Source organism: Hippocampus bargibanti, linkage group LG10, assembly GCF_051943395.1.
Source record: "Hippocampus bargibanti isolate YZ-2025 linkage group LG10, ASM5194339v1, whole genome shotgun sequence".
Lineage (NCBI taxonomy): Eukaryota > Metazoa > Chordata > Actinopteri > Syngnathiformes > Syngnathidae > Hippocampus > Hippocampus bargibanti.
In genome coordinates, this window is record NC_142743.1 from 10,389,014 (window position 1) to 10,442,906 (window position 53,893).

A 53,893-nucleotide genomic window follows, 5' to 3' on the forward strand; every position below is an offset into this window, starting at 1 on the left:
TAAATGGCTTTATGATTCAGCAGCATTTTTTTCACCCATCCAAATTTGCATCGCAGTGTTGCGTGTGAAATAAAAAAAAAAACACAAATCACCCCCACTCAAGACAATTATTATCAAAAGGTTATGCAAAATACAACCTGTAAAGTATGTCTCCTTATTAAGAAAATACCCTTTTTGGACTGATAAATGTAAATTAAATGTACTATTATTATTATTATTATTATTATTATTATTATTATTATTAAATCGACGCTAAAACTCGACTGACGCAGCAAGCTATTTTAGCCTCTAGAAGGCGACAGAGTTATACTGTTTCTGTAAAACCTGTTGCTCACAAAGGGAGACGTGATATGACTCAACTTTCTGGTCTGCTTTGATCCTTACATTTATATATTCCTCCCCATCTTCACCGCGGAAGACTGAGGAGTTTGTACTTTCATTTCAGTTAGCTTGCGTGAAAATAAGCTGATAAGGTCTCATAAAACCACAATTCTGTGTGTGAAGGAAGCTTTTTCTTTGGCAGCGTGACCGGTCTGTGCTGTACTTCATCTTATTTAATTTAATTTATTTTTTAACTACACAATAAGGTGAGTGGGGGATGCATTCAGAGCCCCGCACTGTCGTCGGAAAAATTCAGTGAGCCTCAATATGTCTTTTTCTGGCAATACACCACATGCATGTCAACCACAAAAATCTTTGCTCCATTTATTTATTATACTCATCATCTCTCAAGGACAAACTGAACCCAACCCACTCTGCTGTATATTTTGTGCTGCACACCACAAAAAGAACCACATCAGACTCATGCAGGCATGCAAGGAGAAAATAAAACACTGTGGCGCCTTTTGAGCTGAGGGCATGGTGATGGCTTCTTGCTCAAGGGCACCTCAATGGTAGCCAGCTGTCAGACAACGGTTGCGGTATTCACCTTTTGTCCGTGGTGGGGCTTGAACCATCCCAAATCCTGACAGATGAGCGACTGCATGTGCTAAAATCACGACAGTTACATTTAATCAGGGGAAGACATTGAGATTTATAATGAGAACGTTGCCCCTCCTAACATGGCCGCTCATTTCACAAGCCGTTAAATGGACAACCGACGCCTCCGGACAAGTTGTGTCCATAATTTGTAAAATCGCTTCATATGACTTCTCCTGAGCGTATTTTACAAAGTTTCCACCGTATATAGCTATATTTTACGTTTTAAGACTCGCGCTGAATATTCCGGAAGTCTTGTTTTTGAGTTGGTGACAAGTCCTGACGTCACGTCATGGAAGGAACACCCCTGACCGAGAAAGGACATACTGTCTGTCAATCAGGATGTGACACTGTCGCAGTCCTTTCATCACCTCAATGCATTTTGTGGTACTTTGTGTAGTCTGAAAACTTTGTGTTGATCCGTGTTGATGGTGAAATTAGAAGGAAATCACATAAATAACGTGATGGCGAATCGTTGTGTGTTACACCGAACAACTATTTGATATTCGCTGACAAAAATGCCAAGGAGAAAAATCAGCCCCTTTCCACTGAGCTTTGTCGCCATCTTGTGGGTGCTACATTTCTCTCCAGATGCCTCAAAATGACACGAAATAAATTCTTTAATCGATTGCAAACATGTATGCTTTCCTCTTCAGAACTATTTGAATCATATTCATAACTGGATGAGTAACAAGAAAGCATTTTCTCCGAATCTGAAGACATTGTTTTGATTCTCGAGTGTCTTGGCGTGACACCACGAACAAGGGGGAGGGACCTTCTGAAACTGGCCACGTCCGGTTTCAAATTGAGGTAGTTTTTAGACACTTAAAGTCATTTTTATTGGTGTTTTGCATTTGACTAAAAATATCATCCTGCATGTTTTGGGTATTTTAGATGCTATAAATCGTTTTTCTGATGTTAGCTAGGAAACAACAGTGTTGTCGGTTGTCCTTTAAGCTTATTTATTATCCAGGCATCCATTTTCCAATTCGCTCTATCCTCGCACGGGTGAGTCCTGGGCAGTGCTGGAGTCGATCCCAGCTGTCTTTGGGAATTACCAGTAGGGGGGGGGGGGGCACCCGGAACCGGTTGTCAGCCAATCATAGGGCATAGAAAGACGAACAAACATCTGCGCTCACACTCACATCTAGGGACAGTTTAGAGTGATCAATTACCCTGTCATGTATGTTTTTGAAATCTGGGAGGAAACCGCAGTACCCGGGAAAACCCACGCAGGCGCAAGGATTACATGCAAACTTCACACAGGAAGGCCAGAGCTGGAATCAAACTGTGCACTAGGCATACTTTTCAGCCTTGGTTAATAGCTGCTCTTATAAATGATTACAATTCCCGCATAAAAGTTGTAGTACACCGTACATTATTTGGGTCTACCCTAAATTATATGGGTCTGGAGTTATATGAGCTTGAAATGAGGACGGCTGTCCAAAATACAATGCAATACATACATACAGTATTGGTTTATTTAGCGCTTTACCAACGACTGAAGCTGGAACAAAGCGCTAACATGGAAAAAGGAGAATGCTGCTCCCCTGGTAGAAGGGGGAAAAATTGCCAGAGACCATGGCCAGCGCATTATCGGCACCCAAACAAGAAAAAACAAAACCCAAACAAATTTGGGAATGGCGCTCTGTCATATTTTCAATTCCCGAATATTTTTTTAATTCCAAATCAGGGTGAATAGGAATAATTTATTTTAAAATCAAGGGTGAATATTTATCTGATTTTTGGCACCCCCACAAATCAACAGCGAGCACTTTTAGCCCCAACCCCCATCAGCCCTATTTGGGTGACACGGCCCATTTTCCATGTAAACTTCAGCATAGATGTTCAAAATCTTTTCAACACACGGATGTGGTGAGGTTGACCATGTTTGCCTTGAGCCCCCCCGCCCCCTTTCAAAAAAAGCCTACATACGCCCCTGGACAGATGTTTTGACAACCCCCCACTCCCTTCTCCACCCTCACTCCCCTTACCCATTCTCCACCCAGGCAGCCTCTTCTTCCCTCATCAACGCCCTCCAACACCCCCGGATCCTCAGTTGACCAGCGTCGCAAGCGAGCGTCGCTCCCGCGCCGGGCAAATATTCGTCTTCCCTCCTCTCCCCCATTTTCTCGTCTTTTATCGCCACGACAAGGTTTTCTCGAGTGAAAACTACTTACGTACCTTGAACCAACCCGCACGACCGACGGAGATTTTTTTCCTTCTCCTTCTCCATGACTTAAATCTCGACGATGTTACAAAATATGTGGCAACTACCCATTTGATGTTTTTGTTGTCATTCCTGTCTTCGCTTTGTGTTGCCTTTTTAATTTTTTGGGGGAGGGAAAGGCTGAGAATCAAAGAATCATCTTAAAACGAGAGGAGGGTGTCTGCTCCAAGACAATTTGAGAGGTAAAATCGCTCATTGACACGCTACACTCAGCTGCTTTAAACTGCTTCCAAACACCCAGAACAGACTCACAACGTTGACGCGAAATGTTAAAATATCGTCATTTCTGTTTTTATGTCTTTTATTTCTCTTGTTGGATGCGTTAATTTCGAGTAGCAGCAGCTCTAAAAAACGAATTGTCGTCACTAATGCTGTTTTGTAACCCGAGCAAATGTCTTCATTCATTGACGTGTTCATTCGTACCCAAATCTCTTCCAGACTATCGTTTCAACTCCCTCTAGTACTTATTTTGAAAATAATTTGTATTTTTTTAACCCTTTTTTACTCGTCCTCGCCCTTAAATTAATATTTAAATACTGTATATGAAAACATCTGAAGACGGCCGTTTTATTTTTCGTTTCTCAACACGTGACTATTATTTTGAAATTCTTGTGACTTTTTACATTACATTTTATAAATGGTTTCGTGTTGTTATCTTCGATACATTTCTTTCACAAATAATATTAATATGAAAACCTAAATGTAAATTTAGCAGCAGCCGTTTTCTGGATGAGTTCACGTCCAAGTTTACAAATAAAAATTAAGAATTTATTTTATTATTTAAAATATATGAACTAAAAATATTTGAATTAAAATCTATGAGTAAAATTTAAAACCAGATTGTTCACCATTTTGAATTTTTCATGTGTCTGTGGACTTTTTGAAACGGTTCAATCTTTCCAGGGTTGAAATATATTCTCCCAAAGGAAAAACGTAGATTAATGAATTAATGAATGAATTAATGTATTTATGTATAATATTTTCAGTTATTGTTTCCCCCACACATCATTATGTTAACTTGGTTATTGTAAATATAGTTTAATAAAAAAATAAATATAGGGAAGAAATCTAAATATATAAGGTATGAAAAAAGCTGAAAAAAATATGAGGAATAAATATTTGTCGAAATATGTTTAAAAAAACAGAATATTACATTTACAACATAAGTACACTGGATTTTTTTTTAAGAATAAAACCATGTTATGTTATTGGAGCAGAATTGTTAATGTAACACGTTTAGAGCCATTTATACAATACAATACATTCCATTACAATACAATACACATTGATTTAAACAACACTTTAACAACACCTGAAGCTGTAACAACATGCTTAACATGGACAACTACCATATATAAAAAAATAAAGCAGTCACAAAGATAGTAGAAAGCAGTAGTGATTTATAGGATGAACAACAACCTGGTGTGCTAGTGGTTAATGCGTCTGCCTCAGAGTTCTGAGGTTCGGAATTTGGACTTCCTTTGCGGGAGTTTCAACATTCCCCAAATGTCTGGATGGGTTTACTGCGGATACTCTAGCTCTACCCAAGACATGTAAAATTCCATGGCTGAGTCTTAATTGTTCATAGGAATCGAATTGTGCTTGATAAATAACTAAGACGCATTTTCCCTCAAAATGATTGCATTTGATTCATGACGAACTGCAAGCTCATTAAAGCAAACTGCTCAGCTGGGAAAAGTCAAACTATATAGTAGTGTGATGTGACATCCCCGCACCCCCAACCCCCCCCCCCCCCCCCCCGGGTATCATTGTTTTGACGACACGACCACGGAAAGAGGAGTTCAGAACATTAAACTGGCCAATCCTCCACTTCCCTCCGCCCTGAATTCCCGCTAACTCTCCAGTCATCAACTTTAACTCCCCCCCTCCCCATCTTCACCTCAAAGGCGACTCACTCGGGTTTCAAGACCCACTGGGGCCCCCAAGAGGCGGGGCTGTTTCATCCTGACTATCCTTGCCAGATACTTTTTAATGTGTTTTTTTTGTGATGGTTGGCGATGGCGGTGGTTTGGTAGCCTAATGGGAGAGTTTCTCTCCTGTTGACGGCAGCAGGTTGCAGCCTTGTTGCATCATATTGTGGATACGGAAAAGGTCAGACTCAAGTCTTTTTTTCTGTTCTTGGGTGCGTCTTGCATTAAAAAAAAGCCCCTTTTCCACCCACGCTGTCTGATGCAGGGTGGAGGGTTGGGAGCTACTCACAACACACATTTGGGGCCACAAATATTTAGACAATGGCAGTGTATACCACGATATAGGATTTGCATCGGAATGCATTCCCCCTGTAATTTAAAACAGGGCATGCCAGTCGCATGCCAGTTCGTCTGTTAAAGCTATGTTACAATATATACAATACAATACATCCTAATTTATATAGCGCTTTCACAACACCGGCAGCTGAAACATCACATAATAGTCAACACGCAGCAAAATAATAAGCACAACAGGAACATAAAAATATGGACAGTTTTGCCATCTTAACGATCGAACGAACGAACGAACGTGCGTTGTCATCTGGAGTCCGATCTGAGTCTCCCCCCCCCAGAGATTCTTAGCTACCTTTGTTTGCTGTGACGCGCCGTTCTGTTTTGTTGCATTTTTCTGAAGTTGAATATAACATATTCCCACCCCTTGTCAGCATATTATATTATATTATATTATATTATATTATATTATATTATATTATATTATATTATATTATATTTGATGGGCATTTATTTGTCTCGCAGTGGAGAAATGTACATTTTACAGCAGCAAAAACAAAGTACAGGAGCTGTTGTAAAGGCAGCCAATCTCGTGGCGCCATACTGAAGTCGCAACACAAAAGGCACAGAGAGTCATTCAATCCGAAGCACTTTCTGCACCCTCTTTGTTGTATGAAAGAGAGTATCAAAGCGTCCTTTTCACCAGTGGATCAGGGATGTCATGGTGAAATGTGCACGTCTGCTACAAGTTAAGTTTTGAAAGCAAACTCAAAGCTGTCACATCCATTGACAAAAAGAGATTGTCTTACATCTTCTGCCCCATGTAAATCTGCTTCAATTCCAAACCGCGACAATTCCACATACGCATACCTGTCCCATAAAATTGGATTGATTACATTGATCTTGGTTCCGCCTGTCGGTTCAATCAGATTTCAAAATTGTGGAAATAATCTCGAATTAACGTATTTCGGTGCATCTCAACTCCTCTTTTCGATCGTCAGTACTGTACTGATATTGGTTTTTATATGCAGATGATAAAGGGTATGAGCATTCACGCCATTGCTTCATGGCTGAGAGCACAGGTGTCAAAGTCAAGGCCCGTGGGCGAGATCTGGCCCACCAAATCATTTTAAGTGGCCCGCGAAACCAGATGAAGCATGTAAAGTTCTATGATGCTAACTAAACAACATTTCAAATTGTCAAATGTAATCCACATAAACAGCTATTATTATTCTTGACTTTAAAACCAGTTGTCCATTAATTTGTTGTTCACTGTGTACAGTATGTAATATAATGAGGTAATTAAACACATGGTTTCCCAAAATTCATAACGACCCTCCAAGGGAAAACGTAACTACAATGTGACCAGCGACAAAAATGAGTTTGACACCGCTGGGTTAAAGCGTCACAACATAGATGGTAATTAGCATCGGCATTATGCTAGCAAGGAGTTACTAAAGGCACTTATTGGGCACACTTGGTGTAATTCTGTTAATGTTAGTTTCGTTTTAGGTTTAGTTTGAGAAGTAGAAATACAAAATACAGAACCTGCTGTGAAGGCAGCCATTGTCGCGGCGCCATCTTAAAGTCAAAACAACGAAAAAAATAAAATGTGACACAACACAAAAGACACAGACAATCATTCAATCTTAAGCACTTTCTTCACCATCTTTGTTCCATGAAGCAGTTCTAGATGAAAGAGGAGAGGATCAAAGCCTCCTTTTCACCAGTGGATCAGGGAAGTTGTGGTAAAATGTGCACGTCTGCTACAAGCTAAATGATGAAAGAAAACACCCAGCTGTAGTATCCATTGCCGAAAAGAGACTGTCTCACATCTCCTGTCCCACATAAATCCACTTCAATTCCAAGCCGCGACAATTCCACATACGCATCGGCGTGCTTCGCTGACGCTCCTCAAGCTATGCATCCATCCAGTTGCAGCTTGTCCAAGAGCACCGACTTTTCCGCTGAACAAAGCGGAAAATGCTGCCCATGACAGGCGCAAAAAAAAGCACAATCGCCCCAAGGCTGTCCAGCCATGACAGTCAAATGGCACTGACATTCCTCCCAAATCAAAAACAGTGCTGGTATAGTCGTATTTAAATGAATCGTTGGCCAAGCTTGGCCACCCCATATTTTTAACATACCAAGTTTGGACACCTGTGCTCAAGGAGTAAAGTTCGGGTTATCCTCTGGATACCGGTGTCGTGAAAACAAAGGGTGAAAACAAAATTCACAATCCGTCGAAGGGAAACTCTGACTACAATGGTGGCCCATGACAAAAATGACTTTGACACCCCTGTTTTTTTTGGTTCTTTAGATGTCCTTGGAGCGCAAGAAAAAAAAATGATTTCAGTTGACGTTCCCCCTCCTCCTCCTCGACTTTCTTCACTGTTGACTATCGCCGGCTGGTTGTTTGTACGTGATAAGTTCAGCGGGTTCAGAGCTAGCATAAAAGCACCGCTTGCCCCAGTGGCAGGGGCAGGAGTGAGCTGGTCCTCCACAGGAGGGGGTTGGGGGTAGCAGTGTTGGAGTGGGCCTCCCCCTGGTGCTCCTCCACATGTAACGCTTATTCCTCTTGCTTTTGCTTGGCTCCCTGCTTGGCTGCGGTATTGTTTCTGGGCGCAGCCCTGCACCAGACATCCATTTTTCTGCTCTTAGTATGCAACCACAAAGCAACCGCTGGCTCCCCGCATCCATTCATCCCAGGAATGTCTTATTCACCTCGTCTCCTCGTCTCCGAATTGAAAGCTCGCATGCTGGCTGGTGCCAACATCTGCAAATAAGCAGACACATGTGCTCACTGGCTTTTTTTAGGGGGGGGGCCGTGCCATCAACGCACTCACGTGCGCACGCAATGCGTGACCACCTGCGAGGGTCCATCCACACGCACACACATATAACCAACCATGCTTTCCCCCCCCCCCCCCTTTTCCATTATCCTCATGAGAGCGCAGAGCTGAGGTCTTCTCTTCCAAACCAAACATAGAGAAAATTCCACAAACCCCACCCGACACAACCTCCCCCCCATTGCCCGCCTGTTGCTTTCTTCTGGGGCTACGTTTGAGGAAACAAGGGGGGAAAATTCATTTTGGTCTCCTCGTGGAAGATCTGTCAAAGCGAGTGAGTGGAACGTGAGAAAGAAACGATGGTAAACAAAGTCAGCTTTAGTTGCTCATACCGTTTTTATTCTTCATTCTGATTTTTTTTTTATGGCAACACTGAATTTTTAGAATTTGAAGTTCCAATATCCCCGCGATACTTGTGAGGATAAGCGCATTAGAAAATGGAAAAAAATAGTTAATTCCTAAATTATATGGGTCTGGAGTTATCTGAGCTTGAAATGGGGGTGGGTGTACCAAATAAAATATTCGCCTCGAACGAGATACGTTCCGAACGGTCGTTCATAAGGTGAATTTGTTGGTAAGTTGCTTGTGATATATTTTGTGTGGAATGTATGTTTAAAGGACAACCGACACCATTTTTTTGTTTCCCAACTGACATCAGAAAAACGTTTTATAGCATCTAAAATACCCAAAACACGCAGGCTGATATTTTTAGTCAAATGCAAAACACCAATAAAAATGACTTAAAGTGTCTAAAAACTACTTCAAATTGAAACCGGAAGTGGCCAGTTTCAGAAGGTCCCGCCCCCACGTTCATGGTGTCACGCCAAGACGTCTTGCCTTGCTGGAGAATCAAAACAATGGCTTCAGATTCAGAGAAGATGCTTTCTTGTTCCTCATCCAGTTATGAATATGATTCAAATAGTTCTGAAGAGGAAAGCATAACTGTTTGCAATCGATTAAAGAATTTATTCCGTGTCATTTTGATGCATCTGGAGAGAAATGTAGTGACAAACTCTTTAGTAGTACCCAAAAAAGGCAGAAGATGGCGACAACGCTCCGTGGAAATTGTCTCCTGGGAAGTTTTGTCAGCGAATATCAAATAGTAGTCTTGGTGCAACACACAATGATTCACCATCGCGTTATGTGTTTTCCTTCTAATTTCGCCATCAACACGAAGTTTTCAGACCAAATAAAGTACCGCAAAATGCATTGAGGTGATGAAAGGACTGCTACAGTGTGTCCTTTCTCGGTGTGGGGCGTTCCTTCCGTGACGTGACGTCAGGTCACCAACTCAAAAACAAGACTTCCGGAATATTCAGCGTGAGTCTTAAAACGTAAAATATAGATATATGTGGTGGAATCTTTGTAAAATACACTCAGTAGAAGTCATTTGAAGCCATTTTACAAATTATGGACACTACTTGTGTCATGATCTGGTTGGCGACCAACGGGGGGCGCTGTCAGCCCCGCCTGCACCTGCACAGGTGCTGGTCGTCCCGATCAGATTGGCGACCAGCGGGTAGCGACGTCAGCCCTGCCGGCAGCCTCGCAGGTGCTGGTCGTTAAAATCAATGACACTTAAAAGGACACCTGGCACGATCATCCGGTGCCGATTCATTGTTTGTTTGCTGCTTGGTTGCTGCATGCATCGTGTACGTGTTTGTTTAACCTTGGCGGACTTTTACTTTTGGTCTTCTTTTGCTACTTTGTATTTTTTCCATTCAGATGATTTTGATGTTTTACATTTTGTTCCTGCTGACTTTATCTTAATACAATTTGTCAAACAACCTCCTGCTCCCTCCTGCCTGCTTTTTGGGATCCGCACCCGCCATCACCACCTCGCAAACCGTGACAACTTGTCTGGAGGCGTAGGTTGTCCTTTAAGGCTTATACTGTATCTTCTTTTCCTTTCGGCATTTCCCTTTAAGGGGTCGCCACAGCGAATCAGTGTCCTCCATCTTCAGAGGTTTGATTCCCATGTTTGTCTTGGCCAAGTTTTTACGTCGGATGCCCTTCCTGACACAACCCTGTGTATTTATCCGGGGTTGGGACCGGCACAAGAAGACCCTGGCTTATGTCCCCTTGTGGCTACAGAACAAGCAACTCGATGAACTTAATAAAGATGAAGATGCTCAGTAAAAGGCTCCCAAACATAAAATGGTCATCGGGACAGCAACATTCATAAAGCAAAACTATACTCTATAAGTATGTTTCAGGCTTATATAAGTATGTTTAAGGATTGTATAAGTAACCTGTATTGGTTTGTACTGAAAAATAAACATTTAATAAAATATACGCTGTATATAGATATGTACATGTACAATTGGAGAGAATACTACATACATTACTACAAAAATGTTCGTATGTACCGTTGTTCGTAACTCAAATGTTCGTAAGTAGGGGGACATCCACCCCACTGTTCGTAACTCAAATGTTCGTAAGTAAGGGAGCGTCTGTAGGTCGATTTAGTCAAATCCCGCCTTGATTGATACATTATAAAGGCATTTTTGCTTGTTTCCCTCTTTGAACCTCTATATGATAAAAATAAATAAATGAATAAATAAATATTGAGAGCAGACACGACAGCTGGGATTGCTTATTATTGACGGGCCCATGCTCTCAGCGTGTAAACAAATTTGATGAATCTTTTCGCCGCTGAGGAATGTGAAGCAACGCCATGTCGTTTTTAGGGCGGGGAGAGCGAAATAGAAAAGGTGGAAAGCAAGCGCAAGATTGTATTCTGCTGCGCTGACCACTCTTGACCTCGTCTGCTCCCCTCCCTCTCCTCCCCATACCTTTGCCGCCACTTTATCCTCTCCATCTTTAGTCTTTCCCTCACCCCTTTCCAAAGGCAGCCAGGGGGATGAAAGGCTAGAGGGAAGTTAGGGAGTGACGGGGGTGGAGAGGGTGTGGGCGGGGGGGCTGTCGCTCTGCTGCTGATGAGGAATTACAGGGAGGGAAAGCAGAGAGGAGAGAACGCTTTCTGTGTGTTGACCTTGTCCCGCTGCCAAGTGGCGAGATGGTGGTGGCGTGCAAGGGGGGTGGGGTGGGGGGTGAAAAGCATCGGGATGGAATAGAGGACGCTTGCAAATGAAAGGTCATTTGAAAATGTAATGTTTTTGTGATTGTTGTGATTATTATTATTTTCAGGCATATTTTAATCAATCCTGATTCTATAATCGGGCATCTTGAGTACATTGCCGACTATTTACGGATTGTACTTAACTCATTTACTGACATTCCCGAATTTGGGATTCACCTTTATTAGTCTCGCAGTGGAGAAATTTACATTTCACAGCAGTAAAGTTATGAAAGGAAGATGAGAGGAAAGAAAGAAGTAGAAAAACAAAAATACAGGAGCTGCTGGAAAGGCAGCTGATGGGTTAAAAGTGATTGTTCTTACCCCAACAGCAGCCATCCTTGCTCATTATTATTACTCTTTATTCGGGAATTGAAAAGCATGACGTGGAGCGTCATTCGTGAATTTCTTCGGGTTTAGTTTTTTCTAGTGGGGGGGGGTGCTGATAAAGCGCTGGTCAGACCTCTGGCGATGTTTTTTTCCTTCTACGACGAGGCAGCATTTGCCTTTAGTCCATGTTCGCGCTTTGTTCCAGCTTCAGCTGTTGTTAAAGCGCTATATAAATCAATATGTATGGATTGCATTGTATTTTGTACAGCCGTCCCCATTTCAAGCTCAGATAACTCCAGACCCATATAACTTAGGAATCAACTCTTTTTTCTCTGATGAAAAAAGATAGTCTTATGCTGAATTGGATGTTTACATAGTCCCAGTACTCAATATTTTATGGATCCTGCAATTTGAGTGAAAATGACAAAAACCCTGGCACTGGAGTGGACACATTTTTTGCACATCATCTGGCAGTGAATGAGTTAACGGATGACAGCATTCCGTGTAATACATTAAATTGAGGTTGTGTTAGCATTGCAATGGTTTCTTCAACCAATCACATTGAAAAATGTGCCTCTTGGATCTGAATCTTCATAGGTGACCTCCATATTACACAACACTACGGTTACATCTGTACTTGAAGAAAAGTAGGATCCCAAGCCTGGATAAATACGGAGGGTTGTGTCAGGAAAGGCATCCGACATTCAAAGTCAAACATGCAAATCAAACCTCTGAAAATGGAGGACACTGACTCACTGTGGCACAGGTACATTATCTTCACTCTTGCCATGCAACGATGCCATCCTATTGACACAGCCAGTGTCATCCTGCGCCGAATGACACGCACAAACACACACAGATTGAGCTTTACTGTTCCAAATTGTACCATCCACATCTGTTGTTGTTAGTGTGGTTCAGGGGAAACCCAGAATTCTCCACGTCGTAAGCTTTCATCCTTGAAATTCTGTCTCTTTGACTAAATACACACCATTTTCTTGTTTATGTCGACTACAAAGAAGATGCGTGCGCACATACAACCCTAACTCATATGTGAGCACCAGTTGCAATTTTAGTCCGTGCTAGACATTTTCCCATGGACTGACCACAGTCTCAAAACCAAGTCCCCTGTCATTTTCAATTGAGTTTAGCAAAACCAGGCAGGGATCCTCATTTACGAGAGGTCTAATTCCAAGATAGATGGAAAGAATGACTTTAAATCAAAAATCATGATCGTGGACAGTGGTGAACCTGAGAATGGTACATCCAGGACGATTGTTGATGTTTCACGAAATGATATGAAGGAGGATCATTAAAGTGTCCTTGAGAGTTTTGAAATGTAATGTATTATTATTATTATAAGGTAATAAAGCCCATCTTACTGTGGCACTTAAATTTCAAAATCAATCTCCTCACTTCACCATTTTGTGGACCTAAAAATACGGCTAGCTGTCTGTATTAAAAAAGGGGACATATAGCGTAAGTATAAAAATGTGCAAGTTCGATTAAAGGGAGTTTTGCTTATTTAAAGGACAACCGACGCCTCCGGACAAGTTGTGTCCATAATTTGTAAAATAACTTCAAAAGTCTTCTACTGAGCGTAGATTCCACCGCATATTGGATTGGATTTGCCTTTATTAGTCTCGCAGTGGAGAAATTTACATTTCACAGCAGCAAGGTTATGAAAGGAATTAAAGTGGAAAAACAAAATACATGAGCCGCTGGAAAGGCAGCCACTCTTGCGGCGCCGTCTTGAAGTCAAAAGAACAAAAAAAAAAAAAAAAGAAATAACAAATAACATGACAACACAAACTCACAGAGAGTCATTCATTCTGAAGCACTTTCGTACCCTCTTTGTTAAACAAAGCAGTTCCACGTGAAAGAGGAGAGGATCAGAGCGTCTCTTCACCAGTGGATCAGGGACATCATGGTGGAATGTGCATGTCAACTACAAGCTAAATGTTGAAAGTAAACACGCAGCTGTAGCATCCATTGACGAAGAGATTGTCTCACATCTCCTGTCCCACATAAATCCGTTTCAATTCCAAGCCGCGACACTTCCACATATGCATGGGCGCACTGCGCTGACGCTCCTTCTTATCGCGGGCTCCTCAAGCGATGCATTCATCCAGCTGCAAACTGTCCAACAGCATCGACCTTCCCGCAGAACAAAGCGGGACTATGAAGACGCTGCCCAATACAGGCGCAAAAAAGCACAATGGCAATATATAATATAGCTATATTTTACATCGCGCTGAATATTCAGGAATTCTTGTTTTCGAGTTGGTGACGATTCCTGACGTGACGTCTCGTCAAGAACGCCCCTGACAGGGAAAGCGACACACAATGCATTTTGGGTACTTTGTTTGGTCTGAAAACTTTGTGTTGATCCGTCTTGATGGCGAAATTAGAAGGAAAACATAAACAATGCGATGGTGAATCGTTGTGTGTTGCACCAAGACTACTATTTGATACTAGTTGACACAGTGGTACAGTAGTTGTCACAGTGAGTTTTAGGAAACCGCGCTGTGGCACAAGCAGACAGACGGAAACGTGTCCGGTGTACTTCCAAATTGTGCCGCTGTGTTACAGATGTCCAGCCCATGCAGCGGCCATGTTGGTGCGCGCGACTGTCCAATTAAATGTAATGGAAAGCACAGATATTAGCTTAGTATTAGAGCGTGGCTCAAAATTAGCTTGTGGTTGTAACCTCTTTTTTAAACTTTTTTTATATGCAGGTAACATCCGAGTTCCGACCGGCTTCCGTTCCGACAAAACGGTCGTAAGTCAAACGGTCATAAATCGAAAAGCATTCAAAATGGCTGACGCGAGTATCACGTGATCATAACAAATGACGACACGCTGGCATCTCCTATACGACAGGATAGTATACGATGTCAATCTGTTGTTTTTAAGCAACGTTTTCTATTGAATACTATTATATACCAAAATGTTGACAGTTCATTTATAAATCTTATAACATTTAGTGTCATTTGAATCATTTTATATTTCGTATTATCAATCTTTATTACTGTGTCGGCGCACACGCTTTCTGCTGACCCAAATGCGCACGGATTCCCACGCATGCGAACTTTCCAAAAATGGCTTTCTCCGCTAACGGAGAAGCCAGAATAGGTCACCTGTCTCAAAGAGGCGGTGGCGCCGACCGTGAGCCCGACGCGGCGTTTGCGTCGCGGCGATCCCACCCGCTCCGCCTCGGCGTCGGTGGACACCCCTCGCCCCGGTTGCTGTACGGTCATGCTGGAGAAAATTGTCGTATGCGTTTGTTACAAAACAATTATTTTGTATCGTCATTTTGTGCAATACTGCTCCGGCAAATAAATGGTATTGTCACGTTCGGATTGACAGCTGGGGGCGTAGCCCCGCTTCCACACTTCCTTCTTCAGGACAGCGGGTACGAAAACGGGACGCTGTCAACTTGTATTTATACTTTGTATTACCAGGGACTTTGTCTTCGGTGCTTGGTCCAACCCCCACCGCCCATCCCGTAATCCTTTTGGGATTGTTCCGTTTCTGCTCCACCGTGTGTGAGCTGCCTCTCGCCATTGTCAGGTTTCCCATTGCCCCCCTCACTCATCGTTTTTGGTATTATTTTATTTTTGATAAAACCCCTGGTCCTCTTTTTGGGACCAGTGCTTTATGTTGTAGCTTAATAAATCATTCTGCACGGACCTCTGTCTCTGTCGCGATGCTGGCTGTAGCGTTGGCAGCCGCAGAATTTTTTTTTAAAAAAGGACTGGCAGTCGTAGTCGTAAGTACGGGTGGCCGTAACTCGCGCCGGTCGTAAATCGGATGTTACCTGTATTTATTTACAATAAACCACCATTTCTTTCCTTTCTTCTTCCTTTCATAACTTTGCTGTTGTGAAATGTACATTTCTCAACACACTGCAGATGCAAGACTGGTATATGGACTAAAGGGGAATTATAGATGACTGAATAACTACCTTACTCCTTGAAGTAAAAGTAGAGGAGAAAACAAGCACACACTCTGTATTCTTCAAATCACTTTTTTGTTCAAACTGTCATTCCGACCCAATTGTAATAGTTAGCAAAACGGTTTGTGCCTGTCTGCCTTTTGCATCGCTATCCACTACAATGTGTTGTAAAGGGGAAGTGAAGACAACTATTCAAAAATCATCCATTTTGCCACTTGCTGTCAACTGAAAATGACATCACAGTGTCTGTTTAGCTTGCTAACAACCTTTGAAAATGGCTGTCTCTTATGATGGGAGAACGTGGGAAATGCAAAACAGTATTGATCAGATTACATATTGTAAAGAACATTTTTGACATGACCTCACTATCAAGTATCCATCAGGACCAAGGAAAAACAACCAATCAGAGACAGAAGCCGTGAAGGCTCAGCCACACTGAAAAGTGGCATGGCGTTGCACCTTCACGCCTGTTAGTTGGACTTCGGGGCTGAAACTATGGTGTAAAATTCTGCCATGAGTGAACATCTTACGAGTAGTTTTAAAACCCTAAATCCCCCCCCCCCCCTGGACGTACAGTGACAAAGGGGTTGTCCATTCTTTTTACACTGCGTGTATGTGGATGTATGTTACGTGTGGACACATGGGCGTTCCTCTGTGTAATTGTATGCATGTGCAGTGCACATGTGTGTGTGTGTCTACCCCCCCCGAATGAAAAGTCCCTGGTCTCTGGCATGTGTTTAGAATCCCCTCCATACAGTATGTATGTGCGTGAGAGGGTGTTTTTGTAGGCAGGCAAGAGATCCATAAGAGGGTCTGGGCATGCTGCCACAAATATAAGGTCATTGAGGGGAAAAAAAGTGGTGGAGGAGCTGCAGGAGGTTGGATGTGGTGGTGGTGGTGTTACGCTGCTGTGAGGGAGGGAAGGGGGGGGGGGGGGCTCACGTGGAGTTACGAGTCTGCCGCTGTGATTTCAGGCCCCTCAAGTCTGCGTGCCTGCGTACATATGGTCCGGCATGTGTGTGCTTCTACAATAACTCCAAATAGCAGTGTATGTGTGTGCGAGAGAGAGTGACAGGTAGAGAGAGAGAGAAAGAGAGAGAGAGAGAGCGAGAGAGAGAGACACACAACAACGAGACAAAGCAGAAGTCAGTGAGTTTGCAGTGGAATGCCAAACCAGCGTGGCCATGTGGACAGCCGGCAGACTTACTTCACTGCGGTTGAGTCTCTGCCTTGCACACCGTCAAGAGTTCCCGCCTGTGACGGCGGGCATAATTATTTGTAGCGGCATAAATGTTCACCCGAATCTGGAGAAGGATTTATAGTGAGATAAGCAAGTCGACTGAAAGATTTAAGGATGCTGGGGCAGAATCCTGGTCAAGTTGCCAAAGGAAATACGGCTTATTTGTGTGGATGGATGGATGGATAGGATAGGATAGGATAGGATAGGATAGGGTAGGATAGGATGGGGTGGGTGGGTTGGTTGGTTGGTTGGTTGGTTGATTGGTTGGTTGGTTGGTTGGTTGGTTGAATGAATGGAAGGATGGAAGAATGGATGGATGGGTTGGTTTTGTTGGTTGTATGGATGCATGACTGGATGGGGTGGGTTGGTTTAGTTGGTTGGTTGGATGGATGGAAAGATGGATTAGATGGATGATTGGAATGGGAAGGGTTGGGTTAGATGGATGGGATGCGTAGGGTTGGTTGTACAGATGGATTAGATGGATGGATGGGATGGAGAGAGTTGGTTGGATGGATGGATAAGATGGATGGGTTGGTTTGGTTGTATGAATGGATGGTTTAGATGTATGGATGGTATGGGGTTCGCAGCCTGTATATGTTTCTGGATCTAAGGTGTAAGTAAATAAGGCATGTGTTGTCGTAACTCTGCGTGCAGCTGGTGCGCATTTCCTCACACGTTTTGTTCCGTTCATCTCCTGCAGATTACACCCCCCCCCCCCCCCCCCCCCACTCCCTAGAGTGTCCTGTAAAGCACATAACTGCCTTTTGAGTCACTCGGCCCCAAACAAGAATTCCTACGCTTGAGTCAAGGAGCTGCTTTTTCACTCTTGCTCTTCCAGAATATCACATGACCTACAATGGAAAACTACAATTTAGTAGCCTTAGTCAGTCCCCGGAGCACAGAAAAGGACTTACGCGATGATCAATCGCAGCAATCAATTTGTTGTAAATGATATATAATGCATACAGACGCGTGAATGTGTATGTTTGTGAGTCCAAACGTGGTTCCATCAGTGTGACACCCTCCTGTAAATGTGGATGTTGCTGTCTTCACTATTAACCAATCACATTTATCTTATTCACTGCCATTCCCGAATTTATTCGGAAATTGAAAAGCATGACGTGGAGAGCCATTACGGAATTTGTTCGGGATTTGTTTTTTCTTGCAAGGGGGGAGCTGTGTTTCAGTCAGACCTCTGGCAATGTTTTCCCTTCCAGACTAGACTACAGCAGGCTCATAAACGTGCCTATGCGGCGGCCATGTTGGTGGGGCGACTGTTCAATTATATGTAATGGAAAGCACGGATATTAGCTTAGTATTGGAACTCGGCTCAAAATTAGCCTGCCATCGCTAACTCTTTTTGAAGCTTTTTTCATAGACTTATTTACAATGTTTTAAGGCCACACACAAAACCATCTATTTAACTCATTCGGTGCAATTTCCCAAATTCAATCAGGAATTGAAAAGTGTGACATGGAGCGCCATTCCCGAATTTGTTCGGGTTTTGGTTTTTCTTGCAGGGGTGTCGATAAAGCGCTGGTCAGACCTGTGTCAATGTTTTTCCCTGCCACGAGGGTGCAGCCTTTGCCTTTTGTCCATGTTAGCGCTTTGTTACAGCTTCAGCTGTTGTTAAAGCAATATTTATGGATTGTATTGTATTTTGTACCAAAAAGCTCGAGTGAAATATGTTGATTGCAACATAATAATCGCGCATCAATGGCAAATTAAATATATAACAGGTGGTTAGGGTAGCTGGAAGATGGACACTGCCATTGGTGTCCATTTTATGGCTATCCTAACTGCCTGTTATAATTTAAAATCCGCTACAACTTTCTATGGTAAGCTTTAAAAAATGGCACAGTTTGCCCGTGTTTTATGACTAATTCATAAAAATAAGAACAACAATAAAGAACAAGAAAAAAACAATAACAACAAATAACCCATAATCCAGTGGAAGTGGTTGTGTGGCTCAAGGGCTAATTTGAACTAAGGTCCTCAAAAGTAACCTAGAAAAAAACTTTTTTTTCTGATGAAAGACGAAAGTCTAAGGTTTCTTACACTGCAATGAATGTTGAGGGTGTGCTAAAACTCAATATTGTGTGGGTCCTGCAATTTGAGCGAAAATGACAAAAACCCTGGCACTCGACTGGAAACATATTTGCACATCGTCTGCCAGTGAATGAGTTAAAACCCCTTTGTTCAAATAAAGTTCATCTGTTCTTTTCTTTCCCAAGCTGGGCTGCTTGCACCATACACGATGTCGTCCTCGGACGAGCCCCTGGACCTGAAGCTCCCCTCTGGGCGGACACATTGTCCCCTCCGACTGGGAAAGCGTAGCTCGTCATCCATCTGCGCACCGCTCGCCATCCACTCGCGACCTCGCCTGATTTACACCACCTTCCCGTCACCGCCTTCCTCTCCAGGTAGGGTCCATTATGGTCCTTAGCAAAAACTAGATTTTTGGATGCTCTATTTGTCCGAACAATACTGATTTTCATCGACCAACAAACGTTTGAAAAAAACAAATTCTGCCTCTGTTGACCTTTACTTGCTCTCGAGGCCTTCTAGTGGTTGCCAGGTAGTTATCGCTCATACCTTTGGACCACTTCTGGTCAAGCGTTATTGTTCTCGTTGACGCGTGATACCCACCCTGCGTAAATTAGCAACGTTACCCCTCCTAATGCAATCAGGTTATGAGCGGATTCTCTGTTCTTTGCCACTAACCCAATCTGCTGAACTCGCTTAGTGGTCTCTCAGTGTGTTGTGTTCTCAAATAGAAATGCATTGTTATCCCCCCCCAACACTCACACACACCCGCATAGGTTTGTAACTGGGAGTATGTATCATAAGATGAGCTTATACTGGCTGACAAACTCAGCAGAAATTCTTAATGTGACAGGCCAAGCTTTGTCTGTACCCGACTCAATGCAACAAAGAAATAAACAGGAGTGACCTTCCATTTAAAAGTGATTACTTTTTAATATTTGGGCCGAAAACACACACACAATAAATGATGTACTGGTAATACAAAACAAAGTATACTCATGATGACAGAACGGTTTTCAACACTGGTGTCAAAGTTTAGGCGCGGGGGCCAAATCTGGCCCGCCACCTCATTTTATTCGCCCCGCAAAAGCAAATCAAGCATGTCAAGTTGCTTGATGCTTGCTAAATTTAAACCACAACAACATTCAGTATTATTAACTTCAGCTTTGAAAACTATCCATCCATCCATTTTCCGTACCGCTTATTCCTCATTAGGGTCGCGGGGGTTGCTGGAGCCTATCTCAGCTGTGTACGGGCACGAGGCGGGGGACACCCTGAATTGGTTGCCAGCCAATCGCAGGGCACACAAAGACGCACAACAGTCACTCTTACACTCACACCTAGGGACAATTAGGAGTGGTCAATTTGCCTGCCATGCATGTTTTTGGATTGTGGGAGGAAACCGGAGGACCCGGAGAAAACCCACGCGGGTCCGGGGAGAACATGCAAACTCCACACAGGGTGGCCGGACCCGGACGCAAACCGGCGAATTCTGCACTGTGAAGCCGGTGTGCTAACCATTCGACTACCGGGCCACCTGCTTTAAAAAGTAGTTAACTTGCTGTATGTAATATGTGGAGAAGATGAAACATTCTAATGGTTTTTCCAAATTCATAATGGCCCACTAGCGGAAACCAGAACAACAATGCGGCCCGCGGCAAAAAAATAGTTTTACACCCCTGTTTTACAACAACCACCCGTTTGGTATTGGGAAAAACAAATAAATCAATCAATAAATGAACACACGCACGGACGGACCGACCGCCAGACTGACGGACTGACCGACAGACTGACGGACCGACTGACCGATGGATGGACTGATCGACCGACAGACCGACTGACGGATGGACCGACCAATTGACCAACAGATAGCCCGACCGATAGACCGACCGACCGACCAACCGACGGACTAACCGATGAACCGACTGACCGACCGACCAACGAATAAAAAAAATTCTTAGAGAGGTAACGTAAATGTTAACGTCAAACCTAAGCAGGCATCATCATCACTGCCCTCATCCTGACTTCTATTGCCCCTCCCCCCCATTCTAGATTCCCAGTCCCCAGGTCATGAGCGACCTGGATCCTGCTTTACTCCTCCAGCCATGGACCTCAGTCTGTCGCCTTCATCCAGACACGACTCCTCCCTTTCCCCATCTCCCTCGTCCCCATTCCCCTCGTCCCCTCCCTCGCCCCTGGAGTCCCCCCACAGCAGCAGAAGCAGCGGAAGCCCTCGGCCAAACCCCTTCACAAGGGTGAGTCCAGCGCTGGATAGTCTGGGTGCCAAGTCAGGGAAGGAAGGGCAAGGGGCGGGAGGGGGGGGGAGGGGTAGTATTGCTACACATGCTATCAAAAAGTCATATTTCTATAATACAGTTATCCCCCTCACTTATTACTGGTTTCAGTCCCTACTTTATGGATTTTCACCTATCGCGGGGCGTTCTGGTCCCCCTTAACCCTGATAAACGCGTAATTACTGTATATTGACTTTTACAAATGGAAATTGACAACACGCTTTTGTATCGCAGGAAGCGACGCTTCATCAAAGGGTGGAGGGTGATGCGTCACCTCAGCGCTACCCTTTTTATATACCCCCCCTTGCAAGCCCACCGGCGGGGTACAGCTTCCCGTCTTCCCTTTTCAATAATCAGAAGAGGGACAAGCAAGCCCCACCCGAACCCATACTGGAAGCTCAACTGGCATGCCGCTGGATGAAGGTAATTTCTATTTTGTAATCATGCTCATCATCAATTTCCGCAAATAAGGTACTGTGAACCCGCCCACCACCACCACACCCCCGAATTACCCACTTCTAACTTTTCACCACTAAATATACTTGACCCTACATCAAGTTGAGCATTATGATATTTGAAATCTGTTGTGTGTGTACTGCAGTGCCACCTGCTGTTTGGGTCGCTCCAGGACTTAGTGGATCACATCAACGACGCCCATGTCAAGCCCGAAAAGGATTCTGGGTATTGCTGTAAGTGGCAGGGATGTGCTCGCAACGGACGGGGCTTCAATGCCAGGTGTGTTAGGTGTAGCTTCTGTTTTCATTCAGAGTCCACACCATGTAGCACAAACGTGTATGCGTGTGTGTGCGTGTGTTTGTCAACCCACAGGTACACTACTACGCCTCAAGCTAACGTTAGCTTACATGTTAAAGTATAGCACACCTTTACCGATCCATATTTTAAATAGGTGGGAATGTTGTCCCCCCCCCCCCCCCCTTCCCCAGGTATAAAATGCTGATCCACATCCGCACGCACACCAATGAGAAACCGCATCATTGTCCTACCTGCAGCAAGAGTTTCTCCCGTCTGGAGAACTTGAAGATCCATACGCGCTCCCATACAGGTGAGCTCGGTAAATTGGTCAAATGATAATTACCAGTTTGAAACTGTCTAAATGAGATATTTCATCTGAAACATGTCATTATATTTGTAAATATGAAAAAACTGATGAGTAATGACCATATTTTCCGGTGTATAAGACACACCGGAATATAAGGCGTGTATGGTGTATTTTCAAACTCTTTCCATATGCTGTAATACCTAGGCTTACTCCCCAGACAGAGTAAGGTGAAAAGTGTGTATCCCAAAAATTACTTTCCTATAGGTAACCATTACAATGAGATTAATCAATTCCCAGGTCCCCATAAAACATAATTTTCGACTTTCTAATTTTCAAAGCCTTAAAACTACACAAAATATACCTTATTTTATGTAGAATAAATGTGCTATTGTATTATAATTAAAGAAACAAACTGTACTGTATAATGAAATCGTTTTATTTACCTTTGTGATGGTCGTTGATGGCTTGATGGAATGTAGTGGCTGGTTTCATCAGAATTAAACACTTGATGAGGAACGTAACCTTCTTCTTTCACCATCTTGAGGAATGATCTCTTGTAGGTGCTTTCTATGTGGTAATTGTATCTAGTTCCTCATCAATTGTGTTCTGTTTAGCTGGGTTGATAGCTTTTTGCATCAAGTGTACAGATGGCTTGTGCGGGTTGTTTGTGGAGCCTGATTGATGGGATATTTTAACCTGGCAGTCTACACTCTGCCTTTGAACTATCAAAGTTGAAACTCTCTCACTGTCTCTTTAATGTTTAAAGGACAACCGATGTCTTCGGACAAGTTGTGTCCATAATTTGTACAATTGCTTCAAATGACTTCTACTAAGCGTATTTTACAAAGATTCCACCGCATATAGCTATATTTGACCTTTTAAGACTCGTATCACTGTTTAAGGCGCAGTTTCAATAAATGAAAATGTTTTTCAAATATAATATATAAAGTCAAACGTTTTCCAAATATAAGTCACACCACATTATCAGGCATTACAGTAGAGGCTGGGGCTACGCACTACTTCTTCTACATGGAGTCGGTGGCTGCTGACAGTAGTTCCCAGACCTGTTGTGCCTCAATATTACTTATCTGGCGCACCGGCATATAAGGCGCAGGGTCATCTTTTGAAGGGAATGAAGGCTTTTGGGTGCGCCTTATACACCGGAAAGTACGGTAAACAGATGAGTAAGAAGTTCACCTTTGTTTGTCCAGGAGAGAAACCCTACATCTGCCCCTATGAGGGCTGCAACAAGCGCTACTCCAATTCCAGCGACCGCTTCAAGCACACCCGCACGCACTACGTGGACAAGCCCTACTGCTGCAAAATGGCCGGCTGCCTAAAGCGCTACACCGACCCCAGCTCGCTACGCAAACACATCAAAGCCCACGGCCATTTTGTTAGTCAGGAGCAGGGTACCGCCCCAAAGGCGACGGCAGATCCCGCCTCCGCGGGGGCCACTCGGCTCATCCACCCGGGGGCGGCCGCGGCACTCCTGGGCGGTTTAGGCACGACGCTGCCGTTGTCGGCATTGTGCCACCCGCACGCGCCACTCTTCTCTGTCGGGGGAAGTGGAGGCTTGGGCCCGCTCAGCTTGACGGACTCGCCGCTTTTTCATTTTGGACTTTCGGCGGCATCCGTGTTGGGGCTGGGCGCTCTGGGGAGGCTGCACCGTGGTGAAGGCAACGAGGGAGGAAGCGAGCTGGAGGGGGAGGCTTTAAACCTGTCTGCGGAGGTGGCCCCCAGAAGGGGGGATTCCTTATCCTGGGTGGTTGTCCCTCCGAGGGCGCTCCTGCTCAAACCAGCTGTCGTCAGCTAGGATGGTCTCTTTCCGTTTTGGGGGGGCGGGGCAATGAGCGTGACGGGTGGTCTGACGTGGTATTTTTACATCACCGACTTGTCATGGTTACCCGTACGTGGCTGCAATGATATTTAGCTTAACAATTGACACAAAAATGTTTCACTTGCGCGTGATCTCGTCGATTTGTAACACATTTGAAAGTCGTCATAAAAACAGGCGGACAAAAAACTTTGGAATTGACAGTCGATGCCACAAGAGGCTTTTGTCTATTTGACAATGGCAACGCTTGACTTTGCCAATAACAGAGGCATTCGGTCATGAAAACACCCGCAAAAAAAGCCAATATGCATTTACCAAACGGCAAAATTGCGTGGATTCATTTGAATCATCAAAACAGGTGACAAAGTGCCAGGCAATTGCATCCATGCAGCAAGTGTCGTGCATTCCATTGTCAGCTGACGTTGATGAAGATATACAGTGCTTAGCAAATGGCTAATGAGAAGCGATCGTCAAAGAGCTTTCTTTGGATGGATCAACATGGATGGATCAAGCACAAACATGTATTTCCAAAATGGTGTTATTTCAGACATCTGGATCAATCAACTCATTCACTGCCAAACGATCCGGTCCGCTCCAGTGACAGGGTTTTGGTCATTGTCACTTGAATTCCAAGACCCACAGAATATTTAGTTTTAGGACGACATAAACATGCAGCGTAGGAAACCTTAGACTTTCTTCTTTCATCAGAAAAAAAAGTTATTTCCTAAATTATATGGGTCTGGTGTTATATGAGCTTGAAATGAGGACAGCTGTCCAAAATACAATGCTATACATACAGTACATATTTGTTTATATAGCGCTTTAACAACAGCTGAAGCTGGAACAAAGTGCTAACATGGAAACAAGGGAAATGCTTCCCCCTTGTGGAAGGGAAAAAAATTGCCAGACATCTGACCAGCACTTTATCGGCACCCAAGCAAGAAAAAACAAAACCCGAACAAATTCGGTAATGGCACTTTACGTCATATTTTCAATTCCGGAATAAATTCGTGAATGGCAGTGAATGCGTTAATAATGATTTTTAAAAAAAGGTTTATGGGCAGTCTAACGATTTGAATTTGAATCTTCGAGGCGATTTTGTTTAACCAAGATGAGGGTGATTGAGACATTTTTTGTGTGTGCAGTTCAACGAAACAGGTTTCAGGGGATTTGTTCTCGCTCTCCTGGAGAGTGTTCCAGACCATACCAATATTTTTACCAAGATAAAACTGGTGAGTTTTCATGTATGTTTGGACCTTCCAAGAAGGCAAAGCATTTGTGTGAAGCAAAAAGTACAATTTCTAGAGATTATTATTTAGGACCAAAGACATCCAAATACGAGTCGATTAATCGGACAGAATCACAGAAAATAGATTCTGTTTTAATCATTTGTCAAGCACTGTAAATCGACATTACGTGAGAGACATAAAAAGTCATTGCAGCCGAGAAATCAGTCGGTGTTGAAAATCTGATCGTAATTATTACTTTGCACTTTTATCATAATCGAAATGGAGGATGGGAGCTTTGGAAGACTTCATCCTGATGTCTCGCAACGGACAATCAATGGCCTTTTCGCGATTGACAAACCTCGCTTGCGCGTCCGCTCGCCCGTATATTAGCTTAAAACGGTAATCGGGAGCGGGATTGCGCTGCGGGGTGCAACCGGGAAACATACAGCGTAAATGAACGTATGACTCATGACTAACTCGTTGTTGAATGCGGGTTTTACTAAGGACATATCTATCTTCAGGGGAAAATATAGCCAAGCGTTAAAACGCTTTCAAATCCCAAAAAGGTTTCAAGAGAGCGACATCATCTGCGGACAAGAGTTCGGTATTGAGCCGCAGTTCAGATCACCAAATAGTTGACTTTGCGATTGCCTATTGGAAGTCACTCTGGTCTACCCCTCGCATGCTAGCATGCTAGCATGAGTTTGGTGTGAAAAAGGAAGGAATATGGTGAGTCGGTGTAGTATTGCACGCGCCGTTCCCGAATTTGTTTTGGTTTTTCTTACGGTGGTACAGATAAAGCGCTAGTCAGACCTCTGGCCACTGGCCACAATTTTTGCGAATCATTTGATTCGGTGTTGACTGCACATTTCGCGACTAGAACTACTGCGTGGGTTTAAGATGCACGATGGTTGGTCCGGACCGTTTTTCAAGTAGATCAGGGAGGGACAAAAATAAATAAAGATTCTTCACACATGCCACACCACAGGATAATCACCATTCGGCATTTGTTAATTTTGATCGGAATGGTGGAAATTTCCTATGAATTCAATCTGATTATTGTGCAACCAATTAGAAGACATATTTTGGTGAGTTTTCATTCGCCCTGCACCAGTCGTTCTCTTGTCCACAAGTTATGTCTGTTTTAAAAACGATCTTCATGTAGCCTTTAGGAACTGGGACTTTTTGTGGGTCTTCTATGTTCTTTTCACAGTGACAACGTGGCGTCGAAAACCGCAGGAATCAGGGGGTTATTTTTTTCCCCAGTTTCCTGGCCACGTAAATCGTAGACAAAGATCTCCACGGGATCCGCCGAATGAACAAGGAATGACTTCCGACAGGTCAATAAACAGGTCGCGCCCATGCGACTGCCACATACTTGACTTGTTCCTACTATTTTACATAAATGTTACAGAAAAGGAAGGCATTTTTACAAAAAAGGACCGTATTTTCTGCACTATAAGGTGCACCTAAAAGAAAATATTTTATTCAAAAGCCTCATAATCCGGTGCGCCTTATGTATGGAAACCTTTTTCAAATGTCATTTATTGAAGGTGCCCTTTATAATGTGGTGCACTTTATGTATGGAAAATGTTTTTAAATATGTCATTTGTTGACGGTGCGCCTTATATTCCAGAAAAAAAAACGGTCAATAAAAAAACTAAAAACTTGGTTATTTTTACCGAGTCTGACAATGGCTCCATGTGGCCTGTTTGTGTTATGTTATATTTTAATGAATATCTCTGACTCCTCTCAAATGTGCCTTTGTGTTTCCGACCAAAAATGTATCGCACGGTATTTGAAAACATTTGTGGTAAATAAATAAATAAAAGTGTGTTTATGTAACTTCTTCTGTGTAACCAACAATGACAACAGGTGCGACTTGTGCATCGGGGCCACTGTGACATTTTTTCAAATGACAATGACGAAATGTCAATAAAGACGCATATGAATGGTTTTTTTATCTTGTTGTTTTCATTTCAATTTATCAGCATTATTCAGTATTGAATTAGGTTAGATTAGATTAGATTTTATTACCGGTAAATCATATCATATATCACATATAATATCATATCATGTCATATATCATATCATCTATCAAAGTCATCTTTATTGTCAAATATGCTAATATGCTTGACATACAGCACAGATGAAATTACTGTCCTCTACGACCCAGCATGCAAGGCACTTATAATGACTTTAACAAATATAATACACATGAAAACGCCAATTTATTTTTTATCGTATTTATTTTATTTTTATTATATTATATTATATTATATTATATTATATTATATTATATTATATTATATTATATTATATTATATTTTTGTGTTTTTTATGGACCATCGACCAAAACCGTTATATTTTACTTTCATATATGTCTCCCAAACACAGAACAATTTTCAACCACAGTAGTAATTCTACCTTCGAACATCTCGTCAAACGAAAATTTCAAGTTTCGAAACGTCTCAACTGGAAAACATCGCCTCTTGTCACGAAAGAAATTTCAAGAAATGAAAGGTAAAAAAAATATATGGTATGGCCAGCTACTCGCATTTCTGAGTTTCCTGGACGCAACATACATCACGTTACTCTGCAATGGTTACTTGCAAAATACTGTAACGGATAAAAACGTGATTTTATGTACAGATAAAAATGGAAAACACTGATATGCAAATGATGGTCAGCCTCTATTTAAGCGAATACAAAACAGGTCGGACGGTTCTCGTCCTTCTTATATTCCATACGACATCGAAACTGTCGTTTGACTCATACAAGTGGATAAACTCAGTTCATCATTTCATGCATTACATTTATTTTCACGATGACCATAAAACGTTTCTTATTCAATGAAATTGGCTGGCCGAAAATGTGAATAAAATGGGAATAGAGTCCTTCGCAGTCGCATTCATTTTTTCCAAGCTGCACTGTTGTGGTTGCTCCTCTTCTGTCCACCAGATGGACCACTATGATCACAATTGCGCTTCCAACTTTTGGAGGGGAAAGCCATTTTCAACATAGTGTACTGTATCACACGTTCATGGTGAATATATCCATCCATCCATCCATCCATCCATCCATCCATCCATCCATCCATCCATCCATCCATCCATCCATCCATCCATTATCCACACCGCTTAATCCTATTTAGGGTCACGGGGGTGCTGGAGCATATCCCAGCCGTGTTCGGGCACTAGGTGAGGGGCACCCTGAATTGGTTGCCAGTCAATCGCAGGGCACACAGAGACAAACTACCATCCGCACTCACAATCACACTTAGCGACGATTTGGTTGTTCAATCAGCTTGCCATGCATGTTTTTTGAATATGGGAGGAAACCAGAGGACCTGTAGAAAACCCACGCGGGCTCGGGGAGAACATGTAAACTGGACCAAGACAGGGAGGCTGGACCAGGTCTCGACCTCTGCACTGTTAAGTCGGTGTGCTAACTAATCGACTACGGAGTCTCCCTGCATTTATTACAGATATTATTATTATTCAGCTCAGATCAAGTTGTACCGCCGCTTACTGCCCGAAGACAGCTGGGATAGGCTCTAGCAATCAAACCCCCACCCCTACGACCCTCGTGTGGATAAACAAATCAGATAATGAATGGATAAATACAATGTATTATTATTATTATTATTATTATTATTATTATTATTATTATTATTATTATTATTATTACAGAGGGTTGTGTCAGGAAGGGCATCCGACGTAAAAGCTTGGCCAAAACAAACATGCGGATCAAACATCTAAAGATGGAGGACACTGATTTGCTGTGGCGACCCCTTGAAAGGAAAAGCCGAAAGGAAAAGAAGATTAATTATTATTATTTATTATTCTGTGTGGATGGATTGTGTTATATTGCCCCTAGTGGCAACGGAGCGTATAAGAGCACAGTGTAGTTTATTTTCCCAAACTCTTCATTTTTTTATTCGACATTTTAAATGGGGCGAGAAGCTAAATTCAGTCAAATTTCTTCGTTTTTTAAAATATTTTTTTGCTAAGTGTTTTTTGTGTGTAATGGTTGAGTGTGCATTACTGACGAGGCAGGTAGTGCCCGCCTCGCCGCTCCTTCTGTGCACCTCCTCCTCCAAGTGTTTCTTCCCCGTGTGTGGAATTGGAATCGAAACACGAACTGCAGTTTGGATTTAGGATACGCAAAGAGCAGACACGGAGAGGGGGCGGTGGCTCGTCGTGGAGACTTTACGCGTGGAACGTTAACGCGAAACCGCGGTTGTGTTTCTGCACAAAGTTTGGATACGAAGTTTGGAAATCGAATATATATCGTCACTTGGATTTCTTTTTTTTCCCCAAGAACCACGTCGGAAAGGGTAAGTGACATCTCGCGTTTCAACCCTCACGAACTTGTGTAGTTAGTCGTGCGTGGAAAATGAAACACGATTAAGTGTGAGAGTGAGAGGTCGCGGACTGGATAACGCACGTTGCTGAACTGCCCCCCAAAACGATTCCGCGCATGACTGATATACATTCAGATACAACTGTAAGGTTCACGCTTCGCATAGAAACAAAAACCCAACCTAAATGTCCTCATACTGACGAGGCTAATTGCTTTTTCTATTACAACACCACTGAAATGCTATGCCATTCTACTGATTTTTGTTATTTTATTTATATACAGAATATTTTTTATTCGACCGCTTTCAGAGACACGACTGACATGTTAAATCTCACAACAGTGCTGAAACACTTCAATTCACAACAACTGATATTGTCAACTGATATCGAAACAGGACTGAAAAAAAATACTGAGTTTGTTACACACACATACACTCTTGAAACACTTTAACTCATTCACTGCCAGACGTGCAAAAACATGTCCACTCCAGTGCCAGGGTTTTTGTCATTGTCACTCAAATTCCAGGACACACAGAATATTGAGTTTTAGGACTACATAAACATTCAATTCAGCGTAAGACTGTCTTCTTTCATCAGAAGAAAAGAGTTAATTCCTAAATGATATGAGTCTGGAGTTCTATGAGCTTGAAATGAGGGTGGCTGTCCAAAATACAATGCAATACATACATATTTGTTTATATAGTGCTTTAACAACAGCTGAAGCTAGAACAAAGCGCCAACATGGAAAAAGGGAAATTATGTCCCCTTGTGGAAAAGAAAAAAAAAACATTTCCAGAGGCCACGGCCCACGCATTATCGGCACCCAAGCATGAAAAAACAAAACCCAAACAAATTCGGAAATGGCGCTCTACATCATATTTTCAATTCCCGAATTAATTCGTGAATGAGGAAATGCATCTCCCTCCCTCTCTGTCTCTAAAACGCACACAGACACACACGGTTTGTCCACGTCTGTGAGAGGCTCAGCCTGTTTCTTACTTGCTCTCTGCATCTCTTTCATTTTGGGTTTGGCTACCTGACAACAAGGAAGAAACTTTCAAAACCAAAAGAGTTCTCAGACAGGCACAACTACAATCATGAATATGTTTTTCAAAGTCGAGTATACTGTATAGCTACAAAAAAGTTTTTTGTATATTACAAATATTGGTTATGTGTTTGTTTCTTCATTTTTGGGTTTGAAAAGATGTTGCTTGGCCATTCCCAAAAAAACAGCATGTTTCTTGGTCTGATTTCTAACAATAATAAACTGGAAAAAAAACAACAATGATACAATAAAACCGGATGGGCAAAAGCTGTTCGGTTTTCGATTGGGCGGATCAAAGCAAATTCTCAAACGGCACCCAAAAAAAAGAGAGGGGCCGGGGGGGCATATTTGGAATGAGGAGCATATTGGTATGACCTCTTGGCTGGATTGTCATTGGAAACCTGTATGGTTACTTGGGCATAATAATTCAAAGTCATTTGGATTCCTGATCCAACCCAAAAAAAGGCCTGGATGGCATTCAAAGCAATCATGTTTTTGTCGCAACTGCAGAAGATGGGCTGACCACGTTTAAACCTTTAAAATCGATAGAGAGAGAAACAGAAAATCATGGTGAAGATTGTCTGACAAGAAGCATGGACTCCAACGTCATGAGAGTCACGCTGGGTCGCAGAGCCTTCAGATATGGGCCTCCCTTTCACCAATACCAACTTACCAACTGGCTTCTTATTGTGACAAGGATTTCAGAAGAAGAAGAAGAAGAAGGCTGAAAAATGCAGAACTCAGAAGCAGTTAGGCCCAGCCAGAGAGACAGAGAGAGTGAGAGAGGGGGGCAGACGCAGAGGGGGAGAGAGAGAAAGAGGAAGAGAGAGAGATATAGAGAGAGAGGGAGAGAGAGAGAGAGAGAGAGAAAGAGGGGAAGAAATGAGAGAGAGCCTGCAAGAGAAGGGGGAGAGGGGTCAGGGGAGAGAGAGAGACACTGAGAGAGAGAGAGAGAGAGAGAGAGAGAGAGAGAGAGAGAGAGAGAGAGAGAGAGAGAGAGAGAGAGAGAGAGAGAGAGATGGAGAGAGAGAGAGATTTAGAGAGAGAGACAGAGAGAGGGAGAGAGATGGGAGAGAGAGAGAGAGAAAGAGGGAGAGAGAAAGAGAGACATTTAGAGAGAGGAATAGAGAGAGAGTTTTAGAGAGAGGGAGACAGAGAGAGAAAGACAGAGGGAGACAGAGGGTGAGGGAGCAAGCGGGTGAGAGAGAGAAAGAGAGAGGAAAAGAGAGAGAGAGAGAAAGAGAGATGGAAAGAGAGAGAGAGAAAGAGAGATGGAGGGAGAGGGTGAGAGAGAGAGAGATAAAGAGAGAGAGGGAGAGATAGAGAGCATAAAAGAGATAGAGAGAAAGGGACGAAGAGAGAGGAAAAAGAGAGAAAGGGAGAGGCTAAAAGAGAGAGAGAGCGAGTGAAAGAGAAAAGGGGAGAGAGGGAGAAAGGGTAAGAGAGAGAGAGATAGAGAGGGTGAGAGAGAAAGACAGAGAGAGATAGAGCAAAGCAAACATTCCTGACTTGCTGCCTCAGCAATTTAATTAAATGTTTTATTTTGGAGGGGTGGTGGGCAGGGGGATGGGGGGGTTTCATTGAGTCGGAAGATGCTGCTACCTCGAGATGAAGCCCCTCCCTCCTTCCCTATATTGCTCCCCATACTTGGAGCGATCCCGAGGGTCAGTCTGAAAGTGCTGAGGTCACATCGCCGTGACGACTGAGTGTGAGCAAAAGACCCCCGAAAGTCACTTAATGAGTTTAGGGGTGCGTGTGCGGGTGTTCTGTCTGCAGAATTATTTCACTCGTGGGTTTTATCATTTCCAAAGTAGTAAAAAAATGACGGCAGGGGACACCCTGAACCACTTGCCAGCAAATCTTTGAGCATTCACAAAATATTTAAAGTTTCATGAATGACAAAAATTGACTTCCTGAATTTTTCCAACTAAAAAATAAGAGTTGACAGAACGAAGTAAGCTGTTCACGGTCATAATCACTGTCCCTGAAAGGCTCAAATTCCTGTTTTTAGACTCCAAAAATGCCATTTTTTAATGTACCATCCTGAAATTATCCACAAAACACATCAATTTAAATCAATTTATAACTAAAACACATTTTATTTTGTAGACTTGATGGTATCCTTTTTCCATGTGCCCAATTTGGTTTCAGATTTCAGTGACAACAAGCTCACGTTGAACCTTTACGAGTCATCTTGACACCTCAGGAATTCTAGAAGCAAAACGACACGGATGAACCGGCGCCTCGGCACGCTCACCCGAGGGGAACTTTTCTTTCCTTAGAAGTCCCCCACCCTACCACAACCCCTCCCCTGCCCCAGGGAGCCTGTAGGGCTCGCTACTCTTTGGGTAAGCCATGAAGTGTGTCTCCAGGCCCCCCTCCGACCCCCTCATCCCCTCGGTGCGTTGTATAAACACAGCGCTTCAGTAAGAAGGTAAAGAGCATGACATTTGAAGGGGGAAAAAAATGCGCCATTGAACATTCCGTCGCGGTACCAGGAGACACTGGCATACAGAGTTGTGAATCTCAGCTCTGGCGACATTATTATGACGCTGAGTGCCAGGGTTTTTGTCATTTTCACTCAAATTGCAGGACCCACAGGATATGAATTATTATTATTTATTACATCCATAATATTGACTCCTTCCCTACTTTCAAATCCCATCTGTTGAAAATTGCATTCATGGTCTAGTTCAATCAGCTATTTTATTATTTATCATTTTACTTATGGGTTTATTGTTTTGTGCTTTTTTTTCATTGTAAAGTGTTCTTGGGTGTTCTGAAAGTCGCTTGAAATTAAAGGTATTATTATTCTGATTTTATTTATGGTTTTATTGTTCTGTGTATTGTTCTTCTAATTGTAAAGTGTCCTTGAGTGTCCAGAAAGGCGCTTGTAAATCAAATGTATTATTATTATTATCAGAATCAGAATCAGAATCAGAATCAGAATCAGAATCATCTTTATTGCCAAGTATGTAGAACATACAAAGAATTTGTTTCCGGTAGAACACGCTGTCCTAGTATCGTCGTCAAAAAAACTGCTAAGTGGCACTATACAGTTCCATACAATTATTATTATTATTATTATTATTACGTTTTAGGATTACATAAACATTCAATGCAGTGTAACAAATCTAAGACACTATTGTTTCATCAGAAAAAAAAGACTTAATTCCTAAACTATATGGGTCTGGAGTTATATGGCATTGAAATGAGGGCGGTGATGCAAAATACAGTGCAATACATACATGTTGGTTTATATAGCGCTTTAATAACAGCTGAAGCAGTAACAAAGCGCTAACATGGATGAAAGGGGAAATGCTGCCTCGTAGTGGAAGGGAAAAAAACATTGCCAGAGGTCTTACCAGAGCTTTATCGGCACCCCACAAGAAAAACCAAAACATGAACAAATCCGGGAACGGCGCTCCAAATCATATTTTCAATTTGCGAATAAATTTGAGGATGGCAGTGAATGAGTGAAAATTAATAATAATAAAAAAATAAATAATGAAAATAGTCTAAGGAAAACATTGCCTATTAGTGGGCTGGCATGCACATGACAGCATTTTCTGTATGAGCAGAAGTGTGAACCGTGTGTAAAACCTTTGTGTCGTCAAGGAGCCAGAAACGTTGTTTCATTGCACATGTTTTGCAGCGTGTGTGGTATGTAGACATCTTGCTCACAGATGAGAACTAAATGCCACATGAAAGACACAACAAACAAATGCAAACAAGCGGGACGAGCGATTCGCTAACAGTGTTTTTAGTGTGCATGTGGCCCATAAAGCATGTTAGCTTGTGAAGATTATGTATAGACATCAGCATACGGGCTACACGCTTTTTTTTTTTTTTTTTTTTGGGGGGGGGGGGCTTACTCAACCCACTAAATGTTTGTATTTCAAGATTATTTTCAATAGATTTTTTTCATTTTATGGGGGGGTTATTTTCTTCTTTTTATTTTTATATTGATTTATAGATGCATTTATATATTTATGTCTAGATTTATTTGTGCATTTATTCTGTATTTGTTTATCCGGTTCGGTCCGGTATCCAATTTATCCGGTTATCCATTAATTTATTTCTTATTATTGAGCCCTTAATCCACTAAATGTCACATTTGTATTTCAAGATTATTTTCCATAGAATTTTTTAATTTTACGGGGGGTTATTTTCCATTTATTTATTTATTTATTTATTTATGGTTTAATCATTTAACAATGTATCCATTTATTTATTTCTTATTATTGATCCCTTAATCTACTAAATGTCACATTGGATTGGATTGGATTGGATTGGATTGGATATGCCTTTATTAGTCTCACAGTGGAGAAATTTACATTTCACAGCAGCAAAGTGATGAAAGGAATGAAAGTAGAAAAACAAAATACATGAGCTGCTGGAAAGGCAGCCACTCTCGCGGCGCCGTCTTGAAGTCAAAAGAACAAAAAAAAACTAAATAACAATACATACAATACATTTGTATTTCAATATTATTTACCATAGATTTTGTTCATTTTATGGAGTTATTTTCTTCTTTTGATTTATCTAGTTATATATTTAGATATACATATATTTATTAATATATTTATTCAAAAATATATTCATAGATTTATTTGTGTATTTCTCATTTATTTATTTATGTATAGATTTATTTGTCTATTTATTTATTTATTTATCAATTTATCCATGTAATTCTTTATTATTTATTTATACATTTATTTGTGTATGTATTTATTTATTTATTTTATTTATCAATGTATCCATTTATTTATAGCTTTATTCATAGGTTCATTTGTGTACGTATTATTTATTTATCAATGTATCCGTTTATTTATTTATAAATTTATTTGTGTATGTATTATTCATTTAGTTATATATATATGAATTTATCCATCTATGTATGTATTTATTTATAGATTTTTTGTGTATTTATTTATTTATATATTTATTAATTTAGTTAGTTAGTTAATTAGTTAGTTATCAAATTATTTATTTATCAATTGATTGATTGATTGATTGATTTGTGGGAAATGCTTACTGGTGGTTTAATCAGATTTTTTTCCCCCCAAGAATTTTGTGGCCCATTTACCCTTGGGTTGGATGGATTAGGATGGCCATTTGTTGCCGTACCTAATGAAGCGGCTGGCCAGTGCATATTTCTTCTGATTGGGTCTTTTTTTTTTTCATTCCACGCACACAAGTGCCATGTGTTATGTCGAACGTAGCCATAGTCTCTCGCCAGACCGAGACGCACCAAAAACAAACACACGGCATTCAAGACCGGTGGTGAAGCAGAAGAGAGTCGTCATGGTTACGGATGATTCACAGTTTGGGCGTTTACTGATTCGCAGATGGTTCTTGTTGGAGGGGAAAAAAAAAAGATTGATGAGACAGTCGCGGAAGCCGTATAAGCTTTTGACAGTATATCTTTGTTGTCTTTGATTTATACGTTTTGTATGCCCCGCAAATTTACCTGTGGCATGAATGACAAGACGTGAGTCAGGAAAATAGATTGACTAAGGATTCACAAATGCATTCGGGAATTGAAAATATGACGGAGAGCGCCATTCCCAAATGTTTTTGAGTTTTATTTTTTTCATGCTTGGGTGGCGATAAAGCGCTGGCCATGGCCTCTGGCTTTTTCACAAGGGGGCAGCGATTCCTTTTTTCCATGTCCGCGCTTTGTTCCAGCTTCAGCTGTTGTAAAAGCGCTATATAAAGCAATATGTATGTATTTCATTGTATTTTGGACAGACGCCCTCATTTCAAGCTCATATAACTCCAGACCCATAGAATTTAGGAATGAACTATTTTTTTCTGATGAAAGAAGAGCAGAAGAAGGTTTCTAAAGCTGTATCAAATGTAGTCCTAAAACTCAATATTCTGTGGGTCCTGGAATTCGAGTGACAATGACAAAAACCCTGGCACTGGAGTGGACACATTTTTGCACGTCTGGCAGTGAATGAGTTAAACTGGGGCGTCATGTTCTCTGAAACGGATCACATGCACGTTTATTGCTCATTATGATTCTTCTTTGTATTCTAAGCATTTTATCCCGCGGACATTGAAGGCGTCGTAACACTCGATGCTATTTTTAACCGAACGGAACCGTGTCAAAAGCGTGAGCATCTTTTCAACAAAGAAGCAAATGCATTCATTATGTTATCAGGGTAAAATCAAATTAGGTTAGGCGGGCGTGCAAGTGTTCACACCCGTTTATACCACACATAAGCATCACCCCGCCCCCTCCGCCCCTTTCAGTCCCAAACCTCCCAATGCCCTCGGGGCTCGTTACGGAGTCGTGTAACAAGTCGAGCGCCTTGCCACGTGGGTTGCCTGTCTTTTTCTTTTTTTTTCTTTTTGAATGCGATTGAACTTAAAGGACAACCGATGTCTTCGGACAAATTGTGTCCATAATTTGTAAAATGGCTTCAAATGACTCATACTGAGTGTATTTTACAAAGATTCCACCGCATATAGCTATATTTTACGTTTTAAGACTTGCACTGAATATTCCGGAAGTCTTGTTTTTGAGTTGGTGACGAGTCCCCACGTTACGTCACTGAAGGAACGCCCCTGACCGAAAAAAGGACACATTGTAGCAGTCCTTCCATCACGTCAATGCATTTTGCTATACTGGTCTGAAAACTTCGTGTTGCACCAAAAACAGGCAGAAGAGGGCGACAGAGCTCCGTGTAAGGAATTAATCAGCCTGAGGAAACGGGCTGATTAATTCCTTACACGGAGCTTTGTCGCCATTTTCTGCCTCTTTTCTGGGACGCTACATTGCAGTCCAAATGCCTCAAAATGACACGGAACGACATCTTTAATCGATTGCAAACATGTCTGCTTTCCTCTTCAGAACTATTTGAATCATATTCATAATTGGATGAGTAACAAGAAAGCATATTCTCCGAATCTGAAGCCATTGTTTTGATTTTCCAGCCAGGCAAGACGTCTTGGGGTGACACCACGAACAAGGGGGCGGGACCTTCTAAAACTGGCCACTTCCGGGTTCTTTTGTTTTTGCAGATTTTGGACACTTTAATTTTATTGGTGTTTTGCATTTGACTAAAAATATCAGCCTGCGTGTTTTGGGTATTTTAGATGCTATAAAACGTTTTTCTGATGTCAGTTAGGAAACCAAAAAGTGATGTCGGTTGTCCTTTAAGGCATCATTAAAGTGTGAGTGGGTTGACGACTCAGTTGTAAATGCGATAGCGTTGCAGGTGTGCTCGAAAGAGAATTTCTCAGGGGCGAGACAGCATTTCAGTCGTGTTTTAGTTGTGTTTGTGTGTGTGAGAGAATGGCTTCGGGGTGACTGAGTGTATTTGTGAAATCATTGTAGGCTTTCAAAAACATCCATCCATCCATTATCTGAACCGCATTATCCTCACGAGGGTAACAGGGCTTTTTCGAAGCGTATCCTCGCGTATCCTTTCAAGCAGTAGGCACGGGACACCCTGAACGGGTTCGCCATCCAATCACAGGGCAAGCATCGACAAACAATTATCCGTGCTCACACTCACACATAGGGACAATTTGGTTGTGTTCAATAAGCCCGTCATGCCTGTTTTTGAAATGTGGGAGGAAACCGGAGTACCCAGAGTAAACCCACGCAAGCCAGGGGAGAACATGCATCCCCCACACAGAAAGTCAGAATCGAACAATGCTCCTCTGCACTGCGTGGCAAACATTCTAACCAGTCGACCACTATGTCACCGCTCCAAAAAATAATTGGGTAAAAAATAAATAGATCAAATAGATAAAGAGAAAGAGAGAGAGAGAGGTGGCTAGCTAGCTAGAGAGCTACCTTGCTAGATAGAGAGCTAGCTAGCGAGCGATCTAGATAGAGATCAAGAGAGCGAGCTTGATATAGAGCTATCTAGCTAGATAGACAGCTAGCCAGTGAGCTAGCTAGATACAGAGCTAGCGACAGACAGACAAACAGACAGACAGACAGACAGACAGACAGACAGACAGACAGACAGACAGACAGATAGATAGATAGATAGATAGATAGATAGATAGATAGATAGATAGATAGATAGATAGATAGATAGATAGATAGATAGATAGATAGATAGATAGATAGATAGATAGATTCAAAAAACAACAATTTGGGTAAAAAAAAAATACAGACTTCTACCACAACTCATTCCATAAAAACTAACAAGATTTTTTGGGGTTTGCTGAGGTCAGTCAAAATTTTGATGAAAAATCAAAATTGGTTTACTTTTGACCTGTCCGTTTTCAGATTGTCCACGAAGAATACCAATCCAAGTCTGATCTGGACGTGTTTATCACCCAAGAAAGCCGACATGGCTTCCATATTTGGCTACATAGGCGGGCGCAGCACGAGAAGGAAGACGACACGTCTGCTTCCACGCTGTAAAAAAAAAAAATCACAGCGTCGGTCCTCGTTCGGGGGTTTTTGAGGGGGGCGGGGGTGGACCTGAGAGGCGTTTGCAAAGGTTCTGACTCGTATGATCTTTTACAGAATGAAGCCATTGTTTCACTCTAAAGCAGTCAAGGTCGGAGGATTGCAAACCCATGCAGGGAAAAGCTGTAATTGATTCCAGAATGTGTGTGTGTTTACTTAAGTGAAGGATTTGTGAGGACTAAAAGTAAATAGATAAGTGACTTAAGTAAACATACGCCCGCCCCTGCCCCCCCCCCCCCCCCCACACACACACACACAGACATACGTTTGTAGACATCATTTAATCCTCTTGTGAATAAATGGTGTCGTACTCATTCGCTGAATAGTCCTTGTGTGTGTGTGTGTGTATTTGTGGCATATCCTATCGCACTTTCCAAGTTGTTGTCAGTCGTAAATCCGCCGACACTCGTGGACTAAGGTGGTCGTAATGAGGTGATCCAAGCAATGGGGCACCGCTTTTTTTTGTGCATGTGCGTGCTCATGCACATCTGGTTGATTTAGGTCTGTGTGGCAAAAAAAAATGATGGACTTGCCATCAGTAGAATTCCTGTGTTTGTTTGTTTTTTTTTTTTTCAAAAACGGGTCGTCACGGTTCCAGTGTCAAAGAAAATTACCTGTTCTTTGAAGGAATGTTTTTGGTAATTTTCGATTCTTTATCATGTTTAGGATTGCTGGTTTGATTCAGCTCATCCCATATCAGCAAGAGAACAAGTGTGCAAGTGTGTTTGTTATTTTTTTTTTTTTTTGTTATTTTGGCTTCAAGATGGCGCCGCGAGAGTGGCTGCCTTTCCTGCAGTTCCTGTATTTTGATTTTCTACTTCTTTCATTCCTTTCATCTTCCTTTCATAGCTTTGATGCTCTGAATTGTAAATTTCTCCACTGCGAGACTAATAAAGGGAAATCCAATACAATCCAATCCGGGCTATCTAGCTATCGTGCTAGCTATCTAGCTCTCTATCTAGCTATATAGCTATCTCTCTAGCGCTGTAGCTAGCTAGGTCTCTAGTAAGCTAGCTCTCTAGCTAGATCTCTATCTAGCTCTCTGTCCCCCAAATATGGGCATTGGCCAAGATAAAGTTACCCATGTAAGCACAGGGAGAAAACAAACTTTGAGCCAACGCTCAGGTGGCAAATGAAGAAAAAAAAAAAAAAAAGCCAAAACAATTTCAAGGGATTGTTTTAGAACAAGAAGACAGAGACTTTGGAGTTTGTTGCCAAACACCTTTAGGCAAATTTGCAGCATGGGGCTTTTCAATTGCTGTTGCTCATAAACTAATTGGCTAAGATGCAGCACGGTATTAAGAGGTGCGCCCGTGAGCTCCTGCATTCCAAACATGCTGATGACACACAGTAACTGGTATCACACTGGCCCTTATCAAGGTGTGTTTGTCTTTGTCGCCAATCAGGACCCAGTCAACGTAAAGTAGGAATATATATATATTGTGTGTGTGTTTTTATGAATTACTAAAAAGATGTCAGAACAAGAAAATTTGACTTGTTTTCTTAACCCTTTGCAGCATACTGGTGACAACGGTTGACGGATTATAATGTTATATATACATCAAAATGTATTGTATTGTATTGTTATCAGGTTACAGGGCGCATGAAACCGTAAAAAATCAAGTAAACTGTGGATTGATTTAATAGTACTTTGGTATCGTGTATCATCTGTGATATTAATTGATATCGTGTCACTCACAACACTATCGTAAGTGGTCATCTTAATATAGACCGCAACGCAGTTATCACTCTACAGTCTAGACAGAAGTTGTCAAGTGTGAACGGCCACACGCAGCGATTTTTTTCCCTTGAACAGTACTCACCTCATAATGCAATTAATCATACAACAGATATTTAGAATTATTCACCAAATATGTTTTTTCTGTAAGGCAACATAAATGCCAAATAGCGACACTTTCTTGCAATACCTGTACATGGAAGAAAATATAAGCCAACCATTTTCCATAGCCCTGACATTTGAACCCAGTACCTGAAAACTTTTAAGCGAACATTCTTCCCACTATTCCACATTGTTGCTCTGAACTGACATTAATCGCCATGTACTGTACGATATTGATATTTTGTCAACTACGCTTCAACTCCGGAGTTTGGATTGCACAATGACCAGGTTGCACATTGCGCTGAGACAATTGCATTTTTAAGAGACCAGGGGAGTTTATTGATTCCTCGGGATAAAGTAACAGGATATTCCATTTATGGGAAGTTGAGGGGGTGGGTGTTTTTTTCTTCTCAGAAAAGATGAAGTAATCTCCCCTTGGACACATGTTCTCAAATGTAATTTATGGATTCCGTTTTTGCACTTAAGTACCTTCAGTCCTGCCCCTCCCCCCACTCACTTTGTCCCTCTCCAAACTACCTCTGCACAGTCGATAACGGATTTCCAAGCAACAGGAAATGTTGTAAAAATTACATGTAAAGCACATATTTTCACAGTTTACAACCTCACATCTCCCTTTTACCCCCTTCATGCATTCTGTAACCCCATGGCATAATAAAATGCCCATCGTAGTCCCTGAAAAGGTTAATGATGCAACCGGGGATGATTTTTATAACCCATACATCAAGTTCGCCTATTTTACTCACTGTCTATAAACCTCTTCACGCTCTTCTTGGAATGCCCCCCAAAAAATAAACCCACTACATTCTACAGTGTCTAGGCACCTGCCGAGATTAGACCACAATAGATCTTTTGATGCCTCGGCACCACTCAACCAAATAAAAAAAGAACACATACAAGAGAATACAGTACTGCCTTTCAGAAAGACTCATAAAATAGCTGCTAGCTCCACATTTTCTTTTGTCTGCATTGTATTTCTCCATCCCATTTATTTTTCTTCCCAAACCATTCCCTGTAGTCATTAGTAGGACAAAGCAAAGGTTCACGTAGCTCTGTCACACCGTGAGCGATGGCTCCAGTGCACTATGGGTAACTTAATCCAGCTGTGATGACGATTATACCTCGGCCGCTATTCACCACATTCCCTGTCGTCTGTTGGTCTCGGGTATGCGTGCCGACCTGCTTTGCTTCACGTCAATGGCCACGTTTCACTTTGACGTTGCTAATGGCAGAGGCTCCATGTGAACGACAAAAGTGTGTCACATTTCGTAAGGACTTTGAAAATGTAAGAACTGACTTTGTAGCTCTTGACAGATTCTTGGCTTTCGGTTAGGCATTGTCATCATTTATGAAAGCACGGGTATAAAGTAGGACTAAATTGGAATTAGAATAAAGAGTGAGGAGCCGTCTTATAGAAACACCTTTACAAACCACCTCTTCATTTATTTTCAGTTTCTGTCGACGACACACAAATTAAAATTAACACCTTCCTTTTGTCTGTTTCCATTTTGTCTTTCAGAGTTCCAAGCCCCGGAATTACCATGTTGTGTCATCTCATGCTCTTCTTCCTCTCCTCAAGTCTGGTTTTATCCATTGAGTGCCCCGCAGATTGTACTTGTAACAGTGCAGGCACCATATTCTGCATCGTTCGACGGTCCAACACTGTGCCCCGAGTTCCATCCAGCACCATCAATCTTTATATCTTCCAAAACGGCATAAGCGCTCTGACCCAGAACGACTTTACGGGTCTAGGAGACTTGGATTTGCTAGATCTGAGCCAGAATGAGCTGAGAGAGGTTCCAGATGGCGTATTCAAGATGTTGTCGAAGCTGAAGAACTTGGACTTATCTTCGAATATCATCACTCACATTTCCAAAGAGAGCTTTTCTGGCTTGGTCCAGCTAGAGAGACTGTATCTCCACCAAAATCACATCCAGAGCATCCAACAAGAAGCTTTTGAAGGTTTAGAAATGCTACTGGAACTCAAACTTCAAGGGAACAAACTCATATCTTTGCCTTCTCTTAATTTACCCAGGCTTCTGCTTCTAGACCTGAGTTACAACAACATCCCCACCATGCATGTCTCAGACCTTCAGACACCCCACTTAGAGACTTTGAAAATGGCTTCTCTCGGGCTTGTTTCTCTGGATGAAGATCTTGTCACCTTTCTAGGGAATCTCCACGAGCTCGATATCTCCATGAACCAGTTAACGGCGGTTCCTCAAGCCCTGAAGAAGGATTCCCTAAAGGGCTTGATCAAGCTCAATCTGGCTGCCAACCCACTGGGTGAGCTCAAGACAGAAGACTTTCAGAAACTCACCGGGCTCCAAGAATTGGATCTCAGTAGTCTCAATCTGCAGGGTTTTCCCCAAGACTTTTTCCAGTCTTTCCCCAAACTTGTAGAACTGGCAGCAGCTGAAAATCCTTTCAATTGTTTGTGCCCCCTCGCTTCGTTTACCGCCTGGCTGAAGGAGAAGAATATAAATCTGGGGAGGTTTAAGGAGACCAGGTGCCACTTCCCTCTAGCTAATGCCGGGAAGATGCTTTCAGCATTGGACCATGCAGATTTTGGATGCCCACTGACCACAACTTTACTGATGAAATATCCCGTGGGGAGTACTTTGGCGCCTCAGGATCCTACAACATTCCAAGAAACAACCCATACCAATGCCATTCCTCCTCCTCCTCCTCCCCCACCACCAAGTGAACAAAGTTCGAACTCAAAAACAGAACCGCTTTCATCAGAGGTTTCCACCTATCCAAGCTTCACAAGTGGGACATATGATCAGCACATCTGTCCACCAAATATTTGTCTCAACGGTGGCATTTGTAACTTTGATCCAATAGGTCAACTGGGCTGTCTGTGTCCTTCACAAACATCTGGACTTTACTGTGAAAACGTGGACAATGCGACAGAACCACCGAAACCTCAGGGAACAGAAGTGTCCATTGAGGCTTCCACGTTTTTTGCAGAACTGGATGCCATCAGCTCCCGCCAGGTGACCTCCACCTCTATTCTTCTTGATCTGCACCTCTTCATTAAGACACGGCCAAATATCCGTGGAATCAGGCTGACCTACCGCAATCTCTCAGGCCCCGACCGCCGCCCCATTATTTTGAGCGTGCCGGCATCTTACCCAGAGTACACCCTGCGCGGACTCAGACCCAATTGTACCTACTCCGTCTGTGCGAGCCCCCTCGGGGAGAGAATGACCACAAGGGCAAACAGCTCGGTGGAGACGGGGTCATGTACAGAAGCTCGGACGGCAGGGGTTGCACTGACATCCTTAGAACCCCGAGTGGAGACGCAAAGCTCACTCATGGACACTCTCATTCCTGCCATTGCCGCTCTGGCACTAGTGCTGGGGTTGGCATCGGTGGTTGGGCTGATCATCTTCCTTCGTAAAAAGAGGCAGCGTAAAGCGGGAATGGAGCTCGAACTGGGTCCTGCAGATCCAGACGATTCATTGGAAGTGGACGGCATCAAAGCATGTCTAGAAGATGGTGGAAACGGTCCACTGCCCTACAAACCGGCTGGAACTGACCGTTGTCACGCTCGACAACCAGCCACATCGTTACACCAAAACGGCAATTTGGACTATCAGGTCCCACTGATGCAAGGACACTCCCCGTCAAATAACAGTCGATCATCCCTAAAGCCTTCGTATTTCTAAGACGCAACAATATATAAATATAAACACTTTGGACACCTGCGTAGTGGTTTCAGCAATTCTAAGGTTTAGTCCCAGTTTCAATGCGGCACTTTTTCTTTACTTTGCTTTGACGATACCACTACTGACTGAAATGTCGATTCAGACAATAAAACGACTCGCACTTGAGTCGAATACATTTGCAGCATGTTGGAAATGAGCCGAATCATGGTCGGACAACGAACAAGCAGGTGGCAGTTTTCAAATGGGTTCAATGGTGAGAAAAAGCCAACCAAGTGATGTAACAAAGTGCAATTGACAAGAAAAAGACAAAGTACCATTATTTCTTTTAACGTGGACACAGCTTCTGAAAATGGTTTGTTTTAAAACTGTTTCTTGTTGGGGAAACATTGAATGAGTTGTAAATCTATTTGCTGGACTTGGAAGTGAAACTGGAGGGAAGCACAGCTATTCATGATACAAAAAAAGAATTACATTTGAAGTTTAATGGACTTTGACAAAGATGCATTTAAACCGGAAACTGAAGAGTCTGTTATTTACTTTTCTCCGTTTCCATCATGCAGTACGACTGATGGTCTGATAAAACTTTGAATCATGGCAGACACGCTGATGACATTTGTGGATCTCAACTTTCAAGCATACCAAGTGTATTCTGTCAAAACACCCATCTGTTCTCTCCACTCAGCCGATTGTTTTTGGTTTGGATGGAAGCGTAAAGACTGACGGACTCAATGGTGAGGTATCAGGTCTGTCCACAGTCTCGTGCCTTGCATAGGAAGGCCGGTTTGTGTGGATTTGACGTTGTTTTCTGCCAGTTAATTTTGTTATTGTTCTGTTAATGCGATTTGAAACTGTATTGTTTTGGATACCTATGAGTCACTCGGGATTGTCAAAATTCTTTACGACGAAGGCTGAGATGAATGTCACTGGAGAATAGCACTCAGTCACCGACAGTTTTGGACAAAACAATATGTTCATTTTTTATACCTTTTGTATCTTGAAATTTATTTTGGAACAGAGGGAAATATTTTCCTGTTGAGGCGTTTTGTAACTTAAACATTTCGTATGAAGAGACGTTCATAAGTAGAGGTACCGCTGTACTTGTGTTTAAATCCACGAATTGCAAATTATTATCCAAGTGTCAGAATTTGGCCAAGAATGGTCAAAATGCCTTGCCCGAGCAATTTTACCGAAGATCAGTAACCAACCATCCAAAATGTTCTCCCATGCTCAATGACCATAGATTAAAATCACTGTTTTGAGTTTTGCTGGCAAGGTAAAACATTTTATAAAGTCGTTCTGAGAACCAAGCTCAAAAACTGATATTCAGAAACTCATCTGAGAGTCTCTGAAAATAGTGTTCTCCAAACTCCTGTAGCCCTGAATTCAAACATTTTACCCCGACTGACACCCACACCTCGTCTTCTGGTCTGGAGCGAGAACTCGTCACCAGCTGAAGTGTAAACCACAACAGTGTGCCTTTGATGATTCATCGATTACACAGATGTCTTAATAAAACAGTATTCGTTACATGTGATGCAAAATCTTGGCTACAGTTGAAAGCGACATTGTATATGAAAAGGTAAAACTGCTTTGTTAAGTTTTTAGGGCTAAAGTGCTGTCTAATGTGAATCCATACATCAATCAATCAACCAAGAACAGACCCCATCTTGCCCGTCCCAAGAACGCATCAACTGGAATAGTTTAATGTTACTTTGGACTGTGAAAGGGTCCATCAGCTGTTTCCAACTTGGTCTTGTTTGTCTAAAGTATTTCTGTGTTTGTCAAAAAAATGATGCCAACAAAAAGGACAGTATTAAAAAGAGTAGCAATTTTCTATAAAATTGTGTCGTCCATTTCTTTACAAATAAGAGTACCGTATTTGATGGAATATAAGGCGCACTTTCAACAAATGACATTTAAAAAAACATTTTCCATACATCAGGTGCACCGGATTATGAGGCCTATGGCCAGCTTTAAAAAAAATATTTTCTTTGAGGTGCGCCTTATAGTGCTGAAAATATGGGAACTAAAAGTCAGTTTAAAGGGATGTGGGCTGGTCCATCTTGCTGGACAAGTTAACCTTTTCAGGCACCATGTCATCTAAAAACATGATACGTTTTTCAAGTACATAATATGGTGTACAAATGAAAATATAAGTGTAAAGATAGTCAATAGGAAATGGTGTAGTAACTACAAAAGAGGATCATACTAAACAAATTGGGTTTGTTTCTTTTTTATTTTCTCTCTCTCTCTCTCTCTCTCTCTCTCTCTCTCTCTCTCTCTCTCTCTCTCTCTCTCTCTCTCTCTCTCTCTCTCTCTCTCTCTCTCTCTCTCTCTCTCTGCTATCGACAGGAAGACTGCAAATTAAAAACAGACATTTTGTGCTTCAGGTAGTTCCAACGTTGGCTCACATTTGATTGTGCCTAATTAAGGGGTAATTCCAAATTTAACATGGCAGCAATTACTATGTGCAAGCGAGTCATTTACAGTCCATGATGTAGCGTTTTTTTCCCGTATCCCTGAGGTCACAAAATGGTTTCAATTAGAAACTTGTGTCATGCCATCTGAGGATTTCCCATTAAAACACACACACTGTCTATATTATCTTATTTCACTCATGCATGTAAATTCTCTAACCTCAACCATAACGCAATCCCTCTGTGACGTTTTGGTTTGGGGTTATTTTCCATGTTTCTCAAAGCCAAAAACGTATGACTAAACTTATTTTTGGCTCAATTCTGGTTTTCTTGTGAATGCATCCTGAAAATTATGTTTCAATCAAGAAAATGATCCAATCAGGGAATCAAAGTAACATGCTTTCGGTGTAAATTTGGACATGGTGTCATTTGATCAAAAGTATAATCAACCTATTTGAGACATGCGGCGTAATGTGCTTCCTGTTTAAAAGATCTTCTTACACATGGACTATTTCGAGGTGCATGGGCTACTCAATGGGGTTCCAATTATGGGAGCAATCATCTGGTAGTAATAGAACCCTCTGAGGCGGGGGGCATTTCATTTGGCCGGGAATCAAATCAGCAACGAACAAAATAGACTTGCAAAAATTACAATGTCAACCACAACAAAAATAAACAAAAATGTTGGTCTGCTTTTCGCCTTGACCAAATAGGCATGCCAATGGACTTTTCGGGTGTAAATATGCACTAAAATATAGCATTAAAAAAGAAAGTCCTATAAATCACAGCGATTTATGTCTTTACAATCTGTCCCCATCATAACTTGTGTTTTTTGAAACTAATCACTCATCGCTAGTCAAACAAAATAGACATAGGCAAGGCCCTACAGGACATGGATACGTGGTTCTATCTGCAGTCCATGACGGGAGGAAGTAAGGTAATCAACACATCTGTCACATCATGGCTTATCAACCCCAACCTTTTCATGCCCAAAAAAAAAAAAAAACAACGGTTGATGAAAAGGTGACTGAGGTTGGTCATTTCATTCATTTTCATTCCTTCAGGAACCACTTAAAACCAAGCCATTGAGCCTAATTGCTGGTTGGAAATGGCCTCCAGGCGTGGATGTGATTGACTGCTTGCTAGTCTCTGCATGTCAACCTTGGAGGGCCTTTAGGCTGATATCAACTGCGATTGACGCCAGCCTGTGGTCCTCTTTTAAAAACAATGTGCGAATATTAGCAGAATAAACAAATAGTCTCATGTTTCATATTTCGTATCATGTAAATGTAAACTTTGACACCAATCTATTTAGATTTTTGGTAATTTCCCCCAGTATTAGTAATAATGAACACTGGCACCAAATTCGATTACCTTCTCCAGTGAATCTTGGTCAGTAAATTTGGATTCAACTGCAGAATTTGATACAGCGGATTAAGGTACAGCATTCAGTTGGCTCGTTTTCAGCACCTGGTGGGCATTGGCGGTAGCGACTATGAGTGATTTGGGACTGATTTAGCTGACAGAACGAACCTTTAGTGTCAGCCCTGGTTACATGGAGTCAAAAAGTGCCCTACTGTAGTGTGGTACATACATAGCACCTTGTATATTCCCATAGTGGTTCTTTTAAAATGCTGTAAAATACAATTCGGTTAAGAGAATCTGATAACTGGATGTTTTATCTTCAATGAATGAAGACATAGTCCACGGATACGCTTTGAAATTCGAACCAACCTTGACTTGAATTAGCTTTAATTGTCAGGTGAAAGCCAAAGGCCCCTCATTACCTAGGACCCTTAATGACTTCCATGCACTTTGAGGCATGTATCTAAAGCACAGGTGTCAAAGTCAAGGCCCGCGGGCCAAATCCGGCCCGCCACATCATTTTTTTCGGCCCGCGAAAGCAAATCAAAGTTGTTAAATTCCATGATGATTGCTAAAATCTGAGCGAAAATTTCATATTTTTGGATGTCAACCACAATAAAAGTCATTATTCTTGACTTCAGATTTGAAAACGAGTTATTCATTAATTTGCTGTGTGCTCTATATGTAATATTTGAAGGGATTTAAACATTCTAATGGGTTCCCCAAATTCATAACGGCCCTCGAGAGGAAAAAAAATGCGGCAAAAAAATGACTTTGACACCCCTAAAGTCTCAAACTACCATAGCTAGCAAATTGGGAGACGCTGACTGACTATATTGTCCCAATACTTTTTATAAGGGATGTCAGGTCCTTTTTGCAAGTCTTTGACCCATCTCCAGGCCCCAAGGGCCAGGGGTAGGGCGATGTTGTGATAAGAGGCGGCACGACAGCAGAGAGCAGGATTAATAACCTTTGCTGGCTCTCTCTGCAAAACATAACATACCCGACTTAATACGAGTAACAGGCTGTCAGCCAAGCGTTCGCCAACACGGGAAGGTGCAGTCATGTGTGTGGAACAATGAAATTCAGGTTAAACCCTGTTTACCTGTATTGTGGAAGATTGGCGGGGAGTCGTACATTTTATATCAAGGCCATATCGCAACAGTTCTAGCATTACAGGTTTAATTTAACGAGCACATTTCGGTTTACTACTGCGGCCTAACAAAACTGCAATTTGGCATAAGAACGAACATCAACTGTGTCGCTGTCAACCGATAACAAAGGAGACTCTCAGCACAGGAGAGAAATGCATCCAGTTGCGGCCACATTGGACATTACGTGACAGTTGCACAATGTCGTACATTCTCGGTTAGAACTTTTGATTTGGGGGATTTCAATGGTGCAATTTATCAATCCATCCATTTTGTGAACCACTTTATCCTGGAGCCCCGGCCATCCTGGGCCTGTAGTTCTGGGGACACCATGAACCGTTTGACAGCCGATCGGAGTGCACAACCACCTAGACTCTCACTCACACGTAAGGACAAATTTGAGTGTTCAATCAGCTTGCCATCCATGTTTACGGAATATGGGAGGAAACCGGAGTACCCGGATAAAATCCACACAGGTCCGGGATCGAACATACAACCTCTGCACATTGATGTACTGCAGAGTGAGAATTAGAGTGAGAGTCAGATTCAGAGTGAGAGTGAGAGAGAGAGAGGCCGACCTGGTGCAATTTAGTAAAATAAATTTAACTCTTTCACAATTGGAGGCAAAATAAAAATAAGCACGCTAGCAGAGACAAAGAACAACAAATCAACAAGAAAAATCACACTGGCGCAACAAAAACGAGTTCTGACATTTAGAACAATGTCACAGTTATTTTGCTGCCATTTTGGGGGTGGGGGACAGCTGTAAATTGTCCCACTCAGAACAAACTTAAAACGGCCGCAGGGCTCATTCCCCTTGACCTTTTACTTTTCAACACGCCACCTTTGACCCCCCTCTCAAGTCAGTGCCTCTCCAGAGCCACTTTAAAGTGCCAGTGTTTTACTATTTTCAGTAAATTATGCCAGCCTCCCTTGTCATATTCAATTACATCGTCTCTCTCTCTCTCTCTCTCTCTCTCTCTCTCTCTCTCTCTCTCTCTCTCTCTCTCTCTCTCTCTCTTTCTCTCTCTCTCTTACTCTGACTCTCACTCTCTCTCCCTTCACTCTCTGTTTTGTCTCTCTCTCATTCTGACTCTGACACTCACTCTAATTCTCACTCTGACTATCATTCTCTCCCTCTCTTCTCCCTCAGTGTGACTCTGACTCTCACTGCTGATTCACACTTACTCTCACTCTCTTCTCTCACTCTCTTCTCTCTCTCTCTCTCTCTCTCTCTCTCTCTCTCTCACTCTGAATCTTACTCTCACTCTGAATCTTACTCTCACTCTAATTCTTACTCTGACTCTCAATCTCTCTCTCTCTCTCTCTCTCTCTCTCTCAATTTGTCTCACTCTCACTCTGAATCTGACTCTCACTCTAATTCTCACTCTGACTCTGACCTTCAATCTCTTTCTCTCTCTCTCTTTCTCTCTGACTCTCACTCTGACTCTGACTTTCACTCTCTCTCCCTGCTCTCTCTCTTCCTCTCTCTCTCTCTCTCTCTCTCTCTGACTTTCACTCTGATTCTCACTTTGACTCTCCCTCCCTATCTTCTCTCTCTCTCACTCTGACTCTCACTGATTCTCACTCTGACTCCATCTCTCTCCCTATCTCTTCCTCTCTTAGCTGCAGCGGTTGTGAAAATGCTCTATAAATAATGTTGTATTGGATTGCATTCCCTCTAGTGTAGATCCACCTGGTGGATGCATAATGTAACTGCAATCACTTTTGTAGCTTCTATTCTATGCGTGTGGTAACGTGGTAACGTGGTTTTAAAATAGACCATTAATTAAATGTGCGCCTTGTAGTGCGGAAATATGATAACATATTTTACTAGTATGATCGATTCTTTGATATTTTTCATGCAGATAAATAGAATCCAAAGTTAATTTGGCGAGATGACAGACCATCTCAGTGCCTCCGTGCGAAAAAACTAAAGGTTCTTTTCATTTTCCCATCTGGCCCTTGGGGTGTTTGCTACTTTGAGCCTATTGACTGACAACCCCTTCCATGAAGTGAAGAAAATCCTCTCGAGGCTTTTCAACAAATATGCGACTTTTGCTCACTCAAACACAAAAGACAGAGACCGCCTGTATTGACATGACTCAATGCGATGAAATGTTTAATATTGAGTCGGTCAGCAGGTGCGAGAGCATAATGCCTTTGCCCTGGGAGACCAGGCAAACAAGGTCAGCTATGCTCCCACTCAAGGCCCCCCTACTAAGGGTTTCTAGTCGGAGGCTGCTCATTTATGACTTTCACCTTGTTAACTCATTCACTGCCAGACGATGTGCAAAAATGTGTCCACTCCAGTGCCAGGGTTTTTCTCGTTGTCACTTTTCCAGAACCCACATAAAATTGAGTTTTAGGACTACATAAACAAACAATACAGCGTTAGAAACCTTAGACTCTCTTGTTTCACCAGAAAAAAAGAGTTCATTCCTAAATTGTGGGTCTGGAGTCATCTGAGCTTGAAATGTGGGAGACGGTAGAAAATACAATACAATGCATACATATTGGTTTAAAGGGAAATGCTGCCTCCTTGTAGAAAAGAAAAAAACATTGCCAGAGGCCATGGCCAGGGCTTTATCGGCACCCTAGCATGAAAAAAACAAAACCAGAACAAATTCAGGAATGGCGCTCGACATTCTATTTTCAATTCCTGAATAAATTTGTGAATGGCAGTGAATGAGTTCACACTCGTACGCAGACATATTTTAGATTTGAGCCATAACCAGATTTGCAGTACAAATGAGAGATTATAACTTTGTTACTTACAGCTTCAGTTGTGGTTGAAGCGTGATACAAATCAATATGTATTGCATTGTATTGTATTGTCTAGAATAAAAAATACATAAAAAATGATTCAAGGTTGGAAGTAATTATTGCATGAGAATCAAATTCATGAACCGAATCTAGGAGAATATATAAGGAATTTGTCTTCGGTAGTTTGAGACACTTCTAGAGGGACAACAACTTGCGAGCACATACTTTGGCGCTAACTCAGCTAGCAAAAACGAATGGATTTTTGCAGACACATCATGGGAGAGCATCCGTGTATTTTCTTGAATGGTATTTCAGTTTTTGTCATGGTTACTAGATGGATAATGATTGTGAACTGCTATATTATCAAGTCAAGGATCTGAGGTGATGGAAGATGGAAGTCAAGATATACTTCAAAGCTGTCAACGTAACGCCAACTCTTTTCCCGTTCTCACTTCAGCTCACAGGAAGATTGCGAGTGGAATCTCCCGCGGCAAATGTTTTCCCCATTACTCGCTGTCTTGGCTGGTATTAGAATACGCGGAAAGTACTGAGTGACAGGCGGAATGAAGCCTGTGAAAACACGTTGGCAATCCTCCATGCTGTACATCCCCAGGTTTAATCACAAACACGGCACAATCGTGGTTGTATTTCAAGTTAGCATTTGTAAGAAAAATCGTCATTTTTTTAAATCCGTCACGTTCTGGTTAGCGACCAACAGGTGGCACTGTCGGCCCCACCTGCAGCTGCACAGGTGTTGGTCATTTTAATCAGTGGCAGTTCAAAGGACTCCAGGCATGACCATTCAGTGTCAGGTCATTGTTTGTTTCACCGTCAGGTGTGTTCCATCTTGTCATATTTTTACTCATGATTTTGTTTGATACTTTGGACTTTTGTGTACCGATGACGTTGATGTTTTAGATTTTGTTCCTGCTGACTTTAATACAATTTGTTAATTACACCCTTCTCCTCTCTCCTGCCTGCTTTTTTTTGGGTCCACTACCATCACCACCTCGCAAATCGGAACAAAATCATTATTTACATTCATTTTGTACTGGACTGAGCATTTTTAGGCCATAAAATAAACTATATTTCCATTTTTTTTCTCCCTCGCTCTCCTAAGCACAATCCTTATGGCGTCATTTCTCTTCTATCTGCTCCATCTTTGTGGTTGGCCTTGGTCAACAAAGAAAAGTGTCTGTCGGCGGCAGCCTGACGATGAATTTTGCAGACGTGACTGTTCAACCGCCACCGAAAGGCCCAAAGTCATTACGGCTTCATAATCACCTTGAGTGGGGCAAGCAATGAATATTTTTGGCAAACTTAGCGAGTCGCAATTTAAAATGACCAAGAGTGTCTTCACAGACGCCATTGTTATTCATGTACAGCATATTTATAAAAATATACACACATACACACACACACACACACACACACACACACACACACACACACACACACACA

General features: G+C 42.1%; 2 protein-coding genes across 4 annotated transcripts; both read left to right on the forward strand.

The window, feature by feature from the left end:
• Window positions 1–3,002: 3,002 nt before the first annotated feature.
• LOC148892372 (zinc finger protein GLIS2-like) lies at window positions 3,003–27,306 on the forward strand. The gene is made up of 7 exons (XM_089006796.1): window positions 3,003–3,390; window positions 19,118–19,306; window positions 20,982–21,184; window positions 21,458–21,646; window positions 21,825–21,958; window positions 22,168–22,286; window positions 23,495–27,306. The coding sequence occupies exons 2-7, from the start codon at window positions 19,141–19,143 to the stop codon at window positions 24,097–24,099; spliced, it is 1,416 nt and encodes a 471-aa protein (XP_088862922.1). The 5' UTR covers window positions 3,003–3,390; window positions 19,118–19,140; the 3' UTR covers window positions 24,100–27,306.
• Window positions 27,307–29,452: 2,146 nt separating this feature from the next.
• Window positions 29,453–46,568, forward strand: LOC148892373 (vasorin-like). Of its 3 annotated transcripts, none has more exons than XM_089006990.1 (3): window positions 29,453–29,688; window positions 32,910–33,192; window positions 42,579–46,568. In XM_089006990.1, exon 3 carries the CDS (start codon window positions 42,601–42,603, stop codon window positions 44,731–44,733), a length of 2,133 nt encoding a protein of 710 aa, XP_088863116.1. In that variant the 5' UTR covers window positions 29,453–29,688; window positions 32,910–33,192; window positions 42,579–42,600; the 3' UTR covers window positions 44,734–46,568. The 3 variants fall into 3 exon arrangements, with proteins under 3 accessions (XP_088863116.1, XP_088863115.1, XP_088863114.1); XM_089006989.1 differs by having other exon boundaries at window positions 32,910–33,106; XM_089006988.1 differs by lacking the exon at window positions 32,910–33,192 and having other exon boundaries at window positions 29,454–29,688.
• The last annotated feature ends 7,325 nt before the right edge of the window (window positions 46,569–53,893 follow it).

Coding starts and splice junctions, on each gene's coding strand:
- LOC148892372 (XM_089006796.1), top strand. CDS start 19,141: ATGTCGTCCTCGGACGAGCCCCTGGACCTGAAGCTCCCCTCTGGGCGG. Junction 21,647..21,824: donor TGGCATGCCGCTGGATGAAG/GTAATTTCTATT, acceptor TGTGTACTGCAG/TGCCACCTGCTGTTTGGGTC. Junction 22,287..23,494: donor CCATACGCGCTCCCATACAG/GTGAGCTCGGTA, acceptor TTGTTTGTCCAG/GAGAGAAACCCTACATCTGC.
- LOC148892373 (XM_089006990.1), top strand. CDS start 42,601: ATGTTGTGTCATCTCATGCTCTTCTTCCTCTCCTCAAGTCTGGTTTTA.